General features: G+C 44.6%; 2 protein-coding genes across 3 annotated transcripts in view; both read right to left on the bottom strand.

The window, feature by feature from the left end:
• Positions 1 to 3,733: 3,733 nt before the first annotated feature.
• Positions 3,734 to 38,563, bottom strand: OAS2 (2'-5'-oligoadenylate synthetase 2). The gene is made up of 11 exons (XM_001151534.7): positions 36,466 to 38,563; positions 27,993 to 28,263; positions 19,827 to 20,005; positions 17,544 to 17,779; positions 16,889 to 17,033; positions 12,338 to 12,508; positions 10,218 to 10,506; positions 8,856 to 9,043; positions 7,513 to 7,751; positions 6,216 to 6,369; positions 3,734 to 5,082 (listed from the first exon to the last, which is right to left on the bottom strand). Exons 1-11 carry the CDS (start codon positions 36,640 to 36,642, stop codon positions 4,972 to 4,974), a joined length of 2,160 nt encoding a protein of 719 aa, XP_001151534.2. The 5' UTR covers positions 36,643 to 38,563; the 3' UTR covers positions 3,734 to 4,971.
• A 3,426-nt stretch (positions 38,564 to 41,989) lies between these two features.
• OAS3 (2'-5'-oligoadenylate synthetase 3) overlaps positions 41,990 to 64,389 on the bottom strand; it is a 35,270-nt gene continuing 12,870 nt past the window's right edge. The window contains exons 7-16 of one of the 2 annotated variants that reach the window (XM_509393.8): positions 64,298 to 64,389; positions 54,019 to 54,194; positions 52,360 to 52,610; positions 51,805 to 51,949; positions 50,854 to 51,027; positions 49,233 to 49,518; positions 47,670 to 47,845; positions 47,089 to 47,327; positions 45,499 to 45,646; positions 41,990 to 45,292 (exon numbers count right to left, since the gene is read on the bottom strand). The exon at positions 64,298 to 64,389 is cut by the window's right edge and continues 191 nt beyond it. In XM_509393.8, coding sequence (XP_509393.5) covers positions 45,281 to 45,292; positions 45,499 to 45,646; positions 47,089 to 47,327; positions 47,670 to 47,845; positions 49,233 to 49,518; positions 50,854 to 51,027; positions 51,805 to 51,949; positions 52,360 to 52,610; positions 54,019 to 54,194; positions 64,298 to 64,389 — 1,699 coding nt within the window. In that variant the 3' untranslated portion in view covers positions 41,990 to 45,280. The remainder of the gene's footprint in view (positions 45,293 to 45,498; positions 45,647 to 47,088; positions 47,328 to 47,669; positions 47,846 to 49,232; positions 49,519 to 50,853; positions 51,028 to 51,804; positions 51,950 to 52,359; positions 52,611 to 54,018; positions 54,195 to 64,297) is intronic. The other variant, XM_009426300.5, reaches the window with a different exon arrangement.

Here is a 64,389-nt window from a genome sequence, read left to right as displayed (position 1 = left end):
AGCCTTTTTCTCCTGGCTGAGCCTTGGCAAAGGATCTTATTTTGTAACCACCCCTGCCCCCAAGCTGAGCTTTTCCCCTTTTCCTGCCAATAACTCCCTGCCCTGCCAATTGGAGCCCCACATCCTCATTCCCTCAGGAACATGACGAGTTTCCCTCTGCAATTCCCAGCCTGGCCCTACAACCAAGGGACGCTGGCTTGGATACGGCACCTCTTTGAGGAACTCCATCCAAGATGAGCATGTGGGACACTGTTGCTTGGATGAGACCCTCCTGGTTGGGCTGAGTTGCTGGGATCCTCATATCCTGCTCTCCTTGCCAGATTCTTCCCTCCAGGTCTACACAACACTCCAGTGCACCCAGCCCAACTCACATAGGGCAGTACCAGGCAAAGGAGAGCTTCCTTCCTCACCTTTCCCCTGTCTGAGGTTTATCCCAGGCACTGGTGCCAGTGAATGGAACCGAGGAATGATAGCATCTTACCTGCTGCAATCTGACCAAGCTCAGCTGGAGGAGCCTCAGGTCAGAGCAGCCGAAGCCCTCCAGCATGCAGGCTCCTTTTATCCACAACCTCTCCCCACTGGTGACCTTGTTCGTGGTCGGTCACTCAAACTCTTCCTAAACTGCCCCCTGGGCCATTGGCCACTCACCATGAGCGTTCCTGCGTCTAATCATTGCTTCCTTCCTTTGATGTAAGTGGGGATCTGGTTGCTAGGGTAACCGGGGTGGAACTATAGGTCTGGGGTCTTGACCTTGAACTCTGCTTAACTGGATTCTTCTTAGGTTCTTGGCTCGTTTCCCTTTTGTGGTTAGGAGAATGCACACCCTTCCACATTTCTGTCCTGGTTTCTCCATATTTGTTCTCTTTCTTTGAAGTCTGTCTGGCCTATACATTTTCTCTGGAATTTGCTAACTCAATTGTTTTGTTTCTCGTAGCCAATGTTGGTGTCAAATTTAAAAAATTGATTTGGCAAGAACACATAATGGATTGTGCTGTGTGCTCTGTACTGTCTCATGCCTGGAGGCACACCATGTTTGGCTGTCCCTCCTGCTAACACTGAGATTAAACTGTGGATTTGGTACCAGGAATGGTGGCTTATGCCTGTAATACCAGCACTTTGGGAGGCTGAGGTGAGAGGATTGCATGAGATCAGGAGTTTGAGACCAGTCTGGCAACATGGTGAAACCCCGTCTCTACAAACAAATTTTAAAAATTAGCTAGGCGTCGTGGTGTGCAGTTGTGGTCCCAGCTACATAGGAGGCTGAGGTGGGAGGATCATTTGAGTCTGGGAGATTGAGGCTGCATTGAGCTGTGATTGTGCCACTGTACTCCAGCCTGGGTAACAGAGTGAGACCCTGTCTCAAAATTAAAAATAAAAAAATAAAAATAAATCCTGTGGATTTGGGAGGTGACATCCCCCCACCCCATTATAGCCTTCCCCATCATTTCATCTAATGGTTCACTCATTGATAATCTCTGCCTAAATCATTTATTTTATTGTAGGTTGCAAAATTAAAGCCATCCTCATAGGGTTAACGTGAATTCTGGACAGAAATATTGTTGTAATTAAGCATTAATCATGCTGCACTTTGGTCCACTTCCTTGTAACTGAATGGCAGGAGCACTAGATACTGACCATTTACATCCCCATTGTTCCTATAGGATCTCTGACATTAGAATCATAAGGCTTTTGGCCAGGCATGGTGGCTCACACCTGTAATCCTAGCACTTTGGGAAGCTGATGCAGGCAGATCACCTGAGCTCAGGAGTTCAAGACCAGCCTGAGTAACATGGTGAAACCCAGTCTCTACAAAAAAATACAAAAATTAGGTGGGTGTGGTGGTGTGTGCTTGTAGTCCCAGCAACTCAGGAGGCTGAGGTAGGAGGATCAGTTGAGCCTGGGAGATGGAGTTTGCAGTGAGCCGAGATCACACTGCTGCACTCCAGCCTGGGTGACACAGCTAGACCCCTGCCTCAAAAAAAAAAAAAAACAAAAAAAAAAACAAAAAAAAAAAACATAAGGCTTCTGTTTAAGAATTGCTTAAGATGTTCTTCTGATCCTGAGTTCCAGCAGAACAGCTGATGGCAACCAGTTTGAAGACCCCAACAGAGGCACTGAGTCGGCAGTACTATGAGAACACAGTTTCTTCCTTTCCCTGTCCCATGACTTCATGCTGCACTCTTCAACCAATCAACGATCTCCACACTTTGGCCCACTCCCAAACCCTTAAAAACCCTAGCCCCCAACTCTTCAGGGAGGCAGATTTGAGGTTTCCTCCTATCTCTGCATTTGGCAGCCCTACAATGAAACCTCTTTGTCTGCTGCAACCTGGTGTCTCAGCCTATTGACTTGCTGTGTGCATTGGGCAAGAAACCTATTATGGTTACAAAATGATGATGTTTCTAATTTGTCATCTTTTAAACATTTATTAAATGGAATTCTTCCGTAAAAAAAAAATAAAATTTCCTCGTCAGTTATGGCTGCTCTTTTAATCCTGAAATACAGTTTGTATAAGAAAGGCCAGGTTTAATTATTGCCTATTCAGGGCCATTTGTTGCCAATTTTCTGAGAAAGAATTGGTGCCCTAGCTACTTCCAGTAGTGACCCATGACTGCATGTTTCTTGATTACTGTGAACATTTTATTCTCTTTGCTCTTAATGAATTTAAATGTCTACTGAGTGCTGAGAAGACATTGATGAGAAAAACTGAAATGGTCCCGTTCTGCATTTGTATGGCTTTGAGCAGCTCACCTTTTTCTTTATGGTCTTTCTCATCATATACATCTCACTTGGCACGTGTGGTAAACGGCCCTTCATTTTTCTTTTCTTTTCTTTTTTTTTTTTTTTTTTTTGAGATGGAGCCTCACTTTGTTGCCCAGGCTGGAGTACAGTGGCGCGATCTCGGCTCACTGCAACCTCCACCTCCCAGGCTTAAGTAATTTTCCTGTCTCAGCCTCCTGGGTAGCTGGGATTGCAGGCATCTGCAACCATGCCCAGCTAATTTTTTGTAGTTTTAATAGAGGTGGAGTTTCATCATGTTGTCCAGGCTGGTCTCAAACTCCTAATCTCTAGTGATCTGTCTGCCTCGGCCTCCCAAAGTGCTGGGATTACCGGTGTGAGCCATCAAGCCTGGCCCTTCATTTTTCTTTAAGGGATTTAGGGCTATGTGTTCCAGTTCCTCCAGCCAAGCCCTGTGAGGATGGGGACAGTGTCTCACAGTTTCCTCTTCCGTGTTTCCTGCCTATGTATCTAGTGCAAGTTTGGGCATCCAGAAGGCCCTGGTAACTAGTTGTAGATTGAGTAGATGTGTACTTAAAGTGGTCATTCTTTCATTAAATGTTTTTTATCATTTAAAAAACTTTTTAAAAATTATTTTTGCTTTTTCTTCTCATGCTTGTTTCCTGTATTCTTCCATTTTTCAACATCTTCATATATATTTCTTTTGCCTGCATCCTGGACAAGAGTAGTGGTGCATTCCAACACCTAATCTGTGACACCAGCTGACTGTCCTGCAATTTAAGTCAAGTCTGGCACTGACTACCTGGAATGTGTGTAGATCCCACAATTTAAAGAGCAAGGTCCTCACCAAGTCCACCCTTCTTTCAGACTCCAGCCATACATGGGGTCCCCAGGCTACCCACACCTCTGTCCGACTTGGTTACAAACTTGGGAGTTTCCATGACTTTCCTTCAGTTTTGATAATTTGCAGAATGACTCATAGAACTCAGGAAAATGCTCTACTTACAATCACCATTTTATTATAAAGAATACAAATGAAGAGCCAGACAAAGAGTATGTAGGGTGGCAAGCACTGGAAGGGCCCAGAGCTCAGGAGCCTTTGTCCCTGTGGAATCAGGATGCGCTACCTTCCTAGTACATTGGAATGTCTGCCAATCAGGAAGCTCCCCAAGCCTCACTGTCCAGAGTTTTTATTGGGGTTTCTTTACATAGGCATCATTGCTTAAATCACTGGCCATGTTAAAATTGAACTCAATTTCCAGCCCCATCACCTCCTTGGAGATTGGGGGTGGGATGGGGCTGAAAATTCCAATGCTTTAACCACATGCTTGGTCTTTCTGGCTTGGCCAACTCCTTCCTTGAAACTAAGGGCCCACCATGGGTAACCTTGTTAGCATAAACCCAGGGATGGGTGAAAAGGGCTTGTTATGAATACAAAAGACACTCCTATCAGGAAACTCTAGAATTTTTGAAGCTGTGTGCTAGGAACTAGGCACAAAATCCAGATACATTCTTTATTGTATCACAACTGGTATATGCAACAGTGATAAAAGTTTAAGTGAGGGTATGTGAGGTTAAAGCACCTAGACCTTCAAGTATCTTTAAGGCTAAAGCCCAAGGAAAAAGTCTTTTGATTTGGCAAGAGGATACTCCTGGGTGGGGGGAGAAAGGCAGGCTCAGAAGGAAAAGGCAACAGCCTCATATAAATATGACAACAGTTATAATCTGAGCCTTTGGAGAGCTTGAAGTTCTAATGAAAGGGTTGGCTGGCTGCTGGCATAGAGGATGTCTGTGTCAGCAGGGGCAGGAAGGGTTTTGTATACAGAGGAAACAGACAGGATGTGGATGAGTTGGAAGCACCGAGAGCAAGATCACAGAGTTATGAGAACCAAGGGGCAAGTAAAGAGCTTTGCTTTGAAGACACAGAGGATTCCTTTTTTAGACTGGAAGGAAAAAGGAGGAGCTAATTGGAAAAATACAAGAAAAAAAATACAAGTTGACAGAAATATGATGCACATAAAGTGGATGACAGCAACTATTTTTAAAGGCAGGCTGCCTGCAGAGAGGGAGTTCAGCAAGGCAAGACTTTATGAAAGGGTTTGCAGTCTTGATTGATTTCAAGAAGTCCAAGAAGCAAGGGAAGGAGGAATAGGGACCATCAAGGGAAGAATGGATGTGAGTGACTCTTTCTCACGGTGAGCCGAGTCTTTAAAAGCGATTGCCAGATGATCTCTAGAAGTTTCTTTTAGAATTATTATTCAGGATTCTATGGCTTCTGGATGAGAACATCTCATTGACAATAGGATGGATCCTAGCTCCACAACTTCCTGGTGTCTGCATTGTCTAAAAAGAAAAACATACGTGGGAGAGCAATGTCTCCTAATAGTTACAATCATTGCTTAAAAGAGTTAGGGGAAAAAAGGGGGGACCTGTATCTGGGAAGGTAACTATTGCCAGAGACAATTTTTTGGTATTTATTTATAATGCATATCTTAATAATTAGAGCTAACCCCACGGTTGGCTTGGCCACCTCTTCCCTACATTCCCCCCAGGGTTGGGGTGTAGGGTTCCTCTACTGCAAGGGTTCTCACCTAGGGCAGAAGACACATGATAAAGTCTCAAGACACTTTTAATTGTCACAACTGGGTGGCATCTACTGGGTAGAGGCCAGAGATGCTGCTCAACATCCTACAATGCACAAGAGAGCCTCCAAACAAAGAACTGTCTAGCCTCAAATGTGAGTAAGTATCAAAGTTGAGAAATCCTGCTTTAAAGAAAGAACCTGGTGGAGAGAACCAAGTATATCTGGAGGGAGGATATCCTGGTGGAATATATCAGGTATATCTTGGTAGGTAGGGAGGGCTTTGGAGAGGTGTGGCAGACATCCTTGGGTGGCCAGTGCAACCCACGTCCACAGTCATCTTTGTAGCCACCTTCAAGTTACAGGTAACCACATGACATTTCTGAGCAATGAAATGGAAGAAAATTTGCGGATGAAGCTTCTAATAAAATCGCTGTGTTCTTGACCTTTGGGTATCTTTTCCTTCTTCCTGCTTGGATCGCGAACCTGCCATCTGGAGGCACCGTGGCCGCTTTCAGGGCCATAAGTACTCAAATTAACAGCTAAAGAGGGTGGAGCCAAAAGCCAAAGGCAGAAAGATCTGTGAACCCAGGGGAACGTTTGACAATGTCTGAAGACTTTTGGTTGTCACTGGGAGAGGAGGGCTAGTGGCATCTACTGGGTAGAGACTAGGGATGCTGCGCAGCACCCTACAGTGCATGAATCTGGGGTTACCTGCCTGAGGATCACTTGTAGTGGGGGCTTAGGGGGCTGACCAGCTGTTTAAGCTCCTGTGAGCTGGGTTTCCTTTATTTGTGTCTGAGTTAATTTCAGGTTGCTACAGTAGGAGAAGTTCTTTGATTCAAGCCTGTTACAGGGCTATTTCCAGACAACGCCTCCTTTAGATGACTTTTACCGGCACTTTCCAAGGTGGTATTGGGTTTCCAGTCCCATCCTTGAAGCAGGGAGAGGATAACCATTCCTTTGCTTCTTTTGCCAGAAGATGCCAACACCAACGGTCCCCTCCACCCACGTCACCTGTGGGTTCGGCTGGGTCCAAGATCACAGGCCTGAATGAGAGGTTAGAAGGCATTAGGAGATTCCAAAACCCAGTGACTTCAGAATTTGGGGTCCATCCTATAATACTTTCAGCAATAAGACAATGTGTTCTTACAGCTTAGATGTCAGCAACTCAAATTTACTAGTAGGGTTCAAAGTAACTTTCTAGAGGCCGCGTGCAGTGGCTCATGCCTGTAATCCCAGCACTTTGGGAGGCTGAAGTGGGAGGATCACTTGAGGGCCAGGAGTTCGAGAACATCCTGGCCAACATGCAGAAACCCCATCTCTACTAAAAATACAAAAATTAGCTGGGCGTGGTGGTGCGCACCTGTAGTCCCAGCTACTTCGGAGGCTGAGGCAGGAGAACCAGCTTGAACCCGGGAGGCAGAGGTTGCAGTGAGCTGAGATTGTGCCACTGCACTCCAGCCTGGGTGACAGAGTGAGGCTCTGTCTCAAAAACAAAAACAAAAGCCAAAACCAAAGCAACTTCCTAGAATTAAATTGTATTTGCCAAAAGTGTTTTGAAAGCTGTTAATTGCTATACTCATGAAGGCATAATGAAGGCATAGTCTAAATATCTCCTCCTTGCTATGTCAGCTAAAATATGATACATAATTTAATCAAATACAATGTTGCCAAGAACCCAGGGTAGGCAACCCACTGGGGGTCTCCTTCTCTCTTACTTCTCCTCTATTCTTTTTCAATGCTCCTTTATTTTCTCTCTTTCCTTTCCTCTGGTTTCCATTGTTTTTGTCCCTTGCCGGTGGCCCTAAGCAGATGGATATGATTTCTTACTATTCTCGAAGGTCTGGAAGAGTAGATAAACCCTAACCCAATAAAAACCCTGCAGGATAAATCGGCCCGTGAATGATAGCGTTAATTCTTAGGGACACGCTTCCAACTCTAACACCTCTTAGATGAAAGCAGCTCAGGGACGTGGTATCTTGAACCTTCCTTCTCTATTTTTTCTGAACAGCATTTTCTCCTGCCCCCGCTAGGTTTTATCCCTGGAGACTGTGACAGGTTCTGTTGGCTAGCACTTTCCCCCGTCATGCAAGGAATGAATCGTGACCCCAGCAGAGGAAAATCCAGGTTGCTGAGACAGTGTTCAAGGGAATCAGGTTAAGAAAAGTACGGGGCTAGGGTGAGGGCACCTGGTTTTCTGCAACTGGCTCAGTAGGAACTTCCTCACGGTCTCATCTTCAAAGTTGTAATTGACCTTCCAGAAGATGCAGAGCTGCTGATATTGTGTGACCAGCTCCAGGACTGTCCGGAAACCTTCTGCAGTGTCAAAATCCGGCACTCCACTCCCCTGCTCCCAGGCATAGATGGTGAGCAGCTCCAAGGCATACTTTGGGGGCAAAGACCCCTTTGGCTTCAGTTTCCTTTCACACTAGGTAAGAGTGGGAACATCAGACGAACTGGTTAGCCTAGGAGCTCAGTGAGAGCCGCACAGGGACCACAGCAAGGCAACTGAGTCACAGTGTCATGCTGGTGTGCTCACACTCTGCAGCTTGGATGTCTAAACTGTACAGCCTACAGGAGTCCACCTGGCAGCAGCACACTTGAGTTTCTTTGTTGTGCTTTTGACCATATATGCCTTCCTAGGACAATAACATAGCTACAGTTTACTAGAAATCCACTGCATGCCAGCTATGGGCCCAGGCATTTACCCACATCATTCCTAATCTTCCCCACAATGCAGGCAGCATGACCTGCATTTTAGATGAAGACTTTGAGGCTGCGGGAAGTGGAGTGACTCACTCAAGGTCACGCCACAGCCCCAAGTCTTCTGGCACGCCACGCCAGCTCTCTGATTTTCTGGGATGAAAACTACAGAGTTTGGTCTTGGTTTCACATTTCAGGGAGCTGGACACAGAAAGGAGGCATCTCAGGAAGAGCTGATATCATGCTTGATGTTTACTGTCATGAGGATATTCAGAAGCTACTTTGTGTGCAAGTGAGGGGAAACTGGGTAGAGACTAGGGATGCTGCTCAGCACCCTACAGTGCATGAATCTGGGGTTACCTGCCTGAGGATCACTTGTAGTAGGGGCTTAGGGGCTGACCAGTTGTTCAAGCTCCTGTGAGCTGGGTGTATAGAAAATGCAGCCCCGGTTCCATCTACAGCTTCAACCTGCCTTCTGAGAGAGAGCATGTGCGCCGGGAAGCAGAAAAGTCCTATTGGCAACGTGTGGGCATGTGAATCCCAGCTTCCACCCACCCTCTGTAGGCAAGGTCACTTGGATTCCTGCAGAATTCTTTGGCCAGTGTGAGGGCAAAGTAAACCACATGTAGCAGCTTTGATGGGCAGAAGCCATCAACGCCTGACCCAAATGAATAGGGTTAGTGATGGGAACGTCGTAAAGATACCCAGTGGGCAGATTCTCCAAAGTGGCTCAGCCCTCAGCATGGGAGATTGTGGGCAACAGGGCTTAATGTTCATGGCTTACTGGTAAAAATAATAACCCCATGGTCAGAACAAGGACTGTCCTTACCTCTTTGTACCAGTGCTTCACCAGGCGAATTAAATCCTTTAGTTTGGTGGGCCGGGAGCGAATGAAGTTTCGCTGCAGGACTGTGAAACAGGTAGAAAACTCTCCTCCCGGGAGGTCCGAGGATTTATACAGATCAATGAGCCCTGCATAAACCTCGGGGCTGGGTGTGGAGCCAGAACTCAGCTGACCTGGCATGAGGGAGAGATTCACATCCTGCTTTAATACACATAGTAAGTAACAGATTCCAAAACATTTTTGACAAATATGATTTAATTCTTGGAAATTACTCTGAATAGTATTAGCATATTTAAAAGACTGATGTCTAAGACACAGGGAGCATCTCCAGAATAATGAGATATGTAAAAATTATGTGGTCTACACGGGTGCAGCTGGTATTATTAAAGTATTATCTAGACTTTAACAGAGCAGCCACCAGCAATGTGGCCATTTGCACTCACATTCATTAAAGTGAATGAAAATTAAAAATTTAGTTCCTCAGTTGCTGTAGCCACATGTCAAGCTCTCAGTAGTTGTAGAACCCAGACATAGAACATTTTCATGATCACAGAAAGATCTCTGGGACGACACTGATCTGGACTTTGTGAACCACCGCCCCCTGGGCTAAATCTGGTGCACTGCTTCTTGTTTTTGTTGTTGTTGTTGTTGTTTTTGTTGTTGTTGTTGTTGTTTTTTGCTTTTTTGAGACAGAGTTTTGCTCTGTTGCCCCAGACTGGAGTGCAGTGGCATGATCACAGCTCACTGCAGCCTCCATCTCCTGGGCTCAAGCAATCCTCCCACCTCAGCCTCCTGGGTATCTGGGACTATAGGCGTGTGCCACCATGCCTGGCTAACTTTGTTTATTATTTATTTATTTATTTATTTTTGGGACGAAGTCTCACTATGTTGCCCAGGCTGGTCTCGAACTCCTGGATCAAGCAATCTTCCCGCCTCGGCCTCCCAAAATACTGGGATTACAGGTGTGAGCCTCTATGCCCAGCCCAACTGCTTGTTTTGTTTGTGTGTTTGTTTGTTTGTTTTCAGACGGAGTCTCACTCTGTTACCCGGGCTGGAGTGCAGTGGCACGATCTCGCACTGCAACCTCCACCTTCCGGGTTCAAGCAATTCTCCTGCCTCAGTCTCCCTGATTACTGGGATTATAGGCACGCACCCCCATGCTTGGAAAAGAGAAATGGGACCAAAATCGTCTACAAGTGTGAAGTATTACTGCCATGACTAATGCCACTTGCTGGGGCCAGGGACCCATGAGTGGCACATGTTTTCAGAGCCCGTAATCAAGTCACGTGGCTCTCCCTCCACCTTCTGTCCACCATCACTTCCAGGCTAAGGTCTGGGGAGCCTTACCCAGTGCATTAAAGGCAGGAAGCACATCAAAGCTGACACTTTCGTTGAGGACTTTGGATTTCAGAGAGAAGCTCAGCACCCTGGGAGCCTTCCACTTGGGAGGCTCAAAGCTGACTTCAAGCTCCTCCTCCTTCTCCCTCCAAAAGGCTTTCAGCTGTTCATGGATTTCCTTGACGATTTTGTGCCGCTCGTTTTTTTGGGAGGTGTAGCTTTTAAGTGAGTTATGGAACACGACGAGATCGGCATCAGAGCCAGTCTTCAGAGCTGTGCCTTTGGCGGTTGATCCTCCCTAAGGAAGAAAGGAAGGTTGAGATCCAGAATTTCCTTAACCGAGGAGTCCCGTGCCCCCGTGGGCTGGCACCAGTTGGGCTAACTGACACTGTTTCCAAGGCCAAGTTCTGCGTTAGGGTCCAGTGAGGGCTGAGTCCAAAGCAAAGGGTTTTCTTTTACAAACTAATAGATAGTGCAGTTATTAAACAATACAGTTCCCAAGGCAATTATTCTCCTGCCTTTTATACATGAACAACTGATGGGCTAGTTACAAGTTACCTGCTTCTCAGGTCAATTTCCTAAAGATTTTCCTAAAGACATATTTAGCTTTATTTGGATTCCTGTAACCAAATAAATCGAGCGGAATGCAATAATTATGGTGAAGGTGCTCATCTGTTCTTTGATGTGTGTTTTCTCCTGCAGGTCTGGCGATCATTGGGTGAATATCCATAATTGAGGTACAGGGTTGGTAAACTTTCTGCAAAAGGGCCAGATAGTAGCTATTTTAGGCTTTGTGGGCTATTTATGTCTCTGCCATTAAGGCTTCTCCCTTCCCTCCCTCCTCCTCTTCCTCCTCTTTCTCCTCCATTTAGTTTCTGTAGAGAAAAATGTTTTATTTTATCCATGGGTATTAAATGCCTGATTACATGGGTTAAGGAGGTGAGGAAAGAGTGTGTTCTATTTCCTGTATGCAGATCCTCAATTCATCCCTGTTCCAGCCCCCTTCATTCATGCAGGCCACCTTTGTCTTTAAGAGGTGGGCTTCGGCGGCTCCTCTCAGACTGTAGCCCCTTCCTTACAATCTCTAGGTGTCACCTTCCTCTGGCCTAAGCAGAGAAACCTTCAACCAACTTCAGGAAGATGGAAAGCAATGTCTTATCTGCCGATGGCTCTCTTTTCTTCTTTGATGTGTCATATACCTTTTATTTTTCACTGACTATCATGTGAATGGGGTTTCAGGAAGGAGAGGAGAAAGCACATGCTTTGACAGTTCTAACACTGATCAGAAACTCAGTCCTGTTTTCACTCCAGTGACCTTCAATGAGACAGTTCACTCATTGCCCTGGGGCTATTGGTGCCATTTCCCAGGCCCCTCTTCTCTAGTTGCACAGATTTGTTCTGGCATCAACGCAGAAGTTTATGCGTACATAATAACATTTTCCTCCTTCCCTTCTTGTGACCACGGAGACACGTTTATCTGGTCGTGTGACCAGTAAACAGAGAGAAACATGTCAGCCCCGTGGCCTTTGAGCCACGGACAAGAATGACAAAAGCCTCTGAATCTCTAGCTCAGCTGATGGGGCAAGCCGGGCTCCAGTCACTCAAAGGAGAAGGAGATTCTAAGCTCCTTAGAATCTGCAGTGGGTTCAATGGTGGACCCCTAAAAATACATGCTCTGGGGGCCTGTGGATGTGCCCTTATTTGGAAAAAGGGTCTTCGCAGATGTAACTGAGTTAAGGACCTGGAGATGAGATCATTCTGGATCAGGCTGGGCCCTAAATCCAATGACAAGTGTTCTTAGAAAAGAAGAGAAGGGGGAGGACACAGAAGAAAAGGTGTGATGACAGAGGCAGAGACGGGAGTGATGTGTCTCCAGGCCCAAGAGCCCCAAGGACGGCCAACAGCTCCAAGAAAAACAATACAGAATCAAAGTTGTGTTGTTAATGACCTAGGCAGTCTATCCACAGTCCCCCTGAAAACTAGTGTCCTACTTCCCTTAACTCCTGGCTTCCCTTCCTCGTTTCTGAAGGTAGATGGATCCTGGAGAGCTACAATGCCCACTTACCTCCCTTCCAGGAATGCCCAATATTACATCATTCCAACAAGACATGAGAAAGGCCAGTGCTCACCCGGACAATCTGGATCTTGGCGGTTGATTGTCGGAAGCAGTTTTCTTTAAGGAATGTACAGATGATGTTAACAGCACTGTCAATCTGCTCTAGGAAGCATTTGTTGGGCTGGAGAAACTCCTTGATGAACTTATCCAGAAGGTGGCCTGGGGTCGTGAAGAGTGGTGCAGGCTGGGGAAGGAAGGAAGACCCCAAGTGTGAGTGGCCCCTGTAAGCCCACCCAAGTCTTCTTTTCCTGCCTGTACTGGGCCCCCTACCCTGCCTCTCCCAACTGCCCTCCTGCTCGTGGGCTGGCATCTTTTCTGTCTTTTGTCATTGCACAAATACATCCCAAGAACACACCTGAGAGTTTGGAGTGGCACACAAGACCCCCCACAGACACAAAAACTGTCCTAGTTGCCTCTCCTTCCCCCTAGGAGAGATCTGGATCCTTGTCCAGACAGATCTGTCATGTTCCTAACTCCAAACTCCTTTTCCATGCCCAGTTGGAGCATCACTTCCTAATGACCTGTGGCTTTTTGCTTTACCTACACCTCTGGTCCTTCCCTGTCTTCCCATTTGCTGTAGGTATTGGAGATTGCTGATGACCACATCCATTCCTTTCTTAAGGTTGTATCAGCCTGCGTTAAACACGCCATGTGCGGGTGTGTTGGTTTCCAAAGGCTGCCATAACAAGTGACCACAACTATGTGGCTTAAAACAACAGAAGTTTATTCTCTCCCAGTTCTGGAGGCCAACAGTTCAAAGTCCAGGTTTTGGCACAGCTGTGCTCCCTCTGAAGCACACGTGGTTAAGTCTCTAGACTTATTCTGCATTACCTGGTTTGGCCTGATGTTATCACAGGGGTCTTTTTCCTCTTAATTTTAATTTTTAATTGGATTAATTAATACATTTTTCTCCACTTTTACTTTAGGTTCAAGGAGGTACATGTGTGGGGTTTTACATGGGTAAATTGCATGTCGCTGAGGCTTGGTGTATGAATGATCCCATCACCTAGGTAGTGAGCATAGAACCCAATAGGTAGCCTTCCAACCCATGATTCTAACCCATGTTTTTTCAGAAATAGTGTCTCGCTCTGTCACCCAAGCTGGGGGGCAGTGGTGCCATTATAGCTCACTGCAGTCTCCAATTCCTGGGCTCAAGGGATCCTCCAGCCTCAGTCTCCTGAGTAGCTGGGACTACAGGTTTGTGCCACCACGCCTAGCTTTTTTTTTTTTTGTAGAGATGGGAGTCTCACTAGGTTCCCCAGGCTGGTCTCAAACTCCTGGTCTCAAGCAATCCTCCCACCTCAGCCTCTCAAAGTGCTATAATTACAGGCGTGAGCCACTGTGCTTATAAGGACAAGGGTACTTATAAGATGGAGGCAGGAGGGTTAGAGTTGGAGGAGGTGGTGTGATGTTGGAAGTAGAGAGAGAGGCTGGAAGATGCTATGCTATTGGCTTTGAAGATGGAGGAAGGGGCCATGAGCCAAGAAATTTGGACAACCTCAAGGAGCTTGAAAAGGTGAGGAAACATATATATGTATATATATATGTGTGTATATATATATGTGTGTATAGATGTGTATATATATGTGTATATATATGTGTATATATGTATATATGTGTATATATGTGTATATATTATATATATGTATATATGTGTGTGTATATATATATGTATATATATATTTTTTGGTTGGTGCAAAAGTAATTTTGAGACAGGGTCTTGTTCTGTCGCCCAGGCTGAATGCAGTGGCACAATCATGGCTCACTGCAACCTTGATCTCCCTTGCTCAAGTGATCGTCCTGCCTCAGCCTCCCAACTAGCTGGGACTACAGCTAATTTATTTATTTATTTTTGTAGAGACAGGGTACTGTTATGTTGCTCAGGCTGGTCTCCAACTCCTGTTCTCAAGTGACCCTCCCGCCTCAGCCTCCCAAAGTGTTGGGATTACAGGTGTGAGCCACTGTGCCTGGCTCAAATTCATGTGTTTTAAGCCACTAAGTTTAGGGCATTTTTTTAAAACAGCAGTAAGAGGCAAGTAATTACTGTTCTATACAAATATTGTACTTTTGCTGGCAACACAGACAAGATGGGCTAGCTCACCTGGAGGTGGGGAAGGGCACTCAGCTTGAAAGTTGAAGGCCAACCTTGGTTGTTCTCAGATGTTGTAAGTTGGCCTTATAGTTGCTGAGGACGGTGCCTATTGAAGGAATATTCATTGCCAACACTGCCCCTTCCACAGGGCAGAATATTTGTGGTGTGTGAGTGCATATGTGTGCGTGGTATGAGTGCATGTGTGTGAGTGCATGTGTGTGCATGGTGTGCATGCATATGTGTGCATGAGTGCATGTGTGCGTGTGTGAGTGCATGTGTGTGCATGGTGTGAGTACATGTGTGCGTGTGTGAGTGCATGTGTGCATGTGTGTATGCATGTATGTCTGTGCATGTGTGCATGTGTGCATGGTGTGAGTACGTGTGTGAATGTGTGTGAGTGTGTGTGTGCATGAGCCCCCAATGTTTGGACCGCCTTATGCAGTGGTTCCTGGGCCTAAATTGTCTTCAACAACTGCAGAGACAGGGATGGTCTCACAGTTCTCAAAATAGAAGTTGATGGGATAGCAGAACAAAAACAGCCACAGTGAGTATCAAAAGATGGTTTAGGAGATGTTTGGAACTAAATGCCACATGTGCTTCTGGGTTGGAAAAGAATGTCCTATAAAGGCCCTTCTTGGAATGACTGTCGAAATCATCCCAATGGGCTGTATTGGAACAATAATATATGACTCCTAATCTCCTGAATTTGATCATGGCATGGAGGTTATTGAAGAGAATATTCTTGTTCTCAGAGATCCCTATGAAAGCATTTAAGGGTAAAGAGATGTCTGGCAGTCTACTCTCAAAGGGCTCAGTATAAACAACAACTATAACAATGGGCCAGGTGAGGTGGCTCACGCTTGTAATCCCAGAACTTTGGGAGGCCAGGTGGGAGGATCACTTGAGCCCAGGAGTTTGAGACCAGCCTGGCCAATGTAGTGAGATATAGCCCCATCTCTTAAAAAAAGATTAAAAACAACTATAACAACAACAATAATAACGTGTGCACACACAAACTGTAACATAGCAAATGTTGCACATGGGTACTGCATCTATGTGAGGGGATCATAGGAGTTTACTGAATCATTTTTCTAACTTTTTAAATGTTTCAAAGCTTCAGAATAAGATGTCAGGTCGGGGGGATAATTTTTTGAAAAAATCTGTCTGAAGAAGCCGGGAAAATTGGGGTCAGAGAGCAAAGACCAGGGGTCCAGTGAAAATAGGGGTTAGGGTGGGCACAGGGGTGACTGCTCAGAGCGTCCTGATCCTTCTGGGTCCAGTTAGGGAAGTTCCCCTTTCATAGACTCCCCAACCTCTGTGAAGTTTGCTAAACTCATTTACATCTTCATTTACATGCCAGATTGGTACTCAGTTAGCCTTCAAACTTCTGTGCAAACGGGGTATAGATTCCGCCTCCCATAACTTGAATATAGATTAATCTGTCTGTGAACTGTGGAATTTGATTGGCCTCTTTGGCCTCAATTAATACAGTTGTCTCCAGTGCGGTTCCCAGGAAAGCTGAGAGGGCTCAGTGGTCTAACCTGGGAAGGTTCTTCTTGGATGGCTTTTCTCTAATAAGCACTGAGCATGCAGGGGAGTTTGTGTTGACAGATTTACTTCTCCTTTTGGGGATGGGAGGGGGAAGGCCAGTGCACCTGTTTCACAGCTGGTGCCTTAATTGGTTCTCTTGTTTCGGCCCCACTTCTGACTGTTGCCCCCGGCACCTGCCTGAACGGAGCTCAGAGCCTGTCCTGGCATCCACAGGCCTGACTGCCACCCCCTTCTCTGAGCAATGCTCCGTTTCATGTCTCCACCTGCTCACCAGCTTTCTCTCTTGCAAAAATTAATTGAGATCTCACATCTTTGGGTACCCCCCTTTCTCTTTGTTCCATTTTGCACTTCACAGTCATTGCCCTGATGGTGTGTGATGGGTTGAACTGTGTCTCCCTAAAAGATGCTGGGGTTCCAACCTACAGTATCGATGAATGTGTGTTACTTGGAAATAGTGTCTTTTCAAATGGGATCTAGTGAAGATTAGGTCATTATGTTGGGCCCTAATTCAGTATGACTGTTGTTCTTAGAAGAAGAGGAGATGATAAGACAGACATGCACAGAGGGAAGATGATGTAAAGACACGTAGGGAGAAGGGCACGTGACCACAGGGGCAGAGGCTGGAGTGATGCAGCCACAAGCCAAGGACTGCTGGCAACCACTAGAAGCTGCAGGAAGCCTGGAATAATTCTTCCCTAGGGCCTGCAGAGAGCATGGCTCTGCCAACACCCTGATTTTGAACTTGTAATAGCCAGAATGGTGAGAGAATAAATTTCTGTGGCTTTAAGCCATCTGTTTTGTGGAACTTTGTAACAGCAATACAGGAAACGAATATAGAGTACTCTCAGATAAGACCTAGCCTGGGGGTCAGGAAGACCTTCCTGCAGCATGAAACACCCTGTATTTGGAAAACCCTCTTACCAGAACATTCCAAGATGGTGCAGGTAACTCATTATCCAGGTTGGGAGAAGTCAACCAGGTTTGAGCTTCTTTTTTCAGCCATTGCCAGCATATTTTATCTCCACTCACATTATTGGTTGGGTCGACTGGATCCAAGATTACTGGCCTGTGTATTCCATTAGATTAAAAAAAGTCAGTTGAGCTGCTTGTGGGAGGCAAAATCTGTTTTGGGGAAAGAGGCCTGGAGTGGGAATCCAGCAACTTGAATTTGGATTCCTGCGGCTCCTCCAAGCTGCTGAGGGATTTTGTTTACGACATCAAGCCCCTCTGGCCCTGGGTTTGCTGCTTTACAGAGACATTCTATTAATAAAATAACAAAGTGGTCTCCTCTTCCTGCCCCCCCTCCCCTTTCTCTCTTAGCTCCTTCCTTCTATAAGGGGAAGTGTCTCTCCAGTGTTTGTTTAGGGGACAAAATGTGACTATGGTTTGGAATGTGAAAAGCACTGGCTGGACCTCTCCTCTTTCAGACAGACCCATCTGCCTCCCCACCCATCGTGGCTGCCATTCTTCTGGTCCAGCACTGGCTTGGTAGGGCAAGGCTGAGATCTCATTCCAAAGAGGTATGCCTGGCATGCGGATGATGAGGTACAGGGATAGGGTGTGAGAAGCTTGGCACCTCGCTGATTGGAGCTGGTGCAGCAGGATGTTCCTGATGGTCTCATCTTCAAAGTTGTAGTTGACCATCCAATAGACACACAGCTGCTCCTGGCATTTGATCAGCTTCAGAACGGTTCTGACGCCTTCAGCAATGTCAAAGTTGTCTTTTCTGCACCCCTGTTCCCAGGCATACACCGTAAGCAGCTCCAGGGCGTACGGAGACAGTGAGGGTAAATTCTTGATTTTTTTCTGGCACTGTGGGATAAGGAAAGGGTAGCAGCTCATTTGGGGATCCAGTTCTTACCATGTCAGGGATCTGAAATCAAGAAACCAGAGGTCTACAGGAAGTCTTGTCCTTTGCTAGAATGCCTACAGTTCAGTGGACTGACAATACCAAGTCTTGACAAAGATGTGGAACAACTGGGATGGAGCAGGGACCTCTCTTAGGTGCCTGCAGGCCACCCACTGCCCCCATCCCACAAGCATGAAAATAAAGGAAAATCTGGAGTTCTTTTGAGGGAAATTCCAGGCACCTTACTAGCCTTGAAAAGTCAATGAGCAACTTGATAAGCAAAAATATAGTAGTTCAGGGTCTACAGGAGCAGTGAAAAAAAAAAAAAAACCCAATAAAACAAAAACAACAAAAAAGAAGGTAATAGTCACTTAAAACAGTAGCCAAGGAAGTTAGAGTCAAAAGATGTTTTGTTCCCTATAGAAACTAAAGATAACATCTTAACATATGTCCCTGAGTTGATTTTCAGAAACTCAGGCCCCCACCAAGCAAATCCACTGGCAGGTAGACCTCAGATAAGGGGAAACTGAGGATGGAACCCTGACCTCGTTCTTTGTTCTAAATTTCTTCCTGAGGGTCTTGGAGGAGGTCACACCTACGAGCCAGAGCTAACGTTCCCTTCTGCTGATCTGAAATTTTTAGATAAAGCTTCGCCCATTTCACCCATCACAAATTGGAAAGTCTTTGAATCCTGTGACCGGCGCCACCCATCCTCCTCCTCCCTCCTGCTTGGAGACGTCCCACCTTTTTAGGTCAAACCAATGTACAGCCTCCACGTGTTGATTTATGGCTTTGCCTGTAACCTCTGTCCCCTCACCTTTAAAACCCTTACCTGTAAGCCATCGGGGAGTTCGGCTCTTAAACATGAACTGCCAAATTCTCCCTGCTTGGCTCCCTGCAATAAATGCTTCACTCTCTCACTGCAATCCCAAAGTCTGTTTGGCTTTGCTGCGCTGGGTGGGCAGATCCCCAGTTGGGTTTGAGAATATGCCTGAAACTCACATCTTGCTGATGGGAGTATAATTTGGTAAGATTTTGGAAATGATTTGGCAAGATTTGCTATGGTTAAACAAAAAAACAAACTACATATATATTTTATATATTTACACACATATATGTACACAACATTCATATATGTGCACTGGATAGCCCAGCAATTCTACTGCTACATATTTATCCAAGAGAAATGAATGCTTACATTCACAAAAAGACATGTAGGGAAATACCCATAGTAACCTAATTCATAATTGCCCCAATTTGAAAATGACCCAATCATCTATTTGAAAATTGCCCCAATTTGAAAATGACCCAAAGCAGCAGAATGGATAAATGTGTGTTACATTAATACAATGGAATATGGGAAAACAATGAAAAAAAGTGCTACTATGGCTGGGTGCCATGGCTCATGTCTGTAATCCCAACACTTTGGGAGGCTGAGGTGGGCACATAGCTTGAGCCCAGGAGTTCAAGACCAGCCTGGGCAACATGGTGAAACCTCATCTCTACAAAAAATACAAAAATTAGCCAGGTATAGTGGCACACTCCTGTAGTTCCAGCTACTTGGGAGGCTGAGATGGGAGGATTGCTTGAGCCCAGGAGACGGGTTGCAGTGAGCCAAGATCCCACCACGGCACTCCAGCCTGGGCAGCAGAGCAAGACCCTGCAACCATATGAATGAGTCTCTCAGACATCCCGTTGAGCCAAAGAAGGCAGAAATGAAGTATGTACCATATAATCCCACTTACTTTGTTTAAAATCAAGCAAAACTAATCTGTGGTGGTGATAGATGTTAGAATAGGGGTTTGTTTGGGAGGATTACTGGGGGGACAATGGGCTTGAGGCACCTTCTGGGGTACACAAAATGTTCCCTATGTTGATTTGGGTGTTGCTGGTAAGGTTGTAAAAAATGCGTTGAGCTGTATACCTAAGATTGTTGCACTTTACTGGATGTCAATTATCTCGATAAAAAGGAAATGAATGATAACCATATATAGACAGTTGGAAAATTACCTGTTGATGCCAGTGCTTTATCAAGAGGATCAAATCCTTTAGTTTTCCGGGACGGTTGTCAAAAAACTTCTGCTGGAGTTCAGTGAAGCAGACTGCAAACTCACCAGGACTGGCATTTGTCTTATCCAAGGATCTTTTGAGCTCTCGATAGATCCAGGGGCTGGGATTATCATTTAAGCCTGATGTGAAACAGAAATTGGAACGTTGTTATTTATGTAACCTGGTTTTAGAGAGCCAGGGTTGCTCTACAATGAAGGTCAGTTATAGTTTGATAGCACACGACTCTTGCTTAATCGGTCAGAGGACTGGTACCTTTACATAAAACATAGTAGGGAAGGGTGACTTGGCCCATTAGATAATAAAGTGTAGTCTAAACTGACTATAATGAAAACGGTATGGTGTTAACCCAAGACAAGATCAGCAGAATCTAATGGAGGGACAAGAGATGGAATTATAAACGAGAAAGGGAATTATCCAAATTAGTAGGGAACAAGTGGGTTCTTTAAAAAATTGTTTGTGTTGGCATAGTTAGTATACATCTGGAAGAAAGGAAAGTTTATATTTTACATGCAATATATTCTGTCATTGAGTCCATCCTGTGAATATTTTACTTCAGAATGTCAGGGTACAGGGACTTTGAGGAGGCAGGCAAGGTGGCAGCAGGGCCCTGGAGGTCTGGGGACAGGGGCTGGTTTAATCAATCGGTTTCCATTCTTGCTAGCTGAGTTCCACTGTTTATAAACACATTTATTTAGCCAGGCACGGTGGCTCATGCCTGTAATCCCAGCACTTTGGGAGTCTGAGGCAGGTGGATCACCTGGGGCCAGGAGTTTGAGACCAGCCTGGCCAACATGATGAAACCCCGTCTGTACTAAAAATACAAAAATTAGCTGGGCGTGGTGGCAGGTGCCTGTAATCCCAGCTACTCAGGAGGCTAAGACATGCGAACTCCTTGACCCCGAGAGGTGGATGTTGCACTGGGCCATAATTGCACCACTGCACTCCAGCCTGGGTGACAGAGTGAGACTTTGTCTCAAAATAAAAATAAAAATAAAATAAACACATTTATTGATTGATTACTGTTACTGAAACACCAGGGGTTCAGTCTAGGTCCTGCTGCTCACCACATAGAAAGCCAATGGCTGAAACAACAAGTGTTGCCAAGAAGAAGGGTTTAATCAGGTGCTGCAGCTGAGGAGATGGGAGATGAGTCTCAAATCCTTCTCCCTGACAGACTAAAGTTAGGGTTCTATATAGCAGGGAAGAAATGTAACTATGTGTGGGAAAACGGGAATTAGGGAAGGGTAAGGAGGTAATCATGAGGAATAAGGGATTTGACATCCCATTGTCTGGATGCAGTGACTGGTGAGTTTCAGTTCTTTGATACTTTTTGAGAGGTCTGAGGTTCCTTTTCTGAGGAAGGAACTTAGATAAAACAAATGTAAGTTTCAAGCTTTAAGATCAGAAGGGTCAATTTCTATGTTCATTAAAAAACAAAACAGCCCTCCCCCCCACAAAAAAACAACCAAACAAATAGAAAAAAAACAAACAAAAAATGGTCTATAGGACTACTGAGTTTGTTTCATCATTATTCTTACTTTTAGAGACAGAGTCTTCTCTGTCGCTCAGGCTGGACTGCAATGGCACAATCATAGTTCACTGTACCCTCAAATATATTTCAAGGCTCAAGTGATCCTCCTGCCTCAGCCTTCTGAGTACTTGGGACCACAGGCGTGTGCCACCATGTTTGGCTTTTTTTTTGGAGAAAAAAAAAGCCTGTTGCCCAGGCTGGTCTTGAACTCCTGGCCTCAAGTGATCCTCCCACCTTGGCCTTCCAAAGTGTTGGAATTACAGACGTGAGTCAGCTCCCTGGCCCATAAACACATTTAGATAAGAAACCAGGAGAAAGCAGCTAGCTTGTTCCTTTCATACACCCCAGTGGATATTTACTGACTCCCTAGGCATGGTTCTGGGCACTTGGCATGCAGGGAGGTTGACGGAAAGAGCATTCTATCTTCCCCCATAATGATAATAAATAGCTAACGTTTATGGTGTGTTTACTCTAAGCCTTTTATGTACAGTGAAACATACAAGCCTCACAAAACTCTTAGCTGGCAAGTGCAATTGCAATTACTAATTTACAGATGAGGATAATGGAAATACCAGCCAGTCAAGTAAATAGGTACTTCTTGCTTTGGGTCAAAGGCCCTAGGGGGAGAGTTGTAGTGGCACACAGTGGTGGAAAGAGATGCAGAATTGGAGACAGCCAGCCTGGACCTGGTGTAAAAATAGGCCAGATTAGTTAGGCTAATATTTAGTTTAAAAAAAAAAAAAAAAAAAAGCAAGTTACCAATTCCCCTGTAGGTTGCTTTTCTCAGAAAGTGACCCTGTGTTTCCTTGCAGAAAAAGGAGCTTATAATAATTTGGAATGTGCAGCTTTACCACCATCTAGTGGCAGCTTCTGGGTAGCACATGTGGGGAAGAGTTTATTTCTCATTCTCACACCATCTTTGCATGATGGGGTGAACCCAGTAGAGGGCGCTCTGGCCAGGTCTCCCAGCATGGCACTTGGAACAGGAAGAGAGGACTTTCCTATGAGAATTATGATGCACCTGTCTCCCTCCTTGACTCCAGCCCTTGTTTGAAGCAGGCCCCCACCCCCAACCCTGAGCATCCTAATGGCCCTGGAATCTAGTTTCTAGTCTGACTGTACAGCTGGCAGGCATAAGTGAGTAGTAGGACCAGGATAAGAACTCAGAACTGCCAACCTCCCAAACTGGTACATGTTTCCCCAAGCCAGGCCACCTTTCTGTGAATGTGAGTTATCAGGATGTCTGTATGTCTCCTCCTTATCAGTGATGCCTGGGCTAATTGTTCTTCATGGTTCCTGGTAACCCAGAAATTCCTTAAAACTATAGGTGATGGAAGGTACTCTGGCCATGGGCTTAGAAGACCTGGGCTTTTCTGTTTCCCCACTTGTTTAATGATGGCTTAAGTTTCAGCTTGGGAATTTTCCCTTCCCCTCCCCTCTCTTCCCCTCCCCTCCCCTTTTCTTTTCTTTCTTTCTTTTTTTTTTTTTCTTTTGACAAGATCTTGTTCCATTGTCCAGGCTGGAGTATAGTGGTGTAATAATAGCTCACTGCAACCTTGAACTCCTGTGCTCAAGTGATCCTCCTGCCTCAGTCTCCCCAGTAGTTAGGAATACAGGTGCATGCCACCACATCTAATTTTTAATTCTTTTGTAGAGATGGGGTTTCACTATGTTGCCCAGGCTGGTCTTAAACTCCTGGCCTCAAGTAATCCTCTTGCCTCAGCCTCCCAAAGCGCTGGGATTATAGGCAAGAACCACTGTGCCCAGCCTGGAATTATTTAAGTTTGTGATTATATGTGCACCTGTACTTGAGACTATGCTTTGTGCTTGAGACTATCCATCTATCTACCTCATCCATAAATATATACATATATTTAATATCTATCCATCCATCCATCTACATTCATTTTTCCATCCATTTACCTTCCATCCATTTATCCATCATGATCCATCCATCCATCCATCCAACCAACAACTATTATTAATAATGAACATTGTGCTAGAGACCATAGAAGAACAAGATACTCATGATACCCGTCCTCATGGAGCTTATAGTCTAGGAGAGGAGAAAGCTAAATACATTATTTCCATATAAGTTGTGAAAGGAAAATAAATCTTGGGGCCCCAAAATCACTGGGTTAAAGGGAAAAGTCAAGCTGGGAACTTCTCAGGACAAACCTGCCTCCCATTCTATTCAAAGTCATCCCTCTGCTCACTGAGATAAATGCGTATTTGATTGCCTCCTTTGGTTAATCAGAAACTCAGAGGAATGCAACCATTGGTCTCTTATCTACCTATGATCTGGAAGCCCTCTCCCCACTTTGAATTGTCCCACTTTGCTTCGAGCTGTCCCGCCTTTCCGGAGTGAACCATTGTTCATCTTACATATGTTGATTGATGTCTCAGGTTTCCCTAAAATGTACAAAAGCAAATTGTGCTCTGAGCGCCTTGGGCACATGTCATCAGGACCTCCTGAGGCTGTGTTACGGATGCGCATCCTCAACCTTGGCAAAATAAACTTTCTAAACTAACTGAGACCTGTCTCAGATAGTTGGGGTTTGCAAAGTGATAAATCTCATGATTCAGAAAGCACAAATGGCTACTGGAGCATGTGGAAAGTGGACCTAACCCAGACGTAGAGAGCCAGAGGACTTAAAGGATGAGTTGGAGTTATCCAAAAATAAAAGGCTGGGGGAAGTATGTTCCAGGCAAAGGAACAGTATAGGCCAAAGTCTCAAGTTGAGCTAGCATCATGTGGGTTTGAGGAGCTCAGGGAAGGCCAGAGTGGCTGAAGCATAGAGAGTTAGTTGGTGGTGAGTGGTACAGCTGGAGAGGTAAGTAAGTAGGGGCTGCCAGATCATCAAAGTCCTGTCCTGCTGAGGAGTTTGATCCTTATCCTTGTAAACCAAAAATAAAATTCTAAGCCTTCCCAACCTACTGAATGAACCCCTCTCTTGGCCAAGGGGAACCCCCAAAGAAATCTGAAAAACTAGCTCAGGTCATGATGGGAAGGAGGAGCTCAGACACCTCATTATACCCTCCTCCCTTTGGAATTCAGGCACAATTGACAAACACTAACATTAAAATAGAGACCCCAAGACTGACAGAACAGACTCTTTGTAGCAGTATGACACCAAATTCCAGCTTAACTCTGGCATCGCCTGACAGATAACAGGCCCTAAAGGAAATCAAAAGTATTTTACCCCAAAATATATTTCTTTGACATATTTTGGAATGGCCCTGCAAAGCTGTGTCCTGTGGAAAAATTCACATTCTGTGGAGAATCCCCTTCCCCTTCCAGATCTTTTCCTGATTCAGGAGAGATTTTAACTAATCGTCTGACATCTTTAAGGTCTGATAAGGGACATTTACCACCTACTCTCCTTGAAGCCTGCTACCTGGAGGCTTCATCTACATAATAAGAACCTTGTCTTCCACAACTCCCCTTTTCTTAAGCTGAACTCCTTCAACCAACTGCTAATCAGGAAATCTTTATAACCACCTATGACCTGGAAGACCCTGCTTTGAGACATTTTGCCTTTCCAGGCTGAACCAATGCATACCTTATGTGTACTGATTTACGTTTCTGCCTGTAAATTCTGTCCCCTTAAAATGTAGACAAATCAAGCTGTAACCTAATCACCTGGGGCACACGTTCTCAGGAACTACTGAGATTGTGTCACAGGTCATGGTCCTCATATTTGGCTCAGAAAAAACCTCTTAAAATATTTTACAGAGTTTGGCCTTTTTGGTCAACTTCCTAAATGCAGTGAAAAGCCATTAGAGGCAGAGTGTGTGACACAATATTTGTGCATGGAAAGAGAGCACCAGCTGCAGGGTGGAGTGAGACAGGAGGCAGGGAGACAATTAGGAAGCCATTGCCCCATCCCTGGTGGTGACGTTGACTAGGGAAGTAGCAGTGGGAAGGGAGAGAAATGATGAAGATTTAGGAGCAAGTTAGGCAGAACTGGCAGGACTTAGTGATGGGCTGTGAATGAGGAGGTGGGGGAGTTGGAGATACAATCCTGGCTTAGGTATATAAACCAAAAATAAAATTCTAAGCCCCCCCAGTCATCTGAATGGACCCCTCCTCTCAGCAAAGGCATTCCAAAGTTGACCTGAAAAACCAGTTCAGGCCATGATGGGAAGGAGGAGCTGGACATGCCTCATGATACCTCTCTCTCTTTTGGAATTAGTGATAGAACAGGCTCTTGTCTGATAAGAAACATTTACAATCTATTCTCTCTGAGGTCTGCTACCTGGAGGCTTCAGCTGCATGATAAAACTTTGGTCTCCACAACCCTTTATCATCATAACCCAGACATTCCTTTCTATTGATGATAACTCTTTCCATCAATTGCCAATCAGAAATCTTTAAATCTACCAATGACCTGGAAGCCCCCACTTTGAGTTGTCCTGCCTTTCCAAACCAAACCAATGTACATCTTACATGCATTGAGTGATGTCTCATGTCTCCCTAAAATGTATTGTATTAGTCTGTTCTCATGCTGTTAATAAAGACATACCTGAGACTGAGTAGTTTATAAAGGAAAGAGGTTTGATTGACTCACAGTTCCACATGGCTGGGGAGGCCTCACAATCATGGTAGAAGAGCAAGGGACATGTTACATGGTGGGAGACCAGAGAGAGCTTGTGCAGGGGAACTCCCCTTTATGACACCATCAGATCTCGTGAGATTTATTCATTATCATGAGAACAGCATGGGAAATACCTGCCTCCATGATTCAATTACCTCCCACTGGGTCCCTCCCATGACATGTGGAAATTGTGGGAGCTACAATTCAAGATGAGATTTGGTGGGGACACAGCCAAACCATACCACGTATACAACCAAGCTGTACCCTGAGCACCTTGGGTACATGTCATCAGAACTTCCTGAGGCTGTGTCATGGGTACATCCTTCACCTTGGCAAATATACTTTCTAAATAGATTGAGACCTGTCTCAGATACTTTTGGTTTACAGGTGATAGCGTTGCTGGAAAAGAGGGTCCTGATTCAGATCCCAAGAGAGGGTTCTTGGATCTCATGCAGGAAAGAATTCAAGGCAGGTACAGAGTATGGTGAAAGAAGCAAATTTATTAGAAACGACTTTGTTACAGGGTAGGCCGTCCTCAGAAAGGAGAAGGAGGAATGCGCCATTCTTTGTTAGTGTCTTCGTTGATAAGAAATTCTAAGGAGCTGTCATTAAAATTGGAATGTGCAGATGTGCTCACTAAAGGTAGGGGGTATTGGTGCTGTTAAATCAAGTTTAGCCTAAAGCTGCCTCCTAACATATTTTAAGTTTGGCCTAAAATTTCTCTGTACATGGTGAACTATAACCTAAAAGGATGTGTAAACAGATTGCAACCTACTCTTGTGCCAATCACTGAGTTTCGGCCAATCAAAGGTGGCCAACTGTTCAAATCTCGTTCAAATAAGGCCAATGCTGAGCTATAACCAGTCTGGCTGTTTCTGTACCTCACTTTCATTTTCAGTACATCATTTTCCTTTTCCTGTCCATAAATCTTCTACCACCACATGGCTGTGTTCAAGACTCTCCGAACCTACTCTGGCTCGGGAGGCTTCTAGATTCGTGAATTGTCTGCTCAGTTAAACTCCATTAAATTCAATTTGGCCAAGAATTTTCTTCTTAACAGTGGTATTGATGACCATTAATCCTTCAACCTAAACCTGCTCATTAATGCTGCCTTTAAGTGGACTGAACTTTTAGGACACCTGGACATTTTGTAGGCTTAGTGGGAGATGTTTTGTATGGCCTTAAATATTCTGCAATTATAATTGGTGGTCAGCTTAGACTGTGGCTATTTTCAGACCCAAGTATTAAGCCTGTAGGTTCCTTGTGAGTGCCTAGCTACTTGCTTTAAGATGGAGTCACTCTAGCCATCTTTTATTAAACCAGAAGCCTGGTAAGCAGAGGTTACTTTAACAATAAGCAAGAGTGTGGGAATGTTTGCTGAGACAGGAGACACAAGAGGTGGGCAGGTCTTGGGGATTTAGGAGTTGGGTTCTAGGCACCCCCTCAAGCTTTGATAGTTATCTATGGAAGGTTGTTGCCTTGATTTTGACCTGGTAGGAAGGCAGACTTCAAATGCTTGCCCCAGCTGGACTTTTCCCAGATGTCTGCCTCATCCTCTTACTCTAACCAACACTGACTCTGGTCAAAACCTGCAAGCGTGATCTGCGGACCAGCAGCTCATCATGGAGCTGGCTAGAAATATGAAATCCTGGGCTCTAACTCAGACCTCCTGAGTCAGGATCTGCATTTTAACAAGGTTCCAGGTGATTTATGTATACAGTATGGCTTAAAAGGCTCTGCCTTAGATTCTAGAATCCAGAACATTTTCTCCAAAGTCAATCAGGGTATGGGGGAGAAGTTAGTTCCAGAGAAGAGAGCAAGTCCAGGGTAGAAGGGATTCTTCTCTCCTGAGGGTCTACGGTCTCCCATTTTTTAAAGCAGCAGTGGTATCTATCCCACCCATGGCCTAGAGGTTGCACAGAGCTGTCTGGCACCCCCTTCTTTGGCTTTTCTCTCCTGACACCCAGCAATGCTTACTCAGAGCGTTGAAGGCGGCCAGCACCTCGAAAGAGATTCTCTGATTTTTTGTGAACACCTGGATGGTGAACCCATCAAGGGACTTCTGGATCTCGAAATTGTTTTCCATCCACTTCGTGAACAGACAGAACTTCAGCTTATCCCCAGTTTTATCGAGGATGTCACGTTGGCTTCTCTTCTGATCCTGGAATTGTTTTAAGTCACTGAAGAAGAGGACAAGGGTACCATCGGAGTTGCCTCTTAAGACTGTTTTCCGTCCATAGGAGCCACCCTGCCAGTGACAAAGAAGCAGATATGAGACACTAGATTCTGGGGTTACAGGGATCTCTAGCAGGCAGTGGTATTTCTCAACTCAAGTAAAAGCCAAAAATGGTCTTAACATTGAGTGGCAGGCATCCATTTGCCCCACAAAGACCTGATTGGGATGCTCATAGTAACACTTTTCATACTAGCCCCAACCTGGAGGTGACGCAAATGGCCGCTGGCAATAGAAACGGATTGAACTGCCCCACCTGCCACCACCAGCACCTGTGCTTACTGTCCCAGGGCCTGAGGATAGGATCGCCTCACCTGCCATTGTTGCTGGTGCCTGTGCGCATCTGGGGGAATGGGGGTCAAACTGTCCCACCTGCTGCCAGCACCTGCACACACCATTAGGGAACCTGAAGACAGGCTCGCCCCACCTGCCACCAGCATCCACATGTGCTGCCCAGGGGCCAGGAGATTAACCCATCCTCTTTACCACCAGCAGCACAGGCACACACCATCCAGAGGCCTAAGGAGGGGCCCACTCTGCCTGCCACTAGTGACCACCTGTGTCCCCCAAGGGCCTGGGGACCAGCCTACCCAGCTTGCCATCACTGATGCCTGTGTACACCACTTGAGGGCCTGAGGGTTGGCCTGCTGCTGCCGCTTCCACACAAGCCACCTGGGGGCCCAAGGACCTGCCTGTTCAGTCCACTGCTGCTACCACTGGCACCCGAACATGTCATCTTGAAGTCTGATACCCTGCCCACCTGGACACACCAGCATTGACACCCACATACACTGACTGGGGGCCTGAGGACCAGCATGCCTGGCATACTGCTGTCACCACTGGTGCTTGAAGACCAACCTGCCTGATGTCCCTGTTCCCAGCACAGCCTTTCCACAGACTCCATTAACAACTACACTGTCAGCCACTGAGGAGCTCACAGACAACATTGATGCTAATGAAATCATGTGGAGGCTCCACTAACTGTGCCCACACAGAATCAAAGCCAAAGTGCTCCACTCAACCAACACTATAGACACATCTACAGGAAAACATCTTTTTATTCTATTTTTATTTAATTTTTTAGAGACAGGGTCTTGCTCTGTCACCTAGGCTGGAGCATAGTGGCACAATCATATCTCACTGTAATCTCAAACTCCTGCCAGAAGCAATCTTCCCACCTCAGCCTCCTGAGTCACTGGGATTATAGGCATGAGCCATCATGCCCAGCAGAGGAAAATGTCTTTCCCTATGAAAGTCAATAAATAAAATTGGAGAAGTGACTGTTACATTAGCTGTGCTGATATCAATGTAAGGACACAGAAACATGAAAAAGCAAGGGAAACATGGCACCTCCAAAGGAGCACAATAATTCTTTAGTACAGATCCCAAAGAAAATGATATCTGTGCAATGGCTAAGAAAAATTCAAAACCATGATATTAAAGAAATTCAGTAAGATACAAGAAAACACAGATAAACAATATGAATAAATCAGGAAAATAATTTATGCTCTGAATGAGAAACTCAACAAAGAGATAGATATTCCTAAAAAGAACCAAAGACAATTCCTGAAACTGAAGAAATCAATGAATAAAATAAAAATACAACTCACTGCTTTAACAATAGACTAGGTCAAGGAGAAGAAAGAATTTCTAAACTTGAAGACAGTTCTTTTGAAATAATCCAGCCAGATAAAAGGAGAGAAAAATAAATAAAAATGAGTGAAGAAAGCCTATGTGCCATATTGGTAATCATAAAGTAACCAAATATTTAAATTTGGAAAGATCTAGGAGGAGATGGGCAAAGGCATAGAAAATCTATTTAATGAAGTAATAGCTGAAAACTTCCCATGTCTTACAAGAGATTTAGACACCCAGATACAGGAAGCTCAAAGATTCTCAAATAGATTCAACCCCAAAATGTCTTCTCCAGGCATATTATAGTCAAACTGTCAAAAGTCAAAGACAAAGATTTAATTCTGAAAATAGCAAGACAAAAGTATAAAGTCACATATAAGGGAATCCTCCTCAGACTAATAGCAGATTTCTGAGCAGAAAACTTACAGGTCAGAAGAGAATAGGATGATATGCTCAAAGTGCTAAAAAAAAAAAAAAACCCTTTCAGACAAGAATACGATACCCAGCAAAGCTATCCTTCAAAAATGAAGGAGAAATAAAGTCTTTCCCAGACAAGCAAAAACAGAGGGAATTCATCACCACTAGACTAGTTCTACAGAAAATGCTTAAGAGAGTGTTACATCTGGAAACAAAGGGATGATGTCTACCATCATGAAAACACACAAAAGTATAAAACTCACTGGTAGAGCAGATACACAAATGACAAAGAAAAAGGAGTCAAATGTTATCATTACAAAACCCCCAACAATTGGAAAGGTAGGCAATAAAGAGAAAGAAAAGAACAAAGAATGTACAAAACAATCAAAACAAATAACAAAATGACAGGAGTAAGTTGTTACCTATCAATAACAACCCTGAATTTAACAACGGTTTAAATTCTCTAGTTAAAAGATACAGACAAGCTGAATGGATAAAAAATAAGGTCCAACTATATGCTGCCTCCAATAAACTCACTGCATCTGTGAAGATACATATAGACTGAATGTGAAGGAATGGAAAAAATATTCCACACAAATGGAAACCAAAAGTGTGCAGGAGTAGCTATACTTATATCAGACAGAGTAGACTTTAAGTCAAAAACATAAAAGGAGACAAAGAAGGTCATTTTATAATTAATGATCAAGAGATCAATTCAGCCAGAGGATATAAGTATGTGTATATATGTATATAGACATATATATGTATATGTATATTTATACACATATGTATGACCACCCAACGGTAGAGCACTGAGATATGTAAAGCAAATATTAGAGCTAAACAGAGACAGAGAGACTGCCAATACAGTAATAGCTGGGAACTTCATCTCACTTTTGGTATTGGGCAGATCACATAGACAGAAAATCAGCAAAGAAATACTGGACTTAGTCTGCATTATAGTCCAAATGGACCTAATGAATATTTGTAGATTATTTATTCAGCTACAGAATACACATTCTTATCAGCACAGGGAATGTTCTCCAGGATAGACCCTATGGTAGGTCATAAAACAAGGCTCAACAAATTTTTAAAAATTGAAATACTGTCAGGTATCTTAATGGATACTTATCACAATGGATACAGACCACAATGGAACAAGAGGAACTTTGGAAATTGTACAAATACCTGAAAATTAAACAACACGCTCCTGGACAACCACTGGGCTGATGAAGAAATTTAAAAGGAAATCAAAAAATTTCTGGAAACAAATGAAAATGGAAACACAACATACCAAAACCTAAGGGATACAGCAAAGTTTGAAGCAATACATGCTTACATCAAAAAAAATAGAACAATTTCAAATAAACAACCTAACGGTTCATCTCAAGGAATTAGAAAAGCAAGAAAGGCCAGGCATAGTGGCTCACACCTGAAATTCCAGCACTTTGGGAGGCTGAGGCGGGTGGATCACCTGAGGTCAGGAGTTTGAGACCAGCCTGACCAACATGGTGAAACCCCGTCTCTACTAAAAATACAAAATTAGCCGGGCGTGGTGGTGCATGCCTGTGATCCCAACTACTCAGGAGGCTGAGGCAGGAGAATCACTTGAACCCAGGGGGCAGAGGTTGCAGTGAGCTGAGATCATGTCATTGCACTCCAGCTTGGGCAACAAAAGCAAAAATCCATCTCAAAAACAAACAAACAAAAAAGCAAGAATAAACCAAACCTAAAATTAGTAGAAGGAAAGAAATAATAAAAATCAGAACAGAACTAAACATAATATAGGCTAAAAATTAACAAAATAAAAAGTCGGTTTCTTAAAAAGATAAACAAAATGGATGAACTGCTACTTAGACTAAATAGACTAAAAAAAGAGAGAAGACCCAAGTAAATAAAATCAGGGATAAAAAAGGAGACATTACCATTGATACCACAGAAATACAAGGGGTCATTAGAGACTATCATGAACAACTACATGTGAACAAATTGGAAAGCCTAGAGGAGATGGATAAATTCCTGAACACATACAACCTACTAAGATTGATCCAGGAAGAAACAGAAAACCTGAACAGACCAATAGTGAGTGAGTAGATTGAATCAGTAATAAAAAACTCCTCAACAAAGAATAGCCCAGGACCAGATGGCTTTACTGCTGAATTCTACCAAACTTATAAAGAAGAATTAACACCAATTCTTCTCAAACTATTCCAAAAAAATTGAAGAGGAGGGAATTACTCCTAACCACTTCTATGAAGTCAGCATTACCCTGATACCAAAACTAGACCAAAGACACAACAAAAAAGAAAACTACAGGCCAATATCCCTGATGAACATAGATACAAAAACCTTCAACAAAATGCTAGCAAACCAAATCCAATAATACCTCGAAAAGATAACACATGATCAAGTGGGATTTATCCCAGGGATGCAAGGATGGTTCAACATGAGCAAGTCAACAAATGTTGAACATTTGCACATCACATCAACATAATGAATTATGATTATCCTGGTATGATTATCCTGGTAGATGTAGAAGAACATTTGGTAAAATTCAACATCCCTTTATGCTAAAAACCCTCAACAAATTAGGCATGTAAGGAACATACCTCAACATAATAAAGTCCATATATGACAAACCCACAGTTAACATCATACTGAATTGGGAAAGGCTTTCAGCCTGTATCCTGGAAGTCCTAGCCAAAGCAATCCCACAAGATAAAGAAATAAAAGGCATCCAAATAGGAAAAGAAAAAGTCAAATTGCCCCTCTTTGCAGACCATATGATCTTCTATACAGAAAAACCTAAAGACTCCACCAAAAAAACCTCTTAGAACTGATAAATTTGGTAAAGTTGCAGGATACAAAATCAAAATACCAAAATCAACATACCATACCAACATACCAAAATACCAACATATTCTACACATCAGTAATGAACTAGCTGAAAAAGAAATCAAGAAAGCAATCTTATAGTATTTAACAAAAATACCTAGGAATGCATTTAACTAAGGAAGTGAAAGATCTCTACAATGAAAACTACAAAACACTGATAAAAGAAACTGAAGGTGACACAAGCAAATGGAAAGGCATCCCATGCTCTTGGATTGGAAGAATTAATATTGTTAAAATAACCATACTACCCAAAGCAATCTACAGAATCAATGCAATCCTTATAAATACCAGTGACATTTTTTTTCACAGAAGTAGAAAAAACAATCCTAAAATTTGTATGGAAACACAAAAGATCTCAAATAGCCAAATAGTACTAAGGAAAAAGAACAAAGCTAGAGGCATCACACTACGTGACTTCAAAATATACTACAAAGCTATAGTAACCAAAGAAGCATGGGATTGGTATAAAAACAGACATATAGACCAAAGGAACAGAATCAAGAACCCAGAAACAAATCCACAAATTTACAGCCAACTGATTGAGAAAGCACCATGAACACACATTAGGGAAAGGATACTCTCTTCAATAAACGGTGTTGGGAAAACTGGATATCCATATGTAGAAGAATGAAACTAGGCCCCCATCTCTCATCTTATAAAAAATTAACTAAAAATGGATTAAAGAGTTAAACGTAAGGCCTGAAATGATAAAATTAATAGAATAAAGCAGAAGAGTAATGCTTCATGATATTGGTCTATGCAAGTATTTTGTGGCTAAGACTTCAAAAGCACAGGCAACAAAAACAAAAAATAGACAATTGGGACTATATTAAATGAAAAAGCTTCTGCACGTCAAAGGGAACAATCAAGAGTGAAAAGACAAGCTGTAGAATGGGAGAAAATATTTGGAAACTATTTTTCCAACAAGGGTTTAATATCCAGAATATACAAGGAACTTGAACAACTTAACAGCAAAGAAAACAACCCATCCCATTAAAAAGCAGGCAAAGGGCCTAAATAGACATTTCTCAAAAGAAGACATACAAAATGGCCAATGGGTATATGAAAAAATGCTTGACATCACTAATCACTAGGGAATGCAAATCAAAACCACAATGAGATACCATCTCACCCCAGTTAGAATAGCTATTATCAAAAAGACAAAAAATAACAAACGCTAGCAAGGATTTGGAGTAAAGGGAATCTTACACACTGTTGGTGGGAATGTAAATTAGCACAGTCATTATGGAAAACAGTATGGAAGTTTCTAAAAAAAATAAAAATGGCACTGCCATTCAATCCAGCAATCCCACTAACTAGGTATTTATCCGAAAAAGGGATAACTGCACCCTCATCTTTATTGCAGCACTATTCACAAAAGCCAAGATATGGAATCAACCAACGTATCCATCAGCAGCTGAATGGATAAAGACAATGTAATATATATATACACAATAGAATACTATTCAGACACAAAAAGAATGGAATTCTGTCATTTGCAGCAATGTGGATGGAACTAGAGGTCATTATGTTAAATGAAATAAGTCATGCATAGAAAGACAATTATTGCATGTGTTTATGTGGAAGTTAAAAAAAGTTGATCTCATGGAGGTAGAGAGTAGGATCATAGTTACCAGAGGCTGGGAAGTAGAGGAGGAAATGAAGAGAAGTTGGTTAATGGATACAAACATACAGTTAGATAGAAGGGATAAATTCTAGTGTTTGATAGCACAATGGGGTGACTATAGTTAACAATAATTTATTATATATTTCAAAATAGTTAGAAGAGAAGATCTGAACTGTTCTCAACACAAATAAATGATAAATGTTTGAGGTGATGGATATCCTAACTACCCTGATCATTTCACATTGTATCCATGCATCCAAATATCACATGTACCCCATATAAATATGCACAATTATGTAAAAATAAAAAAACACAGTAGAATGGACAAATGTGGAATATTCACATAATGGAATTGACACAACAATGAAAAGATAAACAACTGTACCCCACAACATAAATTTCATAAACATCATAGGTCAGAGAAACCACGCACTAAAGCACACAGAGCCCATGATGCCATTTATATAGGGGTCACCCATGCATCCTGGTTTACATTCCCAGCTTTCACACCAAGAGTCCCACATCCCAGGAAACACCCCAATCTTGGATGAACTGGGATAGTTGGTCACCCTATAATTGTAAAAGGTTTAAAAACAGGCAAAACGTGTCTATGCTGTTAGAAGTCAGGAGATTGCCTACCTGGGTTTGGAGGTGCTGACTGGATCGGGGGCCCAGGGCTCTGGGGGGCTGAGAATGTTTTGTTTCTGGATCTGGGTGGGGGTTACACAGTTACATTGTTTGTGGCTACCTATCAAGCTGGACACTTTGATCTGGGCACTTTTTCTGTTTTACTTCCATGAGGAAAAAAAAATTGAGAGGCGGGATAGTGTAGTGGTTAAACATGCATGCCCTCCAGCCAATGACCCAGGCTTAAAATCCCAGTTCTGACAATAGCTATTAACCAAACTCGCCTTAGCTTGCTGACCTGGGCCAGGGCTGGGGACACCACGTGTCTAGATTTCTTTATTGAGGCACTAGCGGATGTGTGCAAGGGGTAGAGACCAAAAAGTGTGGCAGCAGCAGAGAAGGGACGTCAGCAGCGCAGGAGGCTAAGAGGGTAGTATTGGGCCATCAGGACCCCCACGCCCCCAATTCTAGGGTCCTGGCATCTCCCCAGTCCCCCTTCCTCCCCAGAGGTCCAGAATTTTCAGCCTCAGTCCTGAGATTTGTGTCCACAAAACCAAATATTTCTAACTGATAAAAGCCACTCCTTCTTGCTGCGGAGAAACCACAAGGCAACCTGGGTAGTCTGAACAAAGTTCTCTAGCCTCCCTAAGTTTACTCCTCTGTACTGTGGAGAGGATAGAAGAAAATCGCAGTGAGTAATCACAGTGAATTCACTGAGCACTGCCAGTCTTTTGCTAAGAACATGATGTGCTCAAGCCTTACGATACTCTGAAGTGGGTATTATGCCTCTCCCCATTTTACAGAGTCAGAGACTGAGGCACAGAGAGGTTAAGTAGCCTGCCCAGTGTCACACAGCTCTGGAGCAAGCGCCTGCTCCAGAGCCTGAGACTCCTACACCACATCCCACCCAAGTGTGGGCCTTGCACATAATAGGCACCCAGCACCCAGTAGCTCGGCCTTGCTGCCGCCGTGGAATCTCCTGCCTCCCAGAGACCCAACCTCAGCCCTGGACTCACTATGGCCACTCCCTGCACCAGGGGGAACTGTTCGGGTTCCTGCAGGACGTCACAGATGGTGTTCACCATCTCGTCGATCAGTGTCTTACATTCTTCGTAGGGCTTCAGGTATTCCTGGATAAACCAACCCAGCTTCTGAGCAGGCACCGAGGACAGCTGGGACTCCCCATTTCCCATTGCTCTCAGCTGGCTGCCGGCAAGACAGTGAATGGTAGGATGGGAGGCAGAGGAATTCTTGCTGCTGCCCAGAGCCAGGAAACTGAAACTGAAGTCTAGAGGCCTCTCTCCACCCACTGCAGCGAGCTTACCAACTCTTGTATCCGGGACAGGGAAACAAAACTAACTTAAGCTCAGAGGCTCTGCCCTGCCCCTTGCAGTGAGTTTACCAACTCCTGCATCCGGGGCAGGGAAACCAAAACTAACTTAAGCTCAAATGCTCTTCCCCGCCCCTTGCAGCAAGGTTTACTGACTCCTGCACCCCAGCAGGGAAACCAAAACTGACTCAAGCTCAGAGGCTTTCCCTGTCCCCGGCAGCGTGGTGACCAGCCCTTCAGGGGCTCCCCAAAACTTGAGGTTAACCAAACAGCCTCTAGAACCCCATTGTGAGGGCTTCATACCTGCTAGACGTCTGTCCTTGAGCACATCGCCTGCCCTCTTCGCGCCTCAATTCCCCCATCTGTAAGCTGGGGGAAAATGGCAGCTCTCTCATAGGATTAGCTTGATGATTAAATAATACCTGCAAAGTGCTTAGAAGCAGGGGCGCACAGGTCATCTTTTGAGGCTCTGTCCCTTTCCCCCTGTTCTCAGTGGCCAGGGAACTCACATTCAGGGAAAGCGGCAGAGAGGAAAAAGAGACCCAGAGAGGGAACTGACTTGCTCAGGGACACACAGCAAAGCAGGGACCTAGCTGGACTCAGGTTTTGGTCTGCTTCTGGGTAAACACAGGCCCCGGGGTGGTCAGCTGGTGGGAACCTCTGTGTGTCCAGTTTCTCAGCACACTTGTGGACAGCCGAGGGACCGTATGAGGCACTTGTCCAGCCTCGCAAGGACAAGAAAACACACCCCAAGTGTGTGAGCCAGAAAGGAGACAGACATGCAACTCCTGTGCCCAGAGCTTTGAAAACAAAACTCGCAGAGGACTCCCAGCCAGCTGCCTTGGCCCAGCAATAATAATTCACAGAGAAGGCAAAAATCTCCAAGATGTAGCGGGGGACCAGGGCCCTTCCATACTGGGATGGTTAATTTTATGTGTCAAGTTGGCTGAGCCCAGGTACCCAGATATTTGGTCAAACATTATCCTAGATCTTTTTGTGAAGGTATTTTTTAAAGATAAGATTAACATTTACATTGGTAGACTTTTTTTTGAGTAAAGCGGATTATCATCTGTAAGGTGGTGGGCCTGATTCAATCAGTTGAAGGCCTTAATAGACTAAAGACTGAGCTCGCCCGAGGAAGAGGGAATTCGGCTGCAGTGCCTTGGCCTCCACTTGCAGCAGCAACTCCTTCCTGGGTCTCCCACCTGCCAGTCTACCCTGCCGATTTTGGATTTGCCAGCCTCCACAATCACATGAGCCAATTCCTTAAAATAAATACCTCAAAACAAATATAAATACCCTGTTAGTTCTGGAAAAACCTCGATTAATGCACATGCTCATTAAGGGCCTTCCCTGCCCTTATCCAACTTTTACTGCAACACCGAGAGGTAGGCAGGCTGGGAAGGCGTAGTCCTAAGGTTCTTTTTCAGATGAGAACATGGAGGCTCACAGAGGTGGAAACATTTGCCTGTGATCACACAGCTAGCAAGTTGTCAGGCTAGGTTCTAACACTAACACACTGCCTGACTCCAAAGCCTGTGCTTTATTTGTTATTTAAAAAAACACTTTATTTTGAAGTAATTTGAAATGCTGAGAAAATTTACAAGATGCACACAAAGAACTTACTTAGACTTTTTACCCATTATATTTTTACCACATTTGCCCCTCATTTTCTTGCTATTTATACATTTGAGGAGGTTTTTGTTTTGTTTTGTTTTTGAGACAGAGTCTCACTCTGTCACCCAGGCTGGAGTGCAGTGGCGTGATTATAGCTCACTGCAGCCTCACCCTCCCAAGCTCAAGCAATCTTTCTACTTCAGCCTCCTGAGTAGCTGGGACTATAGGCATGCACCACCATGCCTGGCTAAATTTTTTAAAATTTTTTGGTAGAAACGGGGGTCATGATGTCACCATGTTGCCCAGGCTGGGCTCGAACTCCTGGCCTCAAGCGATCTTCCCACCTCAGCCACCCAAAGTGCTGGGATTACAGACCTGAGCCACCACGCCCAGCCCTTCATGAGTATTTTTATTCCTGAACCATTTGAATGCATGTTGCATGATTTATGTCCCTTTACTCCTAAATGCTTCAACCTATATCTCCTAAGAACAAGAATATTGTGTTACAGAAGCACAGAACAATGGTCCAATTCAGACTTTTATCATTGATACAATGCTATCATCTCATAACATATATAATAAATATAATTTTGTATAATTTATATAATATATAATTTATATAACATATATAATAAATATACGTTTATTATATAAATATTGTATAAATATATATTTTGAGACAGAGTCTCACTGTCACCCAGGCTGGAGTGCAGTGGCACAATCTCGGCTCACTGTAGCCTCAACCTCTCAGGCTCAAGCGATTCTTCTGCCTCAGCTTCCTGAGTAGCTGGGACCACAGGCACACACCACCATGTCTGGCTAATTTTTGTATTTTTTTGTACAGGTAGGGTCTCACCATGTTGCCCAGGCTGATCTCGAACTCCTGGGCTCAAGTGATCTGCCTGCCTCGGCCTCCCAAAGTGGTAGAATTATAGGTGTAAGCCACTGCATCCAGCCATAAATACATTCTTATATTGAAAAATTTACCAACGATTCCAATACTCTTCTTTATAGCATCCGCACCCCCGACAACATCTAGGCTCACACATGACATTTAGCTGACGTATGTGACAGACGTGTTTCCTGGGAAGCCCACTAGGAAAGCAATGGTGATGTTTTTACTGGGGGAAGTTTCCTCGGCGTTCATTCTTGAGGTATTTTGATGGCGTAAGTTGAGTAGTTCCCTGCTTGTGGCCCATCTAGTCTGTCCCTATGAACACCAAGATTTAAGGGTCATCTCCATGTTCTGCAGGCCAGCCCCTCCTGGCCAATCCTGGGTCCTACCACTCATGGTGAGCACTGTGTCCCCTAATGGGTGCCATCTCCTGGCCTCTCTTACTCCAGGGTTCCACCATCCCTTTTGCTATCAGTGAGCCTAGCTCCCAAGGGACCTCACCCACCACCCTGTGATGGCATCCCCTGCAGAGGAGGCTTTCTGAGCTTCTCCGTGATGCTGGCTGGTGTTCTCTTCCTGGTCCATTCCTCGTGGCCTTGGTAAAGGGGAATCTTGGCTTTTCCATGGAAGATCGTCGCCTCTGGCTCCCTGGGCCTTATGCAGCCTTCCCAAGCATTCCCACTTCCCTGACCTTTCATCGCATCTGCCACCGTCTCCCCTGGCAATTCTGGCATTTGGATCTCATTTAGCATGGCCTCCTACTTTTTCCCCTCTTCTAGGAGCCCTCCTGGCAGCAAGTTTACACCTTCTCCTGGAGTCCTTGCCAGGTTGTGCAGCCCTGAACTCCCAAAGGACTTCCGAATCAATAAACCCTTTCCTATCTGATCTCACACTGCAGCCCCCTCATAGAGCACCCTCAAGGTTGACTCCTGCACAAACTCACCCGACTTCTGCTGGTCATGCTGGCGTGGCCCTCCAGCTACTTTGGGATATAGGCCCTTTCCTCCCCTATGAGGCCCGTCACATCCCTGGCTTGTTTATGCTGGAATTTAAGCCTAGTCACAACCCTTGTGGGCAGGAGAGGAGGTGGGCACAGGGACAAACGTCTTGTGGATGCCTCTATAGGGTTTCCAAGCAAGGGAGGAGGGTTAGCTCTTAACAGGGAGGGATGGATAGGTCACTTTTACAGCTCTAGGAGTCAGAGGAATCTGAGGATTCAAGATTCTCAGTGGGACCGGGGTGGTGGCCCTTGCCTGTAATCCCAGCACTTTGGGAGGCTGAGGTGGGCAGATCACTTGAGGTCAGGAGTTCAAGACCAGCCTGGCCAACATGGTGAAACCCCGTCTCTACTAATAACACAAAAATTAGTCAGGCGTGGTGGCATGTGCCTGTAGTCCCAGCTACTCGGGAGGCTGAGGCAGGAGAACCACTTGAACCCAGGAAGTGGAGGGTGCAGTGAGCCGAGATTGTGCCACTGTACTCCAGCCTGGGCGACAGAGCAAGACACTGTCTCAAAAAAAAAAAAAAAAAAGATTCTCAGTGGCATCAACCTGTATGTTCCCATTCTATGTGTCAGGGCCCTATTCTTTTTTACCATGTAGGGTCCTGACCACATTGAGCAGACCTGATAATTTTGACAGCATATCATCACTTTCTCATCTACCCACGAGGATGGCTATAATCAACTTGATGGACAATGAGTGTTGGCAAGGATACAGAGAAACTGGAACTTTCATTCACTGCCAGGGATGGGTGTGTATAAATGGTGCAGCCACTGTGGAAAACAGTCTGGCAGTTCTCAAATGGCTAAACATAGAGTTATCACGTGATCCAGCAATTCCACTCCTAGGTATACATGAGGGTTAATTTTATGTATCTACTGGACGGGGTTAAGGGACGCTCAGATGGCTGGTAAAATGTTATTTCTGGATGTGTCTGTGAGCATGTTCCTGGAAGAGATTAGTATTTGAATCTGTAGACTGAGTAGAGAAGACAGCCCTCACCAGGGTGAGTGTGCATCTTCCAATCCACTGGAGGCCTGAATAGAACAAAAAGAGGAACAGCAAATTTTCTCTCCCTGCATGAGCTGAGGCATCTGTCGTCTGCACTCGAATATTGATGCTCCTGGTTCTTGGGCTTTCAGACTTGGATTGGGACTTATTCCAGCAATCTCCTGGTTCTCAGCCTTCTGAATTGGTCTGAAACTACAACCACTGGATTTCCTGAGTCTCCAGCTTGCAGACGGTGGATCACAAAACTTCTCAGACTCCATAATCACACAAGTCAAACCCTCATAATAAATCTCTTTATATATCTCTTTCTCTATTCTAATGGTTTGGTTTCTCTGGAGAACTCTGATTAATACAGCACACAGATGCTCCTTGACTTATGATGGGGTCATCAATCGTGGATCGCCTTTTATACGTAAGAAAAATGAAAACATATGTCTGCACAAAATCTCATACAAGAGTGTCCATAGCAGCTATTAGTCATAATAGCAAAAAATGCAGCAAAATAGCAAAAAAGTGGAGAATATCCAAATACCTATCAATGGAAGAATGGATAAACAAAATGTAGTCAATTTATGCAGTGGAAATGTCTTTCGGAAATAAAAAGGAATGAAACCCCAACATATACTATAACATGAATGAATCTTGAAAACATGTTAAGTTAAAGAAGCCAGACACAAAAGGCCACATAGTGTATGATGCCATTTATATGAAATGTTGGCAATAGATGAAATACACAGCAGATTGGCGGTTTCTAGGGATTAGGGAGAGAATGGGTTGGAGGAATGGGGAATGACTGCTAATGGGTTTCAGGGTTTCCTTTTAGGGTGATGAAAATGTCTGGAATTATTATGATGAATGCATCTGTGATATGGCTCTAGTTATGAATATGCTGGATATAAGTCTTATGAATAGACACCAAGTATAAATCTTATGAATATACTCACACCACTGAATTGTACACTTTAAAAGGGTGAGAGCTTTATGGTATTGACTTATATCTATCTCAATAAAAACTTTTTAAAAATTAAACACACACACACACACACACACACACACACACACACACACACCAATTTCTTTGGAGTCCTGCATTTCTTAGGATTCAGTTCTGGACTTGGTCTTCACTTTCTCTGCCTTCTGGCTGCAAGAAATGCAACCCTCTTTTACCACCAAGGAGGCCCTCTGGCTCTCTCACTTAGCTTTCAACTGCTGATTGATTGCATTTAGCTTTTTACTACTTTTTTCCCCAGAGTCTTGGAAAGAGCCACCTAACTGCATTGGTCTATTTACGTACCAGCGCCATGCTGTTTAAATATCAGAGGCTTCATAGTATGTTTTAATATTGGATAAGACTAGGCCCTGCTCAGAACTCTTCTTTCCCTGTGTTTTCCTAGCTATTGCGTGTGTATTTTTCCATAAGAACTTTAGCGTCAACCTATCTGGTTCCATCGAAAAGCATATGTGGGTGTTTTTAGGGTGACCATTAAGCCTATCAATCAACTCAGGGAGAACTGACATCTTTATGCAGTCAAGTCTTTCTATCTGAGGGTGTGGCTAGACCGGGAAGCCCCCAAAAGTTACAGTGGGGCCAATATGCCAACACCAGGGTGGCCATTGCCAAAGACTGAGGGCCTGGAATGAAATACACCCCTGTTCAGATGAGCAAGCCCTCCTCTCTGCCCTACCCAGATGACAACCACTCCTTGTATCACGCACCTGAGTTGCTCTGGTTCCCACCATCTCATAATTACTCTAATTCTGGAGCCATTTTGCAGGGAGGCCCAGAGTCTGTGTGGTGGGAATGGAAGGTACCCAACTGCAACCTGCCACCTGGTCTTCCCAGGAGCATCACTGGCTTGTGATGCCCAGGCCAGGGCCACTCTGCTGCTGGACAACTTGGCAGAGCAGGTCTCTGCTGCCCACCAGAACTGGCCCTGAGCTCTTGGATATGTGTGTGGCAGCAGCCAGGGCCAATCCAAGAGGTGGAGTTTGGGGTCCTGAGAGTTCTAGCTTTGGATTACCAGGCAGTATCGATGAGGTGAGTCTAAGATGGTGCCCTTAGCATTGGTTCAGCACCAAGACGGGGGACAGGGATGGAGGCTGTCAATATGGCATAGGTATTAGAAGCCCTGTCCTCTGTCCCTTCACCTACTCTAGTCTCTGTAGGCTGAGCCAAAGATGGCAGAGAACAGGTTCTAGGTGAATCAGAGGAGCTGCCCTTGGTCGCTCACCTCTCTCCAAGAATGACAATAATGAGGGAAGGCTCGTCCCATCCCATTCAATCTAGCATTCCTAGCAGGTAAGTTTTAACAGTGGTTTGTGGAGAGTCAGGCTGTCTAAGACACTCCTGTGGAGCAGAGAAGGGATGTTCAGTGGCTTCCTTTCTTTGTTTCCTGTTCCTTCCTCTGAGATAGACCCGCTCCCTCATCCACGCAACAGATGGCCAGGATGCATCTGCTGGGGACTCCGCCCCCTGGCACTTGGCACCCATTCAATCATACATGTCTCAGACTCCTCTGCAGCCAGAGGTCTGGCTGTAATTTAGATTCTGCTAAGAAAGGGAGGTGGGATCCGTCTTCCCGCAGCTCTGGCAGCTGGCCATCCCTGATGGATGTTTGTGGTTGCAGGAATCTAACCTAGGTCTCGACTCCAGTTTTATCCATGTGGGGCAGTGATGGCAGGGGTAGTGGTGGCATTAGCAGTAGCAGTGGCTGCTCTCTGACCTCTGATTTGGCTACAGTGGTCTAATCTTGAAACCAATAGTCCAGTGGTGGCCTCTGCCTTCTGCTCCTCCAGCCTTTCCAGTGATTTAGATAAAATCCCTTTCTGCCTAAGATTCCTAGAGTGCTTTCTGTTTTCTGGGCTGAACCTTGACTAGTGTGGACACTGTTGTTGGACTTGAGGTCAGGAGAGCCTCCTGGATGGACCTGGTGGGCCTTGCTCTGGAGGGCAGAGAGAAACAGGCTGAGCACGGTTGTTTGGCCACTGGCTCAGGTTTAGGCTGTGGGGATGCAGAATCTCAGCATGTTAGGAGAGAAAACAGGGACCCAATAGAAATTCAGGAAGGCAAACTGAGCCACAGCATCCAGATGTGTAAACTAGGGGAGGAGTGCAGCATAAAAGGTGAAGAAAAGGAGGCCTCTCATGAAGAGGCATCCAATTAGGTGTCCAACAAGAGGGTCCCCATAGCATGCATGTCCCAACTCCCTCTGTCTGTGTCTGTGGCAGACAAAGTAAGCCAATATGGGCATGCTCTCCTGCTAGCAACTGAGCTCAGAGGGCTCTTCAATAGCCCACATATACACTGTAAACCTGCAAGCACCTTCTTTTTTCTGCATCCAGTGCAGACATTGCTAATCAATCATGGCACTTGTACCACCACTTTCCTCTACTGCATCCATGGCAGACATCACTAATTGATTAGATAATTCTTCTCAGCTAATTGGCCATTCTTTAAAACCCTTCAGAAGATAAGGCTCCAGGTAGCCAGTACCAAATGACTGTGGCTGACAGATGAGATGGGAACTCTCTGCCATCCCTATATAAAGTATTTAGATTTGGCAAGGAGAGGCCAATGGGAGGAAGGGATGGATTGCAGCAGGAGGAAGGATGTGAGCTAATTTGCATGGGCAGAGAGGAGTCAGGGAGGAGGGGGCATTCTCAGCTGGGTGGGAAGCAGCAGTGGTGGTACGAGGATAGAGTCATGGCAGTGACAGAGAAGCTGCAAACGCAGGCTGGTGTCAAACCATGGAGTCTGGATCCTAGTGTGTAAGCCATGGGAGGCAGGGGAGTGTGTGAGCTGGGAGAGCAGATTCACTAAAACACACACATGCACACGTGCGCACACACACGCACACATGTGCTCACACACACACGCACACAATCTCTCTCATCTGGTAGGGGACCCTGAATTTCCTCATGCTGAGGGCTGGTGTCCATCTTCTCTTCATCCAGTAGGACCGCTGATTTTCTCGACTTCACACAGCAGCCTGGGGAAGTATTATAAGAGATGTTGGTAACCCCATTCTTTCTGCAGAAGCTGAGACCACACAGCCGGATGGGAAAATGGAAGCACAGGGGCATACCTGGGGCCATCACTGGGCCCTGCCCCTTTAGTGGGAGTCATGTCCCTCCCCTGACCATGCTGCCCCCTTACCCCTAAAGGGTACTTCCTTTGGCACCACAGATCTCTCACCTTCACTGGCCATGGCTGGATGGGGATGCCATTCCGTCCCATGCAGCACAGGGCAGATGTGCAGGCTGCAGCTTCCTTGGCCAGCAGGTCCCAGCGGGCATTGTGGCCCAGGTTGCCTGTCGGGTCAGCCGGATCCAGGATGATAGGCCTGCAATTCCCACCCAGGGTCAGTCTTATTCCTGGCAACATCTAGGTGTCCACCTGTGGCACTGGTTGGACTATTTTCCCCTTTTATCTAACACTTTGCAGGGGCTAGAGCCAGGGCTCAGAGATTCCTCAGTGCTCTCCTATACACTACAGGGCAGGTATAGAAAATAAGACACACATGGCCACTTTGCCATTCTGCATTCAGGCAAACATTACTAATCAACCACGGTGCTACTGCTTACCCCTTCCTTATTCAGGGGAGGCATTGTTAATCAATCACAACACCGGTTCCACAACTCTCCCTTCCTGCATCCATGATACAGGTTGAGTATTTCTTATCTAAAATGCTTGGGACCAGAAGTGTTTTGGACTTCAAATTTTTTCAGATTTTGGACCTTTGCCTTACTTACCAGTTAAGAATCCCTAATTTGAAAATCCAAAATGCTCCAATAAGCATTTTCCTTGAGCATTTTTTTTGGTGGTCAAAAAGCTTCAAATTCTGGGCCATTTTCAGATTTTGAATTTTTGCATTTGGGATGCTCAACCTTTGGACACTACTAGCTGGTTAGCCTACTCTTTCCAGCTGAGTCAAATCACAACCTTAGAAGCTTTTTCAACACATCATTCTAAGTAGCCACTCCCCACTGACTGGAGATGCATCTTGAGTTTGCAAAAGCATCTCTGTTATCTCTGTACCCATTTCAGAGGTAGGCAAAATCCCAAAGTATGAAACATGCTTATGGCACCTAGGTGGGTTCACAGGTAGGGTGGTCAGATTTAACAAGTACAAATACAAGGCTGGGCACAGTGGCTCATGCCTGTAATCCCAGCACTTTGGGAGGCCTAGGCAGGTAGATCACTTGAGGCCAGGAGTTCGAGATCAGCCTGGCCAACATGGTGAAACCCCTGTCTCAACTAAAAATACAAAAATTAGCTGGACCTGGTGGCGTGCGCCTGTGGTCCCAGCTACTCAGGAGGCTGAGGCAGAAGAATTTCTTGAACCCAGGAGGCGGAGGGTTGCAGTGAGCCAAGATCGCGCCATTGCACTCCAGCCTGGGTGACAAAACAAACAAACAAACAAACAACAACAACAACAAAAAAAAACCAGGATGCCTAGTTAAATTTGACTTTCAGATAAACAGTGAATAAATTTTTAAGCATAATTATGTCTCAAATATGGCATCGAGCATACTTATACTAAGAAGTTATTCATTGTTTATCTGAAACTCAAATTTAACTTGGGGTCTTGCATTTTATCTGGCAACCCTATTCCTGGGTGACCAGAAAATTGACCATTTGTCCCTCAGGTGCTACGAATATAACTTCTAGGAAGGAATCCGTTCTAGGAAGAGTGTTTTCCCATCTCTGCTCTGCAATCTAGAAAGTGGGGAGAGTGAGCGATCACAGGTTTGAAATTCTGGAACATTGGGGGTAGACCTGAACCTGGGCTTCTGAAGCTGCTGTTTCAGGAAGTCTCCAACAGTCTTGTCCTTGGCGTTGTAGTTGATGGTCCAGTAGATACAGAGCTGGCGGTACTGGGTGACCAGCTCCAGGACCGTGCGGAAGCCCTCAGCCATGTTGAACTGGGAGTCCTTCCCGCCCTGCTCCCAGGCATACACAGTCAGGAGTTCCAGCCCGTGCTGTGGGGGTAGGGAGCCTCTCCCCTTGGAGATCTTGGTACACTGGAGAACGAGAAGAAAGATATGTTGGTTCATATTGGCACTGATGAGGTACAGAAGGGATTATTCTGGACTTGGCAAAGCAACTCCAAAACTTTTATTGAGCACCTACATGTGCCAGATGCCTTGCCATGCTTTATCCCATCACATCCTGTGACATAGTTTTATCACCCCCATCTTACAGATAAGAAAACTAAGGTCCCACAGCTGAGATATAGCACTCTTTCTGCTCTGCTCCACCAACCCAGGATCTTGGCCAGGGCTGGGCCCTGCTTCCTCCCAGGAAAGTGCTCCAGAGGCAGAGCCCAGGGCAACTTAGGAAGGTGGCCTATCCATGTGCCGAACCTGCTGGTACCAGTGCTTCACCAGCCGGATCAGGCTCTTCAGCTTGGTAGGGCGAGAGATGATGAAGTCCCGTTGTAGCTCTGTGAAGCAGGTGGAGTACTCGCCCGCATTGCTGTAGCTGTGGATGAGGTCGACGTAGACTTGAGAGCTGGGCCTGGAGCCAGAGACCAGCTGGCCTGGAGATGGGGAGATGGTTACCATCACTGCGGCTCCCATGGTGTCCCAGTGGGGCCAACTTAGAAAGGACTTCTGAGATCTCCTACCTCTTGGGTGTTTTCCTAAGGGTGGTCTGGGATCCACTGGGAGGCCACAGGGTGTTTTTAGGTGGAACACAGATGTGGCATGATCCACATTAAATCCCTGGTGACAGTCATACTCCCTTTTCTGCTCCCTTTCAAACCATCTGCTTACCTGTCTTGGAAAAAGTCTCAGCTGGGAGCTAGCCTGTCTTTAACACCTCTCTAATACTTACTTATCTTTCTGTCTAACCGAGGGAGGGCAGGCCTCAGTCTTACATCCTCCTGCAGGTAACAGAGCTGTGTATGGAGTTGACATCACCATTCTGGTTACATTGCACTTAAAGGCATTCCCTAATATCCAAATTCTTGCTCTCTGAACTGAAGAACTGAATAGATTCAGATAAATTTCTGGGCTGGGTGCAGTGGCTTACGTCTGTAATCCCAGCACTCTCGAAGGCCACTGCAGGAGGATCATATGTGGCCAGGAGTTTCAGATCAGCCTGGGCAACATAGTCATATCCCCATCTCTACAAAAAATTCTATAAATTAGCCAGGTGTGGTGGTGTGCACCTGTAGTCCCAGTTTCTCAGGACGCTGGGGCTGGAGGATCACTTGAGCCCAGGAGTTTGAGGCTGCATTGAGTCATGATCGTGCCACTGCACTCCAGGCCGGGTGATAAAGTAAGACCCTGTCTCTTAAAAAAAAGTTCTGCATGAATCCCTCCCTTGGCCACCTGCTCCTCAAACTCAGAAACCAAATAAATTCGGATACAAGGGACTTTCTCACTCTGAAAACTGCTAATCAAACTGAGAGTTGAAAAGATATGAAGAGAGTTGTGTCTATTTTGTTCAAGGCTTTATTTTTGGTGCCTGGAAGAGCACTGGGCACAGAGTAGATGCATGTATTGAATGAACTGAATGAATGGATCTGCAGCAGGTGGAGGAGGCGGGTGGCACACAAACCATTCAAAGCTGGGAATGTGCAAGAAACATCAGTGTCCTTACTGTCAGATGTGAGATAAAGACACTGGGGCTCAGGACGGGGAAGTCCCTTGTTCAAGGTCATCCAGCATGTTGGTGAAATTGCTCGGACTGGAACCCAGCTTGAGGCCACTGTTAGCCCACAGAGTGCCTGCGCAAATTAGAAAAAGGCGCCCTCTTCTTTAGATACTTTGCAGGAAAGTTGTGATGAACATACACAACTACAATGCCTGCAATGATGCGAACAGATGTGGCCTGGTTGTGTACTGTGCAACCTCTACAACTGCCCATGGCGGCCCTGCCTCTGTATTTCCCCCTCTCAGGTCTACGCCAGGGCACCTCACCTAGGGCGTCAAAGGCTGGCAGCACATCAAAGTCCACACTCTGGTCCAGCATCGTCTGGGATGTCAGTGAGAAGCTCAGCACGCGGGGATTCTCCCATTTGGAGACTTCAAACTTGACCTCGAACTGCCGCTCCTGTTGACATGCCTCCAGCTGGGCTCGGATCTCGGAGATGATCTCGGCCCGCTTGTTGCCCTGCTCAGTGAACTGGCTGAAGCAGCTGAGGAACACCACGAGGTCGGCATCTGAGCGGCCTCGCAGAGCTGTGCCTTTGGCTGAAGAGCCACCCTGGAGAGGACATGGCAGGTGGCTCAACCCTTGAAGCATGGCTTAGCCTGTCGGTTCTGGACTGTGAGTTAGAAAACCTACTGTGTGACCTTGGACAAGTCATCTAACCTCTCTGTGTTAGATCTTTAATATGGTAAGAAAGACTGTATTTAAGATTGTAAGAAAAAGAAGCGTGCAAGAGGTAAGTTTAAACCCTTCAACAAATGCAAAATTTCTCATTCCATCATGTTTTGTGACTGGAGAGGATTTGAGAAGTGTTTTGTTTGTTGGTTGGTTTTTTGGGCCTGCAGCTCCCAAGCCTGTCTGCACCTGGAAGGCTTTTACCAACGACTAATGGCTGGCTCCCGCCCCACAAGACTGTGATTTAAGTTTTCCTGGGTTGGGGCTTGGGCATCAGCATATTTTTAGAAAACTGTAATTCCAAGGTCAAGCCAGGGGAGCCAGAGTTGAGAGCCAGTGATCCAAGCCACTCTCCTCAAGTGTTAGAAATCAGGAACGTGAGGATCAGAGAGGGGAAGGTACATGCCTATGGTCACACAGCAAACCAGCATCCCTGGCACTGTTCACTGGCTGGCTTTATGCTAACACTCTTTCTGAGCTGATCTGGGTCTCACTTGTCTCTCCAACTGTGGACTGAGGCTGTATCCAGTGCCGTGAACAGTGTGGCCTTTTGTACACCCCCAGCGTCCTTTCCACCTGGGATCAGCATCCTGGTGTTCTTTGGAGGGACCACTCCTACCCCACACTCAGCCCATGAGGACTAGGCGGGGGCCACTTCACCATGTGACCCAGTCTTGGCCATCCAGAGCATAATGTCTCCCTAGCCCCAGTAACTAGTTTGGGGGTTGGTAGGTTACCCAAGCCAGGCCAATGAGACTCAATTCCAAGACTTTTATTTGAATTTTAAAAAAAAACAAGTTCCCCTTTCTGGAAGCTTAGAGCTGCCAAAGACCACCATATGTTAAGGGCCTATCCAAGACATTAAAAAGCAGAACCAAGAACTGGAGAGAAAAACTGAGTCCTGATGATGCTGCCTGGGCTCCTGGATCTAGCTATGCCTGTAAGCAGCCCTACCCAGGACTTTCCAGTTACATCAGTCAATACATTCCTTTGTTGCGTCTTTTGAGTTAGGTGTCACTAGCAACCAAAAGAGACTTGTTGGACATATCTGGGCCCTCTCTCTGCCATCCTCCCATGACCACTTTCCGGCTCTTTCTCTATGCCTGGCTTTTTGCTGTTTGCTACGAGGGCGGAAGTGAGTCAAGCCTGGCCCTGGGCTGGGAGAGATCACCAGCTTGCAGGACACTGCTTGCCTACAGCTCTCTGAGGACTCACCTTGACCACCTTGATCACTTTGATGGGAGAATTCCGGAAGCAGTTTTCCTTCAAAAATGAACAGATGGTATCAACGGCCTTGTTCACCTGGGCCAGGAACTGGCGGTTGGGCTGGAGAAATTCACTGATGAACTTGTCAAGGTCCCCAGCTGGGGTTTGGTAAAGGAGGGCTGGCTGCAGAGAGAATCCAGGTGGGGCCAGCTTGAGACGGGACTCCCAGTGCTCACCCAAGCCCTGCCCCTTGATGTCCTCCGAGGACAAGACTCCCACTGTCTCCCATGTCCCTCTTTCCTTCTCAGCTGGTGGGTAGGTTCTGAGGTAGCATCAGAAGGACCTGAGATTGAATTTTGGTTCCAGCATCAATACACAGTCTCAGTTTCCCCATGTTTAAATGAGTGCAATAATGAAGTCCGGGTCTCAATGGATTGTCCTGAGTATTAAATGCTGGTTATGAGACTCTGCTGCAAAATAGTAAATGTGATAAAATCATATCCTTTTGGGAGCTGCAAGTGGCTTATGTCTCAGTTTTCCTAGAAGCAGGGTCCATGGCAGGAATTCTTGTGCATATGATTAATTGGGGCAGTGCTTGGAGGAGAAGTGGAACAAGGACAGCAGCAGAGGGCAGAGAAGAGGCTCAGCAAAGCTGGGTGCTCAGCTGGAGACAAGTGTTTGTCTGATTCCACAGGGAGCGCTGGAACGTGAGTTGCATCACAGAGTCGGTTCCGCCTGGAGACAGAGTTAGGCCTTTTGTAACCCTGTGTCACTCAGGCACTGGCTGGGATGTAGCAATCTGTGCATTTCATGAAAGGCAAGTCTCCAGAGAAGGGGTGGCTATGAGTTGTCAGCCACCAACACTCCTAGCAGCTGGGGATGGGTGCACCGGCAGGTTAAGGGAACCTGACTAGAAGGCAGGGTGCAGGGCCCCCTGCCCCCCAGGACCCTCCATCTTACCATCACATCCCAGGGCTGCACAGATGTCCCGTCTCTACTCAGAAAGCAGGCCTGCATCCCCAGCGCTGCTGCTTCCTGGGCCAACAGCTCCCAGCTACCGTGGCCCACGTTCCAGGTGGGATCAGCGGGGTCCAGGACCAGGGGTCTGGGGGCACAGCAGGAAGGTGGGTGGGGAAGGTGGGAGTCAGTGAAAGAGGAGGTAGGTGGAAGGGCTGAAAAGGGGCGTGAGGGCTGGAAAGAGTGTCAGGACCTCAGGGTTGGCTCAGTCTTGCCCAAGTGCAGAAGCGATCTCAATTGGCTGCCTTGGCTGGAAAGCTATTGGGTGGCCCCTTCAACTGAGAAATACTATTTTATCATGCTAATAAAACTGGCCCTGGTTTCTTTTGGGACTCCTTATGTCCACACTTCCTCAGCAAAGAGTCCAGAGGGAAGCAGAGTGAGGAGCGGGATTGCCACCCCAAACCCTACCTTGGACTCCTCCTGGATGACTGACTCCAGGGTGACAGTGGGGAGGGGGAGGATAATGAAGCCAGGCAAAGGGAAGCGGGTCTTCACCTGGGTTTTCCAAGCTGGCCAAGAAGGTGCATTCTCATGGCTGGGTCCTCAGTGCTATAGTTGACCGTCCAGTAGACACAGAGCTGCTGATGCTGTTGCACGAGCCCCAGCACCGTCCGGAAGCCTTGGGCCATGTTGAAACAATCCTGCCTGCAGCCCTGCTCCCAGGCAAAGATGGTGAGGAGCTCCAGGGCATAGGCTGGGGGCAGAGAGGCAGGGGCTGGTCGTTTTCCTTTGTTCTGAGCCGCAACCTGTATCACACAAGGCCAACCAAAGATGAGTGATTAGTGGATGTGAGCTGAGTGTGGCCATAAGCACTTGGGGCAGGAAGGGAATACAGAAAACAGAAGCGCAGAAAGAATAGAAACTTGCTGATGCTTCTCATTTTACAGGTGGGTAAACTGAGGTTCAGAGGAGGGTAGTGACTTGTCTAAGGTCATACAGTGAGACTGAGAACTCAGACGTGGCTTTTGCCTAGTGTCTCCCCTCAAGGAATTTGGAAATTTGAAACATCTTGAGTGTGTAACTCTAATTGAAGACAGAAGCATTGACGAATCCATCCATCAGCAGCCTTTAGGAATATTTTAACATTAATCACATAACATGGGGTGGTTGTACAGGAATAGGGGCTGCAATGTATCCATCTTGGTATCCCAGTGTCCATCACAAGTTAGAAATAGCGGGTGCTCGATAGATGTTTGTTGAATATAGGGATGCATGAATACAAGTCAGAATTCAGAGAAGTATTTAGTAAGGGAGCTCCGAAGGATGTTCAGAATTTAGTGCAACTCAAAAGAGGCAACAAGGCTGGGGCATGGTGGCTTGTGCCTGTAATTCTAGCATTTTGGGAGGCCAAGGTGGGTGGATTACTTGAGCCCAGAAGTTCTAGACTAACCTGGGCAACATGGTAAGACTCCTGTCTCTACAAAAAGTACGAAAATCAGCCAGGTGTAGTAGTGCATGCCTGTAGTCTTAGCTACTACGGGGGCTGAGGCAGGAGGATTACTTGAGCCCAGAAGGTCGAGGCTGCAGCGAGCTGTAATTGTGCCACAGCACTCCAGCCTGGGTGACAAAGGGAGACACTTTCTAAAAAAAAAAAAAAAAGGCTATGAAAGAATGTATTGGCTGATGTAACCCAAAAGCCTTGGAGTAGATCTGCTTTCAGGCACAGCTTGATCCAGAAGCCCATAAGGAGTCATCAGCTTTTCTGTTCAGATCTTTTCTGTTCAAGTGCTCTGGTTTTTCTGTCTTGGACAGGCCCTTACCATATGGTGGTCATTGCCAGCTCTAGGCTTCCAGAAAGGGGAGTTTTCTTTTCTAAAAATAGACATGTGGTGGGGGTAATATCATAAGCAAAGGCTTGGAGGTGGGGGAAAAACAGAGAAAACATTTGCAGTGTCAAAAGAGAGAAGTGGATGGGCTAAAGTGAACCCCAGGTACAAGACATGAAGACTTTAGACTTGATGGAGAAAAGATTTTTTTCTAACAGTGGCTTCCAGATCTGGGCAGGAAATGGAGGATGGAGGAGGCCGGTCCTTCTGCTCTGGATGACCAATAAGAAGCAAAGGAGGGGAGATGTGGGTGTAGAGGAGGAACTGATTGGCTGGGGTGGTTGCCATGACAGTGGTGGCTTCCTGGGAGGAGCCAGGGGCAACTCACCTGGTGGTACCAGTGCTTCACCAGCAGAATCAGGTTCTTCAGCTTGACAGGGCGAATGTTCATGAAGTTCCTCCGCAGCTCTGCGAAGCAGGCCTTATGCTCGCCCTCCTGGCAGCCACTGGTGAGGAGCCTCGAGTAGACCTGGGGATTTGGTTTGGTGCCAGAACTGAGCTGCCCTGTAGAAGTTTGAAACACCCTGAGTGTGCAACTCCAATTGAAGACAGCAGCATTTACCAACCCATCCATTCACCAGCCTTTATGAATATTCTAACATTAATCACCTAACATTGCAATCAATAATACACTGTAACATTGAATAACAATCAGAGCTATCATTTTTTCAGTATCAATTCTGTACTGGATGCTTTTCAATATTTTTTGCTAATCCATCCAGTAACTGCACAGTGGATAATCTTCTATTTATTTTTTGTTTTTTAAATTTTCCCTGAAAGCTGAAAGATGGATAATCTTGAGCCAGAAAAGCTGTGTCACATAGTGGTTAAAGGAGTGAGCTTTGGAGACAGATAAGCCTGGGTTCAAATCCAAGCTGTGTGATTTTTACCTCTTCAGGTCTAGTTTCCTCATCTGTAAAAGGGAGATCATAAATAGCACCTATCCTTCTAAGGCTATTGTAAGAATCAATTGAAATCTACATGTGAAGTGCTTAGAACAGTATGTAGAATACATCATGTGCTCAATAAGCAGTAATTATTGCTATTATTAACGTTATCTTCCAGAAAAAGAAAAACAAGACACAGAGAGGAAGCTACAATTGAGTCTTGTCCTTCACTTTCATAAGGCTGGCCTCTAAAATAAATGCCTTCTTCATGAAAAGTGACAGCAAAAGGTTGTCCACTGGCAGAGAGGGGCTTCAAGGAAGCTTGCTGCTAGGGCTCTGGGTGGGGGAAAAAAGAAAATCCCCTGTGAGAAACTGGGACCCCGATCCTGTGCTAGATGTGGATGTGAAGTCCAAATTTACAGTATCTGCATGGTGAGGAAATCCCAGACTGTTAAATTAATGCATAATCTAGCCTAGGAATTAGTGAAACTCTTGGAGTCCAGGTAGAAACGAAGTGAAAACGTGGTCCCAAGGGGAATATTTCTCCAACCCAGGGCACAAGGAACTTCCACAGGAAAAGCAAAGACAACAAAATCTCCACAAACCCCAAAGATGAGTTCACAATAAAAAATTACAAACTATATGAGGAAATGATTGACCATGAGGGAGAGTCAGGTGACACAACAAATAGGAAAATTAGCACCTCAAGAATTTGAGTTAATAGGACAATCTGAGACAGTAAAATAAGCATGTTGGAAATTATTGAAGACATCAAAGAAACTGAAACCACAGTGAAAGAATTGAAGCCTATGAACAAATAACTGATTGATTTAAGAAAGAGAGAAACATAACTTTTAGAGGTGAAAAAGTCACTGAAATTTAAAAAAATTAAGGATAAGCAGCAGAGTAGACATTATTTGAATAGAGTCTATAAACCAGAAGACAGGTCCAAGAAACTGAAAAACAGACAGCCCTGATAGACAAAGAGATGGGAACAATGAGAGAGATGAAAAGCCATGGAGGATGAGATAAGAAACCGTCTAACAGGAGTTCCAGAAGTAGAGAATAGACAAAATAGGGGAGAGGCAGTATTCGAAGAGCTATTGGAAGACCTCTCCCTAAAACTAAAGGAAGAATTGAGCTCTCAGATTCAGGAGGGACAGCACATTTCAAAGAGGACACATTAAAAAGAAATCCAGAGAGGAGATTCCAAGATGGCTGAATAGGAACAGCTCCAGTCTACAGCTCCCAGCGTGAGCGACACAGAAGATGGGTGATTTCTGCATTTCCAACTGAGGTACTGGGTTCCTCTCACTCCTCTCACTGTGGCTTGTTGGACAGTGGGTACAGCCCACGGACCATGAGCCGAAGCAGGGCAGGGCGTTGCCTCACCTGGGAAGTGCAAGGGGTCGGGGAATTCCCTTTCCTAGCCAAAGGAAGCCATGACAGATGGTACCTGGAAAATCGAGACACTCCAACCCTAATACTGTGCTTTTCCAACGGTCTTAGCAAACGGCACACCAGGAGATTATATCCTGCACCTGGCACGGAGGGTCACACGCCCACGGAGCCTCATTCACTGTTAGCACAGCAGTCTGAGATTGAACTGCAAGGCAGAAGCGAGGCTAGGGGAGGGGCATCCACCATTGCTGAGGCTTGAGTAGGTAAACAAAGTGGCTGGGAAGCTCGAACTGGGTGGAGCCCACTGCAGCTCAAGGAGGCCTGCCTGCCTCTGTAGACTCCATCTCTGGGGGCAGGGCATAGCTGAACAAAAGGCAGCAGAAACTTCTGCAGACATAAACGTCCCTGTCTGACAGCTTTGAAGAGAGTAGTGGTTCTCCCAGCATGGAGTTTGAGATCTGAGAACGGACAGACTGCCTCCTCAAGTGGGTCCCTGATCCCCGAGTAGCCTAACTGGGAGGCACTTCCCCGTAGGGGCCGACTGACACCTCATATGGCTGGGTGCCCCTCTGAGACGAAGCTTCCAAAGGAAGGATCAGGCAGCAATATTTGCAGTTCTGCAATATTTGCTGTTCTGCAGCCTCCACTGGTGATATCCAGGCAAACAGGGTCTGGAGTGGACCTCCAGCAAACTCCAACAGACCTGCAGCTGAGGGTCCTGACTGTTAGAAGGAAAACTAACAAACAGAAAGGACATCCACACCAAAATCCCATCTGTACATCACCATCATCAAAGACCAAAGGTAGATAAAGCCACAAAGATGGGGGGCAACCAGAGCAGAAAAGCTGAAAATTCTAAAAATCAGAGCGCCTCTTCTCCTCCAAAGGAATGCAGCTCCTCACAAGCAATGGAACAAAGCTGGATGGAGAATGACTTTGATGAGTTGAGAGAAGAAGGCTTCAGACAATTGGTAATAACAAACTTCTCCGAGCTAAAGGAGGATGTTCAAACCTATCGCAAAGAAGCTAAAAACCTTGAGAAAAGATTAAACGAATGGCTAACTAGAATGAACAGCATAGAGAAGACCTTAAATGACCTGATGGAGCTGAAAACCATGGCACAAGAACTACGTGATGCATGCACAAGCTTCAGTGGCCGATTCTATCAAGTGGAAGAAAGGGTATCAGTGATTGAAGATCAAATGAATGAAATGAAGTGAGAAGAGAAGTTTAGAGAAAAAAGAGTAAAAAGAAATGAACAAAGCCTCCAAGAAAGATGGGACTATATGAAAAGATCAAATCTATGTCTGATTGGTGTACCGGAAAGTGACAGGGAGAATGGAACCAAGTTGGAAAACACTCTGCAGGATATTATCCAGGAGAACTTCCCCAACCTAGCAAGGCAGGCCAACATTAAAATTCAGGAAATACAGAGAACGCCACAAAGATACTCCTCGAGAAGACCAACTCCAAGACACATAATTGTCAGATTCACCAAAGTTGAAATGAAGGAAAAAATGTTAAGGGCAGCCAGAGAGAAAGCTCGAGTTACCCACAAAGGGAAGCCCATCAGACTAACAGCAGATCTCTCGGCAGAAACTCTACAAGCCAGAAGATAGTGGGGGCCAATATTCAAAGTTCTTAAAGAAAAGAGTTTTCAACCCAGAATTTCATATCCAGTCAACCTAAGCTTCATAAGTGAAGGAGAAATACAATCCTTTACAGACAAGCAAATGCTGAGAGATTTTGTCACCACCAGGCCTGCCTTACAAGAGCTCCTGAAGGAAGCACTAAACATGGAAAGGAACAATTGGTACCAGCCACTGCAAAAACATGCCTAATTGTAAAGACCATCGATGCTAGGAAGAAACTGCATCAACTAACGAGCAAAATAACCAGCCAACATCATAATGACATGATCAAATTTACACATAACAATATTAACCTTAAATGTAAATGGACTAAATGCTCCAATTAAAAGACACAGACTGGCAAATTGGATAGAGTCAAGACCCATCAGTGTGCTGTATTCAGGACACCCAGCTCACATGCAGAGACACACATAGACTGAAAATAAAGGGATGGAGGAAGATCTACCAAGCAAATGGAAAACAAAAAAAAGCAAGGGTTGCAATCCTAGTCTCTGATAAAAGGGACTTTAAACCAACAAAGATCAAAAGAGACAAAGAAGGCCATTACATAATGGTGAAAGGATCAATTCAACAAGAAGAGCTAACTGTCCTAAATATATATGCGCCCAATACAGGAACACCCAGATTCATAAAGCAAGTCCTTAGAGACCTACAAAGATACTTAGACTCCCACACAATAATAATGGGAGACTTTAACACCCCACTGTCAACATTAAACAGATCAATGAGACAGAAAGTTAACAAGGATATCCAAGAATTGAACTCAGCTCTGCACCAAGCGGACCTAATAGACATCTACAGAACTGTCCACCCCAAATCAACAGAATATACATTCTTCTCAGCACCACATTACACTTATTCCAAAATTGACCACATGGTTGGAAGAAAAGCACTCCTCAGCAAATGTAAAAGAACAGAAATTATAACAAGCTGTCTCTCAGACCACAGTGCAATCAAACTAGAACTCAGGATTAAGAAACTCACTCAAAACCACTCAACTACATGGAAACTGAACAACCTGCTCCTGAATGACTACTTGGTACATAACTAAATGAAGGCAGAAATAAAGATGTTCTTTGAAACCAATGAGAACAAAGACACAACATACCAGAATCTCTGGGACACATTTAAAGCAGTGTGTAGAGGGAAATTTATAGCACTAAATGTCCACAGGAGAAAGCAAGAAAGATCTAAAATTGACACCCTAACATCACAATGAAAAGAACTAGAGAAGCAAGAGCAAACACATTCAAAAGCTAGCAGAAGGCAGGAAATAACTAAGATCAGAGCAGAACTGAAGGAGACAGAGACACAAAAAACCCTTCAAAAAATCAATGAATCCGAGAGCTGGTTTTTTGAAAAGATGAACAAAATTGATAGACTGCTAGCAAGACTAGTAAAGAAGAAAAGAGAGAAGGATCGAATAGACACAATAAAAAATGATAAAGGGGATATCACCACCGATTACACAGAAATACAAACTACCATCAGAGAATACTATAAACACCTCTACACAAATAAACTAGAAAATCTAGATAAAATGGATAAATTCCCGGACACATACACCCTCCCAAGACTAAACCAGGAAGAAGTTGAATCCCTGAATAGACCAATAACAGACTCTGAAATTGAGGCAATAATTAATAGCCTACCAACCAAAAAAAGTCCAGGACCAGATGGATTCACAGCCGAATTCTACCAGAGGTACAAAGAGGAGCTGTTACCATTCCTTCTGAAACTTTTCCAATCACTAGAAAAAGACGGAATCCTCCATAACTCATTTTATGAGGCCAGCATCATCCTGATACCAAAGCCTGGCAGAGACACAACAAAAAAAGACCAATATCCCTGATGAACATCTATGCGAAAATCCTCAATAAAACATCTATGCAAAAATCCTCAATAAAATACTGGCAAACTGAATCCAGCAGCACATCAAAAAGCTTATCCACCCTGATCAAGTTGGCTTCATCCTTGGGATGCAAGGCTGGTTCAACATACACAAATCAATAAACGTAATCCATCATATAAACAGAACCAAAGACAAAAACCACATGATTATTTCAATAGATGCCAAAAAGGCCTTCGAGAAAATTCAACAGCCCTTCATGCTAAAAACTCTCAATAAACTAGGTATTGATGGGAGGCATCTCAAAATAATGAGTTATTTATGACAAACCCACAGCCAATATCGTACTGAATGGGCAGAAACTGGAAGCATTCCCTTTGAAAACTGGCACAAGACAGGGATGCCCTCTCTCATCACCACTCCTATTCAACATAGTGTTGTAAGTTCTGGCCAGGGCAATAAGGCAGGAGAAAGAAATAAAGGGTATTCAATTAGGAAACGAGGAAGTTAAATTGTCCCTGTTTGCAGATGACATGATTTTATATTTAGAAAACCCCATCATCTCAGCCCAAAATGTTCTTAAGCTGATAAGCAACTTCAGCAAAGTCTCAGGATACAAAATCACTGTGCAAAAATCACAAGCATTCCTATACACCAATAACAAACAAACAGAGAGCCAAATCATGAGTGAACTCCCATTCACAATTGCTTCAAAGAGAATGAAATACCCAGGAATCCAACTTACAATGGATGTGAAGGACTTCTTCAAGGAGAACTACAAACCACTGCTCAGTGAAATAAAACAGGACACAAACAAATGGAAGAACATTCCATGCTCATGGATAGGAAAAATCAATATTGTGAAAATGGCCATATTGCCCAAGGTAATTTATAGATTCAATGCCATCCCCATCAAGCTACCAATGACTTTCTTCACAGAATTGGAAAAAACTACTTTAAAGTTCATATGAAACCAAAAAAGAGCCTGCATTGCCAAGACAATCCTAAGCCAAAAGAACAAAGCTGGAGGCATCACGCTACCTGACTTCAAACTATACTACAAGGCTACAGTAACCAAAACAGCATGGTACTGTACCAAAACAGAGATATAGACCAATGGAATAGAACAGAGCCCTCAGAAATAACACCACACGTCTACAACCATCTGATCTTTGACAAACCTGACAAAAACAAGAAATGGGGGCCAGGTGCAGTGGTTCACGCCTGTAATCCCAGCACTTTGGGAGGCCGAGGCGGGTGGATCACGAGGTCGGGAGATCAAGACCATCCTGGCTAACATGGTGAAACCCTGTCTGTCTCTACTAAAAAATACAAAAAAATTAGCCAGATGTGGTGGTGGGCACCTGTAGTCCCAGCTACTGGGGAAGCTGAGGCAAGAGAATGGTGTGAACCTGGGAGGCGGAGCTTGCAGTGAGCTGAGATCGCGTCACTGCACTCCAGCCTAGGCAACAGAGCGAGACTCCATCTCAAACAACAACAACAACAACAACAACAACAAACAAACAAACAGACAAACAAGAAATGGGGAAAGGATTCCCTATTTAATAAATAGTGCTGGGAAAACTGGCTAGCCATATCTAGAAAGCTGAAACTGGATCCTTTCCTTACACCTTATACAAAATTAATTCAAGATGGATTAAAGACTTACATCTTAGACCTAAAACCGTAAAAACCCTAGAAGAAAACCTAGGCAATACCATTCAGGACATAGGCATGGGCAAGGACTTCATGACTAAAACACCAAAAGCAATGGCAACAGAAGCCAAAACTGACAAATTGGATCTAATTAAACTAAAGAGCTTCTGCACAGCAAAAGAAACTACCATCAGAGTGAACAAGCAACCTAAAGAATGGGAGAAAATTTTTACAATCTACTCATCTGACAAAGGGCTAATATCCAGAATCTACAAAGAACTTAAACAAATTTATAAGAAAAAAATCAAACAACCCCATCAAAAAGTGGGTAAAGGATATGAACAGACACTTCTCAAAAGAAGACATTTATGCAGCCAACAGACACATGAAAAAATGCTCATCATCACTGGCCATCAGAGAAATGCAAATCAAAACCACAATGAGATACCATCTCACACCAGTTAGAATGGCGATCATTAAAAAGTCAGGAAACAACAGGTGCTGGAGAGGATGTGGAGAAATAGGAACACTTTTACACTGTTGGTGGGACTGTAAACTAGTTCAACCATTTTGGAGACAGTGTGGCGTTTCCTCAAGGATCTAGAACTAGAAATACCATTTGACCCAGCCATCCCATTACCGGGTATATACCCAAAGGATTATAAATCATGCTGCTAGAAAGACACATGCACACATATGTTTATTGTGGCACTATTCACAAGAGCAAAGACTTGGAACCAACCCAAATGTCCATCAATGACAGACTGGATTAAGAAAATGTGGCACATATACACTATGGAATACTATGCAGCCATAAAAAAGGATGAGTTCATGTCCTTTGTAGGGACATGGATGAAGTTGGAAACCATCATTCTGAGCAAACTAACACAGGAGCAGAAAACCAAACACCACATGTTCTCACTCATAGGTGGGAACTGACCAATGAGAACACTTGGACACAGGGTGGGGAACATCACACACCAGGGCCTGTCGTGGGGTGGGGGGAGTGGGGAGGGATAGCATTAGAAGATATACCTAATGTAAATGACGAGTTAATGGGTGCAGCACACCAACATGGCACATGTATACATATGTAACAAACCTGCATGTTGTGCACATGTACCCTAGAACTTAAAGTATAATAAAAAAATCATAGAAAAAAAGAATTCTATACACAGATACATCAAAGAGAAACTGAAGAATACTATGAACCAAGAGAAAGTCTTAAAAGCCACTGAAAGGGAAATCAAAAGAAAATGAACAAACAAAATTCATGCATGCAAACAAAAAACAGATCATTAACAACAAAAAATCAATAACTGACAGAGACTTCTCATCAGCAACAACAGGTAAGAAGACAGCAGAACTAAGGAAAACAAGTGTCAAGCATCCCATTCAAGCATGGAGGTGAAACAGAAATGGTTTTAGACAAAGTCTGAGAAAAATTTGTCACTCATAAACCCTTTCTGAAAAAGTACTAAAAGATGTATTTCTGTAAGAAGGAAAATGAATCCAGAAGAAAGAACAGGAAATCAAGTAGCAATGGTGAAAAAATTTGTTAATTATATTAATAGGGTTTAATTTGCATAGACTGTAAAAACAAAAACAAAAGAAATAATCTCCCCTATTATTAGTGTCTGGAAGTTTAGTTCCAAGATATTATCAAACCCTTGAAGATCATTATATCATTGTTGCTTCTTTCATTTTTGTCTTTTAGCTTTGTGCTGCCTGTAATGCATACAATTTAATAACACATGCTAGTAAATAAAGAGTAGAGAGGGTACGTCAGGAAAATGCTGACAAAGGAGGACTGAAGCCCTATTAATATCAGACAAAAGGCTTTAAGACAAAGATAACTTTCAGAAATGAAGATTATTACTTAATAATAAAAGAACAATCCAATAAAATATAATATTATGCACTTATATGTTCCCAATAACATAGCCTCAAAATATAAAAAGCAAAATTTACAGAATTGCAAGGAACAAGGGATAAATATCCATTCAGAGCAGGAGATTTTAAGATATTTTACTCAGAAATTGAGAGACCAAACAAAAAATTATCCGAGCAAGAAGTCATAAGCTAGATCTAAAGGACCTATATAGAAGTCTGCATTCAGCAATGGAAAGCATGAGATGGAGTCTCACTCTGTCTCTCAGGCTGGAGTGCAGTGGTGCAATCTCAGCTCACTGCAACCTCCGCCTCCCAGGTTCAAGAGATTTTCCTGCCTCAGTCTCCCGAGTAGCTGGGATTACAGGTGCATGCCACCATGCCAGGCTATTTTTTTTTTTTTTTTTGTATTTTTAGTGGAGATGGGGTTTCACTGTGGCCAGGCTGGTCTCGAACTCCTGACCTCAAGTGACCCGCCCGCATTGGCCTTCCAAAATGCTGGGATTACAGGTGTGGTCCACCATGCCTGGATGGAAAGCATGCATTCTTTTCAACCATGGGCAACCTAAGAAATGCCAACAAATTCCAAAGAATTGATATCACATAAAGTATGTTTTCTGACTACAGTTTTAAAAAAGATAATAAGTAAATGCCGAAAGCAAACAAATCTCCAAAACATTCATTTGGAAAGCTACTTCCAAATATTCATGGATGAAAGAACAAACAATAAGGTCATAATTAAAAGTACTAAATATTTAGACCGGAATGATAATAAAAATTATACATGTCAAACAAAAGATTTGCCCTGTAGCTAATGTGATACTGAAAGGGAAATGGGTAGCTTTAATTGTATTGACTAAAACTGATAATTACTAAGCTAAGATTCACCTCTGAAAGTTAAAAAAAAAATGAACCATAAAATAAATCCTTTAAAATAAGGAAGAAAATTATAACATGAGAAATTTCTTTAAAAAAATACCAAGCAGATATGCCTACTGTTAACATTTGTTAAATCTGAATTGGGCTACATGGGTGTGTGATGTCTGTAGTTTTCTGTATGCTTGAAACATTTCATAATTAAAATATTTGTAAAGTTAAAGCACTAAATAGTTGTAAGATTTGATGGTGATGATTACTTTCAGTATCTCAAAGTAGTTTTCAATGCTTGGTCAAGTAGGAGAATTAGGATCACAAAGAGGATGGCAGGTGCCCCTGTTAGATGGGTGCCTGAGGTCCCTATCACTCTCCAAGGGACAGGCTGGGCGCCCTCACCCACAGCATCGAAGGCAGGCAGCAGGCTAACATCCATCCAGCTCTTCAGGGCTGTGGACACCAGCTGGAACTGCAGAGCCTCAGGCACATTC

This window comes from Pan troglodytes, chromosome 10 (assembly GCF_028858775.2).
Source record: "Pan troglodytes isolate AG18354 chromosome 10, NHGRI_mPanTro3-v2.0_pri, whole genome shotgun sequence".
In the NCBI taxonomy this organism is placed as follows: Eukaryota; Metazoa; Chordata; class Mammalia; order Primates; family Hominidae; genus Pan; species Pan troglodytes.
The sequence above is the reverse complement of the archived record's forward strand: the minus strand, read 5'-3'. Positions and strand labels throughout refer to the sequence as shown.

Excerpts from the sequence above, each read along its gene's own strand:
- OAS2 (XM_001151534.7), bottom strand. The coding sequence starts at position 36,642 with ATGGGAAATGGGGAGTCCCAGCTGTCCTCGGTGCCTGCTCAGAAGCTG. Across the intron at positions 12,509-16,888 it reads CACCATCTTGGAATGTTCTG|CCTGCACCACTCTTCACGAC; the intron begins GTAAGAGGGTTT and ends TTCCTTCCCCAG. Across the intron at positions 10,507-12,337 it reads CCAAGATCCAGATTGTCCGG|GGAGGATCAACCGCCAAAGG; the intron begins GTGAGCACTGGC and ends TTTCTTCCTTAG.